Source organism: Malania oleifera, chromosome 3, assembly GCF_029873635.1.
Source record: "Malania oleifera isolate guangnan ecotype guangnan chromosome 3, ASM2987363v1, whole genome shotgun sequence".
NCBI classification, from domain to species: Eukaryota; Viridiplantae; Streptophyta; class Magnoliopsida; order Santalales; family Ximeniaceae; genus Malania; species Malania oleifera.
Genome location: NC_080419.1, coordinates 78,566,089 through 78,638,177, shown reverse-complemented (window position 1 = coordinate 78,638,177; position 72,089 = coordinate 78,566,089). Strand labels below are relative to the sequence as shown.

Below are 72,089 nucleotides of genomic sequence, written 5' to 3'. Positions count from 1 at the left end.
AGAGGAGGCAGGTGCGGTATCAGAAGCAGACATTGACAAAATTATTTTCTTCCAAGCTAGTGGGTTCTTTCATTTGGGACCCAAAATTTGAATTTAGCTCATTGAGTTGCATGCACAATTGGAGTGAAGAAGGTTTCAAGAACCCACTGGTGGACAATGATCTCATGTCCAGGAATTGTTTGGGCGCGGCGGTAGAGGAACTTTTGTTGGGCACTGTATTTTCATTTAAAATTTTTATTTTTTCTAAAAAAAAAATTGGCACTTGGCAGGTGAAGGGAGATGATTATGTGTACACATTGTTTATAAGAACAAGGGACATCATGGGGGCTAGAACGAATGCCAAAATCAGCTTGGCGCTCTTCGACGGCAATGGCACGATGGTGGAGATGTCGGATTTGGAGGCGTGGGGCGAGCTGATGGGCCTAAACCACGACTACTTCAAGCGCGGCAACCTCGACATCTTCAGCGGGAGAGGGGAATAGGGATTGCCTCACTGGACGTGCTTGCAAGATGCGCCTGACGTTGGACGGCTCTGGCCTGCTTCCAGGTTGGTATTGCAGTCACTTAGAGGTAACTACCACAAGGAGCAACATCAAGTCATCAACGTCGCGGAGGCAACATTCTGTTTCATCATGGGGATGAAATTCTACTTGTTGCTGGAGGTGGTGCCGTGGTGATGGCGTTCTGGAGCAGAAGAACACCCAGAGGCAGAGCGACGTGGTCCACCAGCTCCGCCTTTTTTCCCTATCCTGCCTACGCCTTTAACAAATTAACATATCTAATTTATATTTAAAATTTAATTAATTATTAAATCAGTTAATCTGTTAACCGAATTAATATTTTCTATTCATTGAACCGAAACCCGATTAATCGAAATGTTGGAAGGCATAACCAAACCGACCGAATCAATTTTTTTAACCGAACCAAACCGACCAATTTCGATCGGTTAATTCGATTTTCCCCGAATTATGCTCACCCCTATATAAGAGGGCGTCATCGACGAAGACAAGTTTCGTAGATGAGAAGACACTGAGAGAGGATTTTTGGAAGTCCGAAATTCATCAACAAGGGTGCAGGTTCATCGATGAACTTTCTACAGGACTCGTCGACGAGGTGACGTGTCTCGTCGACAAATCAGGCCCTATAAATAGCTAAAACTTGGATTTTTATGCAGAAAATTTACAGAAACTCTCTCTCTCTCTCTCTGTCTCTCTCTCACACTCTCTCTCTCTCTCCTCTCTCTACAGACTCTCTCTCCTCTCTCTTCGATTTTGGCTCCGTCGTTCACTAGATCGACGCCACCTCGACGCTTCTGGAGAAGTTCTTGGCATATCTGCCGGAGCAGATCATCGGTGGAACTACGTTGGAATTCATCCCTAAATCAAGGTAAGACTTTTTATTCAGAATTTGGTCTTTCCATAGTTAAAGTAAATGATGTACTTGAACAAATACTGAAGTTTAGTTTTGGGAGTTATCATTTTTAGGGTACTGCTCAGGGTTTCCTACGGGTGTAAGACTAGTATTATAGAGGGGCTTTTTAGTTGTCAGGTAAGGGGATAAATTAAAGTAGTTATTTTTCATTGAAATTACTATTATTTAATAGTAAAATAATATTCAGTAAGCATGTGATTATATATGTGTATAATTGAGTAAATTTAAGTTTGGGAAAATACTGCAATTGTATAGGAAATGTGATTTCAGAATGGAATATATGGTTTCATTCAATTCGTATGGCGTGAATATTATTTTATATATATGTTATACCATGTTAAGTTAGATTTACAAAATAAATCATGTTTACAAATATTTTCAGGAATAACATGATAAACATAGTCAATGATAATTTCAGAATATATGATATGTTAGGCGCAAGACCGTAATTGATGGTTGGCGCAAGGCCACAATTACTCATGTTATTCGGAGCAAGGCTACATTTATTCATGTTTTCAGCGCGAGGCCATAATTATTATGTTAATGTAGGATTCAGAAAATGCTATTATTTGATTTATAATAAACAGTATATGTTTATGTACTATATGTTATCAGAACCCAGATGTTAGTTTAGTTCAGTTTCAGGAGCACGGTTCTATAGCTTATAAATAAAATCTCTATGTTCAGATTGGTGCTAACCACCTCACGAGGGGTTGGGAGATGGATAGTCGATGTGGCTTTTAGTGTAGAGTTGTAGACGTCCACTTGGCAGTCGAACCAGGGTGTGGCGGGCTCATCGTACATATAGACATTTTTGACTCGGCAGTGATCGGCCAGCCATTGTCGGGTCCCGCCTTCGGGCTGCACAACCCGTCATGGGGGGTAATACATGACATCAGTTAGCTATACATCCTGGGTAGTTTTCAGTATTATAGATTATATCAGATAATACATGATTAGAATGATTACTTGGAAGTATGAAATTATATGTTTATCTAACCATATTATGATTTATGTTTTATGGTATGTGAAATGTATGGTATATATATTACAACATTAAATATTCATGTTTACACACAACTGATTTTAATTTATTTATCCTTACTGAGAGGTGTCTCACCTCGAATATTAAACGATTTTTAGGAAACCCGAAGAGACCGGCGGGTCAGGGCCGCCGCTGAGTGAGTTGAGCTTCCCTACTAGAAGTGTAAGTTTTGATCTACGATCAAGAGATTTTTGTTGTAAGATCCTAGGTTTATTTTGATGTTTTGGAGATTGTATATAACTACAGTATCTTTGGGAATATAGTAGACTCTGGTATTATGTAATTTATAGTTGATGAATGTGATTTACATTTATTGCTGCCTAGGTTTCGCTGTGTATGACAGGTGTCCCTGATACCCATGGGTCTGGGTTGACTATTTTATTTATTATGCTTTATTGTATAGTAAGATAAGAAGATCGTTACACCCAAATTAAAGTTTTGTTAGTCCCTAACAAATAACGTGAATGCATTCAAACTAGGGGAAAAGCAACCAAAATTCCAATACTCATGAAAATTACATGCCATGAAATATGTTTGATGAATTTAGGAGCACAGGACACAAATTAATCCAAGTTACGTCTCAACTGAAGGATTTATGTACCATTTAGTAAAACAACCAAGATAATGGAGTGTTACAAAGCTTATGTGTAAAAGAGAGGATCAGAGTTCTAAGATTGACCGTCAAAAAACATTAACGGTTTCAAAAAAACCACTTAATCTAAGACAACCGCATGGTCTTACTTTAATTCAAAACCAATGTATTGGCGGCTTTCACACTATTACACTTTAAAAGACACCCACTTTCTTGATTAGTTAGGACCCCGGTAGTAGGTCATGTTACTACACTTTAAAAGGTACCCACTTTTTTTATTAGTTAGGACCCCGTTAGTAGGTAGCCCTTTCCAATACACAATTGGTCCCCTCATTTTGATTTTTTTTTTCTTTATGCAATTGATCCCTAACTTGTTTCTTGTTTTCATTCGCTTCATTTTTTTTTTATTTTCTTTTTTATTTTCTAAGCCATTAGGATATGGTTCATTAGAGTCTCAAAAAACTGACATGAACATCAACTAGAGATGATCTAAGGTAGTCTTTCTAAGTCTCCTAACATGTGTGTGTAGCAAGACTTTCAACATCCTTCTCTTGGTTACAACTAAGTAAAATGGATAAAACTCTCTTTTGAATCAAACTTTGATTGCACTACATCCTACATGTTCTATATCCTCAAAAAGAAAGAAAAGAATTGGGCATGTAACATTCACAAATAGGGAATTTAGCATGCTCTGAGCTTAATACCTAGTATTTCCCAAATGTGGACCTAACTAACATGAAAACATCACATGCAATTTTTACATTGAAATTCTATCACATGGAAGCACACAATTACACATGCAAATTCTCTCCCCCTAACTAAAATGAGACATTGTCCTCAATGTGAAAGCATGGGGAAATGGAAAAGATAACAAACCAACAAAAAAGAAAAATTGAAAAATAGAGAGTCACAACCAACAAACACAGTAGAAAAGAAAAGAAAGATGCAAACAAGAACAAATAAAACAAAAATAAAAAGAAAAACAATAAAATAGAAAGGTCGGAGGACTTCCCTGGGGTCTTGCAGAAGCAAGATCTCCTCATGTGGATCGAATGAAGTCATGAAGGGCTTTAGACGCTGTCCATTGATTGTGAAGCTATTGTCATTCTTTGGATCTACAATTTCTACCACTCCATGAGAATGTATTTTTTCAACGATGTACAGGTCACCCCATCGGGACTTTAGTTTCCCAGGAAACAGATGCAATATGGAGTTATAGAGAAGCACTTGCTGAGTAGGTAAAAGTAGTTTGTTTTTGATTTTCCTGTCATGTAGCAACTTCATCCCCTCCTTTGCTAAGCGGTCATTGTCGTAAGCTTCCCTCCTAGACTCTTAAAGCTCACATACCTGTAATTTCCTTAGACCTTTGGCATTGTTAAGTGAAAGGTTAATCTATTTTATAGCCCATAGAGCACGATGTTGAATCTCAACAGGTAAATGACATGCCTTACCATAAACTAACCTGTACAGAGACATCCTTAGGTTTGTCTTGAAAGCCATTCGATAGGCCCAGAGTGCATCAACAAGTTTTTCGGACCAGTCTTTTCGATTGGGATGCACCGTTTTCTCAAGTATGATTTTGATCTCTTTACTGGCCAACTCAGCTTGACCATTAATCTGAGGGTGGTATGGAGCAGAGACCTTATGGATACTTTTACATGAGTTTTTCAAAAGGTTTGTTACAAAAGTGCAACCCTCCATCACTAATGATCACCTTGGGCATGCCAAAACATGCAAATAACTCCTTGAGAAAACGGATGACAATCCTATGGTCATTTGTTCTACAAGGTATATCTTCCACCCATTTTGAGACGTAATCCACAACAACTAAAATGTAAGAATGCCCAAAAGAGTTTGGGAATGGTCCTATAAAGTCAATTCCCCAACAGTCAAAAATTTCAAAAGTCAAAATGGGAGACATAGGCATTTCATTCTTTGTTGTGATTTTCCCTAATTTATGACTAGTCTCATAAGTTTTACAAGAACTCTCAACATCTTTGAACATAGTAGGCCAGGAGAGTCCACTTTGAAAAAATTTTGAAACACTTTTCTTTGCAGCAAAGTGGCCTCCACACACTTCACTACTTACCCTGGTTGGCCAGCCAGGATAGGTCCCGCCTACGGGCTGCACAAACCTATCATGAGGGGTTAAATCATGACATACAATTATCCATCCACGTAAGTTTTCGCAGTTATTATACGTATACTCAAATTTACAGAAACAATAAATGTAACTATGAATAATAGAAGTATTATGAATAGAAAACTTATAAAGATAGTTATCTTAAGTAACGTAGGTGTGAGCTATACTGTAGAATATTTATACATGATTCTTTCAGATTTGGTTATCCATGATGTCTCTAAGTCAAATTATTATAAACATGTAACTCATTTGCCACATACTAGCAATAGCATATTTCGTCTTACTAAGCGTTGTCTCATCCCAGTAATTTAATATTTTTCAGGTGATCCAGTTAGGTGAGTAGATCAAGCTCGCAGATAGAGGGGGCTATAGTACTGCCCTATCTGAGGGTGAGTATTTTAGGGAGATTATTATTGTTTGACCCTAGTTTAGTTGGGGGTATTTTGGAGAATAGTCATGTATGTACAGCTTGAGGAATATTCTGACACTCTGGTATTGTAAATATATATGTGGATATGTTTTTATGTATACAACTTCTTGCTGCTTAGGTTATTTGTTGTAGCACAGTTTTCATGGGTCCTATCTGGACCGAGTGCTGGTTGACTTATAACAATAGGTATCAGAGTAATGAAATTTCATAGGATATATGTAAAGAAAAAAAATCTTTATTAAATAAGGTCGTTACACCTAAAATGAGACTGTTCATAGAAAAAGAAGGGGAATATAGAGAATAAAGAGGGTCCATCAAAGTTTGTGAATGTAGTGGGAAAAAAAAAAAAAGCTTAGAGAGCGGTGACGAGGATGTATTTTCTATTTCATTTAGTTCAGATCATCTTATAGATTATTGGATTCTAGATTTGGCATGCTCCTATCACATGACACCCAATAAATATTGGTTTGAAACCTACAAGTTAGTAAATTTTGGTTCTGTTTTGATGGGTAACAAAGCATCATGCACATTTTTTGGAATCAAGAATATCAGAATTAAAATGTTTGATGATGTTGTTAGAACGTTGTGTGATGTTAGACATATACCAGATTTAAGGAAGAATATGATTTCATTGGGCACTTTAAATTGTAATGGGTTTAATTACAAGTCTACAAGTGGGGTAATGATGAGGCCGAGGGTGTGCAATACCATCTATGATTCCGGTTGATCACCGAAGGGTATGAGTTTGTACCATATTTGCACCGGTTGAACGCTATGGGGCTTAGGCTACGCCAAGTTACCGGGGGTGCCGTGTCATGCGGCTGGCTTTGGCTGAAGAGTGTGACGATACTAGACCGAGGTGTTTTGGTGAGATGTATACTAGAACTGTGTTTGTGAAAATACTGGAAGCATGAAATATTTATGTTTTACTGTTGAAATAACACTCATGTGCCACACACTAATATAACCCGTGTCTCTCTTACTGAGAGGTGTCTCACCCCTATCATACTAATATTTTTTAGGTCCTTCGAGTAGCCGACACTAGCGTCCGAGTGTATTAGGAGCGTGGTGGTTGGTTAGCTATGTAGGAGTACTTGTGTAAGTATGATCCTTGGCCGGGTTGTCATTTTGGGTTATGTAGACACCCAAGGTATGTTATGTATTTTTGGAATTAGATCCTATTTTGTATAGAATTTGTTATGGTACTATAAATGTATTAGGTTGAATTATTCCGTTGCGTATGATTGCGTATATGATGATGGATAGGGTATACGTGAACCCTACGGGGTCGAACCCTTATATTGTATTGTATCATGGACATTTGTACGATACAGGGACATGTTAGGTTACCAAATCACACCCTGGGGCCCATTTCTAGGTTTGGGGCATGACATTAGATATTGAAGGGCACCAACAAGAGACCTGTATAAATTGGGATAAGAGAACAAAGGACCATCAATAGACAAATTCTTAAAGACAACCATTGGAGTAGGAATTGATTTGCTGTCAAGCAATTGGGCACGAGTGAGGATATCCCAGGCATATTTGAGCTGACTGAGAAAAAATTCATCAGAAATAGGTGAGGCTTCAAGACCAAGGAAATAGTTGAGAGAACCCAAATATTTGGTGGTGAACTCGGAATGGAGTTTATGAGTAAAGCTGTCAAGAAGAGATTTATTGTTCTAGTAATGATAATGTCATCAACATAAAGAAATAAATAAATAACTGCAGAATTCTTATAAAACACAAATGGGGACGTGTCAGCATGACTGCAAGTAAAACCAAGTCGGAGAAGAAAGGAGCTGAAATGCTGAAAAGCCCGAGGAGCTTGCTTGAGATCATAAAGGGCTTTCTTTAATTGATAGACATGATTAGGGAAACAAGGAATAATGTAACCAAGAGGCTATCCCATACAAACATTTTTAGTGTGAGTGCCATTGAGGAAAGCATTTTTGACATCAACTTGGAAAAGGGGCCATTGGTTGGTTACAGCGGTTGAAAGTACGACATGAATAGTAGTAGCCTTGATAACAGGGTTGAAAGTATCAGCGTAGTCAAAACCTAGGACCTGGGTGTAACCTTTCGCAACAAGATGTGCCTTGTGTCTATCTATGGAACCATCAAGAAGATATTTGGTTTGGAACACCCATTTGGATCCCACAATGTTGGTGTTGGTGGGTCGAGGGACCAAAGTCCAAGTTTGATTATTCTATAGGGCCCAAACTTCTTCATCCATTGCGGCTAGCCAGGTAGGGTTCTTAGCAGCAGATTTGAAACCTTTAGGCTCACTAGATGCAAGTAGAGCTGAAAAAAGGCCAGAGGAATGCAAGACACCAAGATTTGTAGGACGATGAGTCTTAAAAATACCAGCTTTAGCCCGTGTGAACATGGGATGAGAACCGAGCTGGTTGGTTGAAGCAAGAACTGAAGGAATCATCTATGTCTTAGGAGAAGCTAGCTGTGTCGTAGGAGAGAGCGGGCTCGAGATCGTCATGGGCTATAAGGGACTTATAATGGAATATGTATCTTGTAAAGACTTATATTCTAGGTCAGTGCAAATAATACATGGATTGGAGCAGGACTGAGTAATTGGGGAAGACTGAAGTGCAGGAGATTGCAGAGGGGATTCAATATGGGGAAGATTGGGTTCCAAAAAACTGGAATATTGAAGGGAGGTAAGGGACAGAGCTTGAGATGTAGTGTTATAAAGGAAATGTAGTTCATCAAATTGAGCATGGCGGGTGATATAAAGTCTAGATGTAATTGGATCAAAGAAATGGTAGTCTTTATAGGAGGGTCTGTAACCTAGAAAAATGCATGGAAAATTGCGCGAAGAAAATTTATTATGCATATAATCACGCAAATAAGGATAAACATGACGAACAAAGGGGTGAAAATTAGCATAATTGGGATATGAACCATATAAAAGCTCAAAAAGGGACTTACCTCTAAGAAGTGGTGTAGGCAACCAGTTGATGATGTAAGCCATAGTGCTAAAAGCGTCAACCCAGAAACAAGGAGAAAAATGAGAATGGAAAAGGAGGGCGAGACCAGTTTCAGTCACGTGGCGGTGTTTTTGTTCAGCGCAACCATTTTGGGCGAGTGTAAGGGGACATGAGAGTTGATGATGTATGCTGGAGGAAGGAAGATGATCGGTAAAGTAGGTGCTAGTGAATTCAGCCCCACCATCACTCTAAAAAATCTTAATACAGATAGAGTATTGAGTTTCCACAAATTTTTGAAATTGTATGAAAACATTGAAGAAATCAAATTTGAACTTTAAGGCATATAACAAAGTAAAGTGGGAATAATCATCAAGAAAAAGTACATAATACATAAAACCCGAATTTGATTTAACAAGAGAGGGACCCCAAAGATCACAATGTATGAGGTCCAAAACTGAGGAGGACCGACATTCATTACGAGGATAGGGCATGCGACGACTTTTCGCAAGTTGACAAGTGCTACATAATTGAGGAGATGGCAAGATAGATATAAGAGAAATATGACTTTTTTCATTTAATGAGGAGATAACATAATGGTTTACATGTCCAAGGCGAGCATGCCATAAATCATAGGAAGCATGTAATGTTTTATTTTTAAGAGTAGAAATGAAGGCCGAGTTGCCACGTTGTAACACAAATAAGCCACCATCTCTCTTACCGGTTGCTACCACCCTTCCTGTTTGATGGTTTTGAATAGAAAAAAAAATAATTAGTAAAAGTAACAACCAAAGGGAAATAAGATGTTAATTTACTAATTGAAAGTAAATTTTTGGTGATTTGTGGAACAATTAAGACATCCAATAATTTAACATTAGGAGCAAGGGTTAGGCAACCTGTATGAGTAATAGGTAAGGATGCACCATTTCCCACAATTACAAAGTCCTTACCAGTATAGGGTGTGGGCTGATCCAGAATAGAGTGGTCATTAGACATGTGGGCTGAAGCCCCAGTGTCTAAAATCCAGTCAGAGCCTACGTATCACAGATTGAACAAGACCCAGTGAATGCTTTGGTAAGGTGAGCAGTAGAGTCACTGCAGGTATAGCACTGATGGCATCGGTTGGCATAGTGACCTTCAACACGACATATTTGACAATGGGGAGGACGGCGCCTATGATCGGGGGAGGAACGACCACATGAGGAGTGGTTGTGGCCATTGCTGGAGGTGCGGCCAGAGTTCGTGTGGGAAGGAGTCCACTGGTGTTGGTGGGCGGATCTGCGGGAAGAAGCTGTAAACGCAACAGCAGGAGATGCAGTAGGCTCAAGGGACCTTTGAAAGATTTCAAAGCTCTCAGCTTTGGAGACAAGGACAGCAAAGGTGGGCAAGGGGGTGAGAGCCATCTGAACAGAGGAGAAACTTGAGAAATTAGTGCTGAGTCCACGAAGGAACCAGTGCACCTTGTCTATGCCATCAAGAGGATTATCGATGGCATGGAGCTGATCATAGAGGGTTTTGAAGGCATTTAATAATTGACCACCAAGCCTTTCCACAACCGATGTGGGATAACCCCAACAATCTCCCCCACACACATTGGGTTCCAAATCGGCAGCCCCACATACTCGGTATCCTGAGGAGAATGTTGAACCATGGCTCTAATACCAGTGTTAGGTGGTCTTGTGTCTTCTTAACCCCAAAAGTCAGCTCATAGGGTGAGACTTTCCCTTACAGTTAATAATTGATCACCAAGCCTTTCCACAACCGATGTGGGATAACCCCAATAATGGGGATAGAGGGCGACGGAGATGCGAGGGTGGTGGTGGTCGTCGGGGACGAATCGCTGAGAATCAGACATGTTGCAGAGAGGATCTGCGGCAATCGTATTGGTGAGACAGAACAGCAATGAAGGAGGCGTAAGGGAAGGAGGCGTAGATCCAAAAACAGGTCGCAGTGACAATGAACAATGATAGAGAACGAGAGTGGTGACAAAACAATCTTGTTTGAAAACAAAACCACCCTATTTATAATTTGGAAAATAGAGGCAGAACAAGATTATTCTAATCTCAATAAATATCAACTTGTTGTTCTTCTTTCCACCTTCCCTCTTTCTCTATCTCTGCATAGGTCCAGATGGAATCCCATTGAATGGGGAATGGTGGGAGTCATCTCTGTACATTCATGTAGTTTCACTCTTCAGGACAAAAGTCGCTAGATGGTGTAGCGTCTTTTATTTCTTTTACTTAAAATCAAATACTTTTAATTAAAATAAATTTTAATTCGGAAAAAACTCTTCACTAATCCCTACCCTTCACTAGTCTTCGAGATCAAGCCTAATTCTCCAAGTCCAAGCTCCTGGCCGCCGCCCTCCAGCAACGAGGAGCGCCGGCTGCCGGCTCCCCAACGCTCCAGCAACCAGTGCCAGATCAGGTCCTCTGCCGGCGAGTGGCGGTTGCCACTCGAATGCTCAATCCCCTCATATGTATTTTCTCCACAGAAAGGCTGAATTTGGTTTCCTCTCTTATCTGTCTCAAAAAAACGCAGAAAAAATTTATCAATAAAAAACCAGATAGGGAGATCAATTAACCGGAATTTTATGGGCAATTATGTGGAATTTTGTGGGAAAGAAGAGGGTTTCTGGGGTCCTGCAATAATGATGGATGGTGAAAATGAGGCCCTTGCTGTCACTCCTCGAAAGCTGGGCGAATCCTTTGTTCGATGTTATGCTAAGCCATTGTCAAGTAATCAAATTAGGAACGATCATAGATATTTATACTGCCAACAATATCATATGTGGGTATACAAAACGCAAAGACTTAGTTGTTGCTCGCAAGTTGTTCGACGAAATGCCCCACAAAGATACCGTGTCTTGGAACTCAATGATCAGTGGATATGTAAATTGTGGGAATTTCGAGACTGCTTGGGAGTTTTTTAAAGCCATGCAAAGACGTGGGTTTAAGGTTGATGTGTATACTTTTGGAAGCATACTAAAGGGCATTGCTTGTGTTGAACGGCTTGATCTTGGGCAACGGGTACACTCGATTATTGTTAAAATGGGGCATGAGGGAAATATTTATGCAGGAAGTGCTCTTTTGGACATGTATGCGAAGTGCAAGAGAGTTGAGGATGCATTTATGGTGTTTCAGTGCATGCCAGAGCATAACTCTGTCTCGTGGAATGCTTTAATTGCTGGGTATTCACAGCTGGGTGATCGTGAGACTGCGTTTTGGCTTTTAGATAGTATGGAACTGGAGGGAATGAGGCTTGATAATGGTACGTTTGCTCCTCTGATGACATTGCTCGATGATGCTGAATTTTATACAACAACAATGCGGATCCATGCCAAAATTGTAAAACATGGGCTGTTATCTGATACCACTGCCTGCAATGCCACTGTCACGTCATATTCAGAATGTGGGTCTCTAGAAGATGCCGAAAGAGTATTTTATAGCATGGACTGTGCTCCAGATCTGGTGACATGGAATTCTATGCTAGCAGCTTACCTACTGCATAATCAGGAAGTTCTTGCATTTAAACTCTTCCTTGAAATGGAACAGCTTGGGTTTGAACCAGACATCTACACATACACAAGTGTGATAAGCGCTTGTTTTGATAATGCACATCAAAAGCAAGGAAAATCCTTGCATGGGTTGGTATTAAAAAGGGGACTGGAGAACTTGGTAGAAATTTCTAATGCACTGATAACCATGTATCTCAAGGCTAATGGAAGATCCATGGAAGATGCAATTACTATATTTGAATCAATGCAGTTGAAGGACTACGTCTCTTGGAATTCCATTCTAACAGGGCTCTCACAAGGTGGATTGAGTGAGAATGTCCTTAAGTTATTTGTGAATATGCAAACTTTGCAGCAGGGGATTGATCACTATGCCTTCTCTGCTGTTCTTCGATCTTGCTCAGATTTGGCAACCCTCCAACTGGGTCAACAAGTTCACGTCTTGGTACTTAAATCAGGCTTTGAGGCAAATGAATTTGTAGCTAGTTCGTTGATTTTTATGTATTCAAAGTGTGGAATCATTGAAGATGCTAGGAAATCTTTTGAGGCAGCAAACAAGGATAGCACAGTTACTTGGAACTCATTAATTTTTGGGTATGCACAACATGGACAAGGTAAAGTTGCACTTGACCTTTTCTACTTAATGAGAGAGAGAAAGGTGAGGCTGGATCATATAACCTTTGTTGCAATTTTAACTGCTTGTAGCCACAGTGGTTTGATTGAAGAAGGTCGCAAATTTTTAAAATCTATGGAGTCTGATTATGGAATTCCTCTGCACATGGAGCATTATGCTTGTGGGATTGATCTTTATGGGCGTGCTGGACATCTAGATGAGGCAAAGGCCTTGATTGAGTTAATGCCATTTGAGCCTGATGCAATGGTGTGGAAAACTCTAATGGCTGCATGCAGGAGTTGTGGTGATATTGAATTGGCTTGTAAGGTAGCGAGCCATTTGCTAGAGCTAGAACCCAAGGAGCACAGTACATATGTTATTCTCTCTAGCATTTATAGCCATTTTAGAATGTGGGATGACAAAGCTAGCGTAACAAGGCTGATGAGGGAGACGGGAGTGAGAAAAGTCCCTGGTTGGAGTTGGATAGAAGTTAAGAATAAGGTGCATGCATTCAATGCTGAAGATCGATCCCACCCTCATTGCAAAGAGATATATTGGAGATTGGAAGAATTGATGGAGGAAGTCAAGAGGATGGATGATTTGGACCATATGGATGGATACTGATACTGCGAATTAAGATGCTGATGCCTTCTTTAATCATAATGCTAAATATTGTTGGCTGATAAGCATAGATAGCAGGTATTTTTTCCTTGGAAACAGGGGATTGTGTTTTATCATGCAAAAATACAAATTTATTCAAGTTGAAAAGAATTTGTTGATGGAGTATGTACTAAAAATTTTGTTTTAAATGCTTAGAAAAAATTTTAATAGCAATATGAGGAATTGAGTTATTATCATGTATATAGTCAATTTTGCATGGCAGTTAATTTACAATCTTCCCTACAACAACAACAACAACAACAAGCCTTTAGTTCCACTAGGTGGGATCGGTTACATGAATCATTTTCTGCCAATGCACCTGATTGAGAGCATTTACTTCTATTATATTAAGCGCTATTAAATCCTTCCTCATTACCTCATTTTAAGTTATTTTAGGCCTACCCCTACCCTTTTTCATGCCATAAACAATAACTAACTCTTCCTCACAGGTGCTCTACTAGGCATATGTTTTAAATGCTTAAACCATCTAAGCCACCCCTCCCTTATCTTTTCTTCGATCAGTGCTATGCCTAAATAAAAAAGCTAGTTAGTTTGGCATGCATTGAACATAGATATAGGAGTAAACATTCAAAGCACTACAACGCATATGGAATTAATAATTTACTGAATAGTGAACTGTGCTAATAAAATTGCCATTAAAAAAAAAAAAAATTCATTTGCATGAGTTTCGCTGTCATACTTCTGTTGATGAATTGATAAATAAAAGTTTTGTTAGGGCACATGCTTTGCAAAAGACATCATTATGTGTAATTCCATTTCTCATTCTTATTTTAGTATGTATGATATTATCTTTATGTTGTATTTTGAAATAAGTGAAAGATTTCAAAATAGTATTATTGCCCCATTATCTTACATTGGAAAAATATTATCAAATATATTGGTTTACTTACTTTATGATAAAATAGCTTCTGTGGCCTCTGTTTTTGTGCTGATAAAATTGATGAATGTGGATGCACATAACTATTGACAAGTCACAAAGCTGTCACAATAGTTTTGGCCCTTCCATATATGAAGTAGTGTAGGTGTTGCAGTTTGTGGGGTAATGAAATTACCTGGTTGTGAAAACTCCAGTTGTAGTGTTATGAATACCGAGTTTGCCAAATCTGAAGTCCAAGTTTTCCCATTAAGGATTGATGGAAGCTGCGGTATTCCTTTGTGTATAAAGAAACTGAACATCTTCTTTCAGGTTATCAAGATGAAGTTACAAAAGGTAATTAAATTTTACATATGTCCAGCTAGTTTTATATACAAGTGCTGGCTAACGAAAGAAATTAAAATAAAACAATTTCTTGTTAAAAAAAAAAAAACTGTTACAGATATTTTACTAAAGCTACCAATGGTTATGAAAAATATATCACAGGCAGCAGATCTTCATCTTCCATGCTCTGTTCTTGAATCACTGTTTTTCCTTTTACTGAGTTTAACACCCTAGCATTACTGATTGGCTCGTTAAGTTTAACACCCCCCCTCAAGAGCAAAGCTCTTATTGCTTGATCTTTCAGAGTACAATCCGGATATTCAACTTGATGAGCAAAGATATTAATCAAACCCAGCTTCTTGATCATTCTAATATGATTGTCTACACCAAGTGCCTTAATAAAAATATCAGCCAATTGATTTTTAGATGCAACATGAAAAGTTTTGATCATACCATCTAGAACTCTGTTTCTAACAATATGACAATTCACTTCTATATGTTTTGATCATTCATGGAATACTGGATTTGTAGCCATATGCAAAGCTGTCTGGTTGTCACAGTAAAGTAAAAATTGATTTTTCATGTTTAACTTGTAAATTTCTTAGTAAAAATAAAATCCAAGTAATTTCACAGGTAGTGCTTGCCATAAATCTATATTCAGCCTTAGCTGAAGATCTTGATACCATTGATTGCTTCTTTGACCTCCAAGAAATCAAAGCATCTCCAAGAAAAACACAATATCCAGTAAGAAACTTTTTTATATCTGGGCATCCAGCCCAATCAGCATCACAATATGCCTTCAACTGTAAATATGAACTACTAGGAAATAAAATTCCTTGCCCAGGTGTCCCCTTGATGTATTGCAGAGATCTTGTTGCAGCTTGCATATGAGGAACTCTCAGTTTGGCCAAAAACTGACTCAGCCTGTTCACAGCATATGTAATATTTGGTCTGCTGAGTGTTAAATACATCAATTTTCCTATGAGCCTTCTATACTTGCCTGAATCTGATAGAAGTTCACCATTGTCCTTTGACAATTTTAATTGTTGTTCCATTGGAGACTTAGCAGGTTTACTACCCATCATACCTATCTCCATTAAAATGTCTAAAGCAAACTTTCTTTGATTTAAGCTTATTCCCTTTCTTCCTCTAGCAATTTCCAGTCCTAAGAAGAACTTAAGTGATCCAAGATCTTTAATTCCAAATTTAGCATCCAGAACTAACTTTAAATTTGCTACACAAACGGGATCATTTCCTGTTATGATCATGTCATCCACATAAACCAATAAAGCTCTGAATAAGGAACCTTTGGCATGAACAAAAATAGAATTATCAGCAGTCGATTGAACAAAACCAAGTTGCTGAATAACATATGACAATTTCGTATACCATTGTCTTGAAGCTTGTATTAGACCATAAAGAGATTTAAGCAACCTGCAAACAACAGTATTAGATGATTGTGAAGAAGAAGCAGCAATTGAAGGCCCCCCCCCCTTTACTGTGAAAACCAGGAGGCAATGACATATATACCTCTTCATGTAAATCCCCATGTTAAAAAGCATTGTTAATATCTAATTGGTGAAGAGGCTAACACCCGGCAGCTTCTAAAGCAAGAAGTACTCGAACAGTTACTGTCTTAGTAACTGGAGAAAATGTTTCAAGAAAATCAATGCCTTCCTGTTGTGTATACCCTTTAGCCACAAGTCTAGCCTTGTACCTTTCCACTATTCCATCAGAATTCAGTTTAATCTTATATACCCACTTACACCCAATAGGAGTTTTTCTAGGAGGTAATGTGGTAAGTTCCCAAGTTTGATTCTGTTCAAGAGCTTGAATTTCTTTGTCCATTGCTGATCTCCATAAAGGATTTTTAACAGCTTGAAAGAAAAATTGTGGCTCTTGAGGTAAAGAATTAACTACCAGTAGATATGAATGATAGGAAGATTCTAAATGGGAATAAGTGAGTCCATCAGCCACATCATAAGCTGCACCAGAAACATGAGCTGCAGCATAAGCATAATCCTGTAAATATGTTGGTTTAGTAGATTGCCGAGATGATCTTCTGATAGGTGCTGATGGTGATTCATGAGCTGGCGTAGAAACAGGTATTGAAGTGATAGGAATAGAAACTGTAGGCATATGCAAAGAAGGAACTGTAGTAGATACTTCAGAAACCTGAACTGGTGCAGAATTAGGAGCAGAATTTGAACAAGGAATAGACTCATCTTGGATAGGAATAGGAGTGACAAAAAATTCATTTCCTGAGCTGGAAGATGCAAGATTATTAATTTCAGTAACTGAATCAAAAGGATATGAAATTGAAGCTTTACCTTCAATGTAAGGAAATATGTTTTCATGAAAAACCACATCTCTGGATATGAAAACTGAATTTGTGGACAAGTCTAAGACTTTGTAACCTTTTATGCCAAAAGGATAGCCTAGAAAGATACACCTCCTTGCTCTTGCTGCAAATTTAGATCTTTTATGTGCTAATGTAGAAGCATAACAAAGACAACCAAAAATTCTTAGATGATCATAAGAAGGAGGACTACCATAAAGAACCTCATAAGGAGTTTTGTGTGATAGAGGTGCACTGGGAATCCTATTAATCAGATATATAGCAGTTAAAACACAATGCCCCCAAAGATGTAAAGGTAAATGTGAATGGAACATAAGTGACCTAGCTACATTTAAGATATGTTGGTGTTTCCTTTCTACAATTGCATTTTGTTGAGGAGTCTCAACACAGCTTAAATGATGCAAAATGCCTCTTTTAGCAAAAAAAAATCACTCATAATGAATTCAGTTCCATTATCAGTTCAAATTATCTTCACTCTTCTAGAAAATTCAGTTTCAACCATGGCACAAAATTGTTCTAATATGGATTGAGTTTGTGATTTGTGTTTTAATAAGTAAACCCATGTACATCTAGAATAATCATCCACTATAGTGAGGAAATATTTGCAAGAAACAATAGTAGATACAAAAAATGGACCCCACAAATCACAATGAATCAAGTCAAAACAATTCTGGGAAGTATGTAAACTTTTATTGAAAGGCAATCGTTTTTGTTTGGCAAGAGGGCAAACATCACAAAAAAAATCTTCACTTGAATCACAAATCTGTACATTATTTGACTTAAGTAAAGACAGCTTGGTATTGGAAGGATGTCCCAACCTCAAATGCCATATATGTGGCTGAGTTTTATTAACAAAGGAAACTGATGAAATAAAAGAAGAAACAGAATTGCTATCTTCCAGTAGATATAGGCCATTGCACTCTTTACACTGACCAAGTGTGTTCCAGTGAGCAAGGTCCTGGATGAAACACAAATTATCAAAGAACATAAGGCAACAAGAATCAGATTTGGTAATTTTGCTAATTGATATAAGATTGAAGTTAAAAGATGGAACACAAAGAACATCATAAAAGATGAGATTTTCATTGACTTTGACATTTCCAATATGTGTGACAAAAGCTAATTCACCATTTGGAAAATTTACATAAGTATTTATTGTGGCTATTACAGTGGTGAAACAAGACACAGAATGTACCATGTGATCAGTAGTTCCTGTGTCAATGACCTAATCAGTGGTCTTGAAACAAGTTGGATTAACTAGTTTGGCTGAAAAATGGAATGTGTTAAATTTGGATTTAAGATGGGATTAGAAACAACACCTGACATAGTTTCAAGGTAATTATTAGCTTGAGAATGTGGTTTATTAGCCGTCACACCAGCAATAGAAAGATCATCAGTAGATGAACACACATCAACAGCTCCAGAAACCAAATTTTGCAGTCCATTACCAGTACTTATATTGGCTGCATGATAATTCTTACCAGAATTATTCCGAGTATTAAGAAAAGTTAGCAATTGCTCACATTGTGCTTTAGAAATAGGACATTGTACTGACACATTTTCAGTTGCTGTTCCTGGGTTGCAAGTAACTTGATTAACACTTGGTCTTCCTTTTGATTTATATCCCGGTGGATAACCATGTAACTTGTAACTTTTATCAATTGTATGTCCAAGCATGTTGCAGTGAGTGCATAACACACTCTCCCTTTTGTTATTTCCTTTCTTCCAAGAATTTCTAGAATTACTTCCCTTTGAATTGGCATACATTGCTACTGAGTCAGGCTTGGCAGTGTAATATCCTCCATGTTTTACATTCTTGTGAGACTCTTCTTGAAGAACCAGAGCATAAATCTTGCAAATCGAAGGAAAAGGCTCCTGCATCAGAATTTGAGTTCTTATAGTCTCAAAATTCTCATTCAAACCCATCAAAAATCTTATAGCATAAGTCTTGTCATGAGAAGCATTTAAGGTTTTGATTGCTCCACAAGTACACTCTGGTAATGGCTCCAGATTCAGCAATTGATCCCACAATTTCTTGAATCTTGTGAAGTATTCTGTAATCGTCATCTGGTTTTGAGATATATTAGAGATCTCTTTCTGAAGATTGTAAAGTTTGGGACCACCTTGTGAGAAAAGTTTCTGCAATTCAAGCCACATTTCTCTGGCAGTTTGACAATACATCATGCTGCTAGATACATCAATGTGCATGGAATTTGTCATCCATGAAATCACCATCGTGTTACAATTTAACCAATCTTCATAGAAGGGAGATTCTGAATCTGGCTCAACAATTTTGCCATTAATGAAACCTATCTTCTTCTTAGCAGTGAGAGCTAAGATCATAGCCATGGACCAAGAATGATAATTCTTCATTCCAAGCAATGGTTGTGTAACCAAAATGTTGCCTGGATTTTCATTCGAATTGAGAAAATATGAATTTGTAAGATTTGAATAACTGGTTTCAACATTTGGATTACTCGATTCAGGAGATGCCATGAATGACCTTTGAGAATTCAGTTGAAGAAAACAATTAGAAATAAAGAAGAAGAAAAATCAAGAAATGGAAGAGCTTTTCAGCTAGTAGTGCTCTGATACCATATAAAGAAACTGAACATCTTCTTTCGGGTTATCAAGATGAAGTTACAAAAGGTAATTAAATTTTACATATGCCCAGCCAGTTTTATATACAAGTGTTGGCTAACAAAAGAAATTAAAATAAAACAATTTCTTGTTAAAAAAAAACTGCTACAGATATTTTACTAAAGCTACCAATGGTTATGAAAAATATATCACAGGCAGCAGATCTTCATCTTCCATGCTCTGTTCTTGAATCACTGTTTTTCCTTTTACTGAGTTTAACACCTCAGCATTACTGATTGGCTCATTAAGTTTAACACTGTGGTATGCATTGACACATTCCTAGCACACAAGATTGACATATTCATGCTTTCAATAGTTAACTGCAACCAGGATGCATTCAATGACATGCTATTGTTTGATTTGTGTTTATTTATTTTTAAATATCTTTTAGCTGTTTTTATCCCATTTTTCTTTGATTTTGTTCTTAATGATGGATAATCAAATTTACTCACAAGAAACTCCCTCGAATACGTGCCCCACTCTCTTCCTCTCTTTTTCACTCTTACCATATCAACCGATCAATAAACCGCCATAGCCATTTCTATCTCCTATGGTTATAGATAAAATTCTTTGGTTGTTATCTTCATTTCGTTGGTCGAGGAGATTTAAATCTGAAATTCCAAGTTCAAAGGTGATGAATTTTTAGTTTCTTAGAGTTTTTTAAGAACTTGTTGGGACATCCAATTTGGCTGTCATTGATGTAGATTTCTTTAATAAAAATCTTATAATGGGGATGTTGCTGTCATTTTCTTTGCCCATGGTTAGATGCTTTAATCTTATTTGTTCTCATGTAATATCTTTAACATAATACTATTTTTGTTCTAAATTCAATAATAAAAATGAGCAAGGGTGATTTGCTGGTGCCTCTGCTAAGTACTCCAGTGATAAAGATGCTTATGGCTTATGCTTTGCATATTTAATCCCAAATGAATGTTATTTTATTTTACTACATGGTTGTCGGAGAAGATATGCAAAGTTGCGGAGAATTTGCATTCTGATATTGCTTTTGATGGCATCATGTGCTTTCGATTAGAAGAATATGAGAGCATGCAATGATCATATTATTTCCCTGGCTTTGTTGTGGGTGGAGCTGTCCTTTTAGCCTCCATGTGGTTCCACACTCTCAGGTTTTTTAGGGCACTGCCCTATCTTGCCAGGGATTGGCAGGCAGTGCTCTCATTATTGCTTTTGTAAGCTTTTGGCTGTTTTTTCGCTCCTTGGGAGGACCTTTTGTCCACCTTTTTTTATACATTCTAATTCTGGTGTTGATAAAATTCTTGTTCTTATAAGGCAAAAAAAAAAAAAAAAATCCAATGCCAAGTTAATGGTTTTACTTTTTTCTCTCTCCATCCCTCCCTCTCCTCTCTCTCTCTCTCTCTCTCTCTCTCTCTCTCTCTCTCTCTCTCTCTCTCTCTCTCTCTCTCTCTCTCTCTCTTACATACATGCATACATATATAGAAATGCACACACAAATATGTTAAATGTGCTGTAAAGGGTCTGAAAACTTTATATGCTGACCATGTTTGGGAGCATGGAGTTCAAGCTTGGAGTTGGAATTGTGAAGAATTTGGTCGAATTCAAAGCAAACTCCATGCTTCCAAATGCAGTGACAATGTTTACTGCTTTTGTAGATGTTAAACTCGTGCTGATCTAACTCATGCACCTTTGCCTTTCCAGGCAAAGTTTGAAGCTAACCCCATGCTTTGGAATGTGGTGTCAGTGTTTTCTCTTTTTGTACAGATTACTTGAAACTTGAAACATATTGGAGATTTGGGTGCTACTTAGGCCCAGGGTCTTAAATTTTGGTTTCCACTCAAATTTTGAAACTCCAAAATTATGGAAGTTTCGATGAAAGTTTCGATTTAGATTTGAAAAAAATAACGAAAATTAGTAATAAAACATGGAATTCTTTGTGAAACTTTAGAAATGGTTAACAAACATAATAATATAAGTTTTAAGACTAATATATTACAAATTAAATACATCTATGTTTTGTATGAGATGGAAAAGTTGTAAAATATTATGTGTATCAAACATATTTGTAAGATAATGTACATTAACATACTCAGTTAATACAAATGAAATTCATAATTTATTTAAATATTATTTATTATTCAAATAATGATAATTTAAACATGAATGGTTAAACAAAATGTTACCGTAAGTTTATTTTTTAATATAATTTCAAAAGCACTTGTAATAATCTTGTGTCTCAGTAAAATAAATGAAATAAACTAAAAGAGAAATTTCACTTCACTCGTAAATCTCTCATTTAAATTTTGACGAAATTTCATTGTATAGTTAAAATTTTGACAAGTTTTCCTAAAATTTCAAGATTTCGAATGATTCATTGATATTTCGACGGAAATTATGCAAGATGGAAATTGACTATCGTTTTGATTTTGAGGGTGATGGAAATCAGTAATTTCAACGGAAATTTCGACAATTTCACGGAAATTTAAGTCCTTGCTTAGGCCTAATTTTAAATGTTTGGTGGCACTATATATTTTCAAAACTAATTTTTTTATTTTATTCAGCAGTGAAAAACTAGGCTTGAGCTACATCTAAGAAGCAATGTCGGTATAGGTATTGCTAATAATGTCTGACTTTCAGTGGTGTCTACAACTGGATGTTGCTAAAGGTAGAATAGAGGGTTTGAGTTTTTTCCCATTTTAATTTTATTATTTAATAAAATATTAAATAATACTTTGTTTGGGAAAAGATTTCCCATTTTAAGGCTTATGTAACCTCGTTGGAACAAATCTCGCTGGACATCCAGCGTTGAATAACATGTGGCGAGCAAATCTCGCTGGATGGTCCAACGAGTGGACTTGGGGCCGAACAAAAGGTCTTGATTGGAGAGTGGACTTGGGGACAATTTGACGTGGGGTATTTAAGTTGTTCAACTTGGACTCGGGGAAAAAGGCCATCTAGAATATGAAGCATGACACCATGACGAACTACCACAGCCAAAAGCCCATTACTAGCACTTATATCCACTTCACTCACTCCACAAGTTCAAGTACAAGCCCAAAAAAAATACCAATAATCTTTGTGCATGCCTCTTATGAAAAAAATGCTTTTCGCATGTTTAAACTGAACTATGTTGTTTTTTGTCCCACATTGGTAGAATAGTTCCACATTAGTATAAAAAGCTGTTTTGAATTTTTTGTATTATTTGTCCCACATTGGAGAGAAGTGTTTTTTGGACTTGAGGTTGAAGCTATATAAAGAGCTCAACTCTTCATTTGTAAAATACACCTCAAAGTTGTACTTTGTCAAGAAGTAGTGGATTAATCGTCGGCGTCCGAGGACGTATGTTAATTTCTTGTCTTGTTCTTTTTATTGTTTTATTATTAGTTTCCACATTGCTTTAGTTTCTTATATATTCAATAGACATAGTTGTAGTATTAGTGTTTGACACAAGTGGGTTGCCCAGCACAACAATTGGTATCAGAGTTAGGTTGAATAGTGTTGATATGGAGGTGTCCCTCTGTTAGGATTCTTGATTCCACGTTTGATGCCTAAGAAAGGCCTTGTCTAAGCAAATGCTCAGAGACCATTGTGGCTCAGTCACTCCCTGGAGGTCGGCCTGGTCAAAGTGAAGTTTCGTAGGATAAAATAGAGTAGACACAGTTGGTACGTACTATTCATCCTAGGCTTTTTGCTTTGTTGGTTGCTATTGAATATATAGAAGATGGCAGAAACTAGTGCAGCAATTGAAGAAACTCTATCCACACGAACTCCAACCCCTTCAGCTTCGACATCATCATCGAAGACGATAGCTAATGCTTGGTTTGAGGTGAAGAAATTTGATGGGACCAATAATTTTGGTATGTGGCAATGTGAGGTGGTGGACATCTTGTATCAGCAAGAACTAGATATTGCTTTGGATGATAAACCAGTAGATATGGGTGACAGAGATTGGGAAAAGATCAATCGTTAGGCATGTGGTACGATTCGTTTGTGTCTCACTAAAAACTATAAATATTGTGTTATGAGGGAGACATCTGCAAAGAAATTGTGGAAGACATTGGAAGATACATTTATGACCAAGAGTTTGAAAAATCAGCTCTATTTGAAAAATATATTGTTTCGCTTCCAGTATCAACCAGGTATTTCGATTAATGACCACATAAATACTTTCAATAAAATTTTGGCCGATTTGTTAAATTTGGATGAAAAGGTGAAAGATGAGGATAAAACCATATTGTTACTAAATTCTCTGCCTGATGATTATGAACATCTGAGCACCACTTTATTGTATGGGAAAGATAAAGTTACTTATGATGCTATTTGTATTGCATTGATTAGTACTGAATGCAAAAAGAAGGATAAGATGGTCCATAAAGAAACAACAGAAGCACTAACAACAAGGGGATGTTCTCAGAGTCGTATGCCTGGAAGGAAAAGTAAATCTCATGGGAGGAGTAAATCTCATGGGAGACCTGTTAAAGATGAATGCACCTTTTGTCGTGAGAGAGGGCATTGGAAGAAAGATTGCCCTAAATTATAGTAGAAGTATAAGGGCAAAGCACATTCTAATGGCAATATAGCCAATGATGATGGAATTGAGTTAGATTTTTCTCTTGTTGGAACATATTCATCACAATATTTTGGTGAGTGGATTTTGGATTTTGGTTGTTCCTATCACATGTGTCCCAATAGGGAATGGTTTTCTAATTTTGAAGAATTAGATGGTGGGGTTGTTTTTATGATAATACTTGTAAAACAATTGGAATAGGATTAATACAGTTGAAATGTCAAGATGGAACTATTAAGACCTTGACTGATGTTAGGTATGTTCCAAGTCTAAAGAAGAATCTAATTTCATTGGGTGCCTTGGAATCTAAAGGGTTCACTATCACTTTGAAAGATGGAACCTTAAAGATTAAATCAGGTGCGCTGGTGGTGATGAAAGGAATAAGGAAAATTAACTTGTATTATTTACAAGGTAGTACAGTTATTGGCTCAACAAATGTTGTTTTTAAGAAAGATGTAGGTTTAGATACAACCAGGTTATAGCATATATGATTAGCACATGTAGGAGAAAAATATTTGCAACAATTAGTTAAGTGAGATTTGTTAAAGGGTGCAAAGGTGTGCAAACTTGAATTTTGTGAGCGTTGCATTCTGGAAAAATAGACTAGAGTGAAATTTAACACTACAATCCACCAAGCTGAAGGTGTTTTAGACTACATCCATACAGATGTATGGGGGCCCACAAAAACAGCTTCGTTGGGTGGTATGCATTATTTTGTCACTTTTGTTGATGATTTTTCTAGAAGAGTTTGGGTGTATTCTATGAAGCATAAAAATGAAGTGTGTGATATTTTCCTTAAGTGGAAAAAATTAGTTGAAACTCAAACTGACAGAAAGATTAAATGACTCAGATCAGATAATGGTGGTGATTACACGAGTGACCCGTTTATGAAGGTATGTTAGGATGAATGTAATGACCCGAAGAATAATGGTAATTAAATAATAATAAAAGAGGGAGAAAAGGAGATAAAAAGGGGGCTTAGCAAGTCTTTGTCGAAGCGTTCATGGATGACGCAACATATTGGGCTCGTCGACGAGGGTGCTCTTCGTCGATGAGAAAATACCAAGAGGGGGTTTTGAGTGATTTTGAATTTCGTCGACGAGTAGCCTTCTTGACCTCGTCGATGAGGTGACGTGGCTCGTCGACGAAGCCTATAGTTTAATAGTCTAAAACTCGGATTTTTACATAGAGAAAGAAATTCTTTCTCTTTAGATTTTCGTCCCTCCTTCCTTCTCTCTAAGATCTCGGGCTGATCTTTCACCGGTTTGATGATTTGAAGCCACCATGACACTCCTAGGAATGTTCTCTACATATCTGTTAGAGTGGATCATCGGTAGGTTGAGTTTGGAATTCATCCCAAATTCAGGGTAAGGTCTTTGATTCAAAATTTGGCTTTACTATTGTTGTAAGAAATGTTATATATGATGAAATACTGAAGTTTAGTTCTGGGAGATGCTGTTTTCGGGGTGTTGACCAGGGAACCCTGCAGGTGTGGCATTGTTTATTTTATAGGCTCTTTTAGGAATCAGGTAAGGGGATAAACTAAGTTAGTTATTTATATATGCTTTATGTTTGGGAAAAATTGTTGTAAAAGATGATATGTTTAAATATGTAAAAAACCTATTTCGTGTGGCATGAGTAGAATTTATAATGAAATACTGTTTTCTAGGTATATGATAAAGATACGGATTTTTATAATGAAAAACAAGCATACGGGCCGAGAATTTTATATGATTTTTCGGCGTATGAGCCGAGCTATGGATATGATTTGCTAGCGTACGGGCTGAGCTATGGATATGATTTGCTGGCGTATGGGCCGAGCTATGGATATGATTTTTCGGCATATGGGCCAAGCTATGGATATGATTTTCCAGCGTACGGGCCGAGTTATGAATATGATTTGCCGGCATACGGGCCAAGCTATAGATAGTTTTGCCGGCATACAGGCCGAGCTTTGGTAAAATATAAAATGCTGGCGTACGGGTCGAAAATTTTCACAATGTATATATGTATGTAAAATAATGTGATGATATTGATTTGGAAATTAATAGTATGAAATATTCATGTATCACAGTTTGATTATATATTATATATTATCAGAACCTAGTTGGCTTGGTTTAGGCTAGCACTTGTACGGTATAGCTGCTATGTGTTCGTGATCATCACGATATTGTGTCAACACTGCTGTATGGAGTAGCGTGAGGACGGATAGTCAATGTGGTTTTAAGAAGTGTGAGCGCCCCTGGTGTATGGACCAGGTCTGGCAGACCCATCAGACTTACAGACTGTACTTTTGACTTGGCAATGGTCAGCCAACCATTGTCAGGTCTCGCTTTTGGGCCACACAACCCAGTCATGTGGGGGTAATATATGACAATAGCCAGCTAACCTACCAGGGTTGTTTTCTTATTATTATTATTATTATTATATGAGATGGATTATGCTTAAAGAAATCCTGTATGCTCTGCTATGCTATGATTATACATGTTTTTCTCAGAAATAATACATACTGTTTTACTAGTTATGCTTATGTATATGATTATTTGTATAACAAAGAAATGCTCATGTTGTCACCCACTAGTGTTAGTTTATTTCCCTTACTGAGAGGTGTCTCACCCCGAATTACATGAAATTTTCAGGAGCCCCTGATAGGAGAGCGGAAAAAGCTCCTCTGAGATAATGCTGTGGATCTGCCCTCTTTGAAGGTAAGTTTTGGTTGGGGACAGATGAATTTTTTTTGGAAATGTCCCTAGGACTTTCTTTTTGGGATGTATATACCTAAATACAATGGATGTAGTAACTCTGGTATTGAGATGAATGGTTTTGTGTTTATGATATTATGATTTTATGTTTCTTGCTGCTTAGGCTTCCGTTTTGTGTGTCTATTATATCCATGGTACCCACAGGTTCAGGTTGATCATGATTTGCTGGATGTGTTATACTGGTTTTATTGTATTATAAAAAAAATAATATATGTGGATATTAAGCAGGTCGTTACAATGAAGGTATTGCTCGATACACCACAACAGAATGGGGCGACAGAGTGCATGAATCAGACTTTGCTGGAGAAAGTTCGATGTATGTTGTCTAGTGCTGGCTTAGACAAAAGGTTTTGGGCTGAGGCTGTTAGATATGCGTGTCATCTCATCAATCGACTACCATAATCTACAATAGGGGAAAAACACCCTATGAGGTATGGTCTGGAAAGCCTACTAGTGATTATGATTCTTTACATGTATTTGGTACTATGACTTATTATCATGTTGAAGAATCTAAGTTGGATCCAAGAGTCAAGAAAGCAATACTCTTGGGGATAAGTGCAGGAGTCAAAGGATACCGTCTTTGGTATCTAGAGACGAAAAAAATTATTTTAAGCAAGGATGTGACTTTTGATGAATTTGCGATGATAAAGAAAACAATACGCAAGGAGTCACGAGTTGAAGAGAAGACCAGTGGTACTTAACAACAGGTGGAGGTTGAGACAATTTTGGGAAATATAGTGAGAAATGAGACTACACAAGGTAACTCTCCAGTTACGGTGGGGAATAGTGTACAAGAAGAGGAGATTTCAATTCGAGAATCTTCATAACAATAAGAATCAATTGTTTCTTAGAGGACAATATGAGAATTCGAAAACCTGATCGGTATACTGATATGGTGGCCTATGCACTTCCAGTTGTGGATGATAATGTTCCTTACACTTTCAAAGAAGCAATGAGGAACTCTGAATCAGACAAGTGGAAAAGAGCGGTGGATGAAGAAATGCAGTCTCTTCATCAAAATCAGACTTGGGAGTTAGCCTAGCTGCCCAAGAGTAAGAAAGCAATTGGTTGCAAATGGGTTTATGTAAAGAAAGAAGGATTTCCATATGCAAATAGTGTTCGCTTGAAAGTTAGATTTGTAGCTAAGGGCTACACATAGAAGGAAGGCATTGATTATAATGAGGTATTTTCTCTAGTTGTTAAATATTCTTCCATTCGAATTTTGTTGACTTTGGTAGCACAATTTGATTTTGAATTAGTTCAGCTCGATGTAAAAACTACATTTTTACATGGTGATTTGGAAGAGGAAATCTATATGACTTAACCGAATGGATTTCAGGTTGCTAGAAAATAAAATTGGGTATGTAAACTGGGTAAATCATTGTATGGTTTAAAACAGTCTCCAAGACAGTGGTACAAACGATTTCATCAATTTATGATGGGTTAGAAGTACATTAGAAATAAACATGATCATTGTGTTTATTTTCGTAAATTACAAAATGGATCTTTTATATATCTACTCTTGTATGTTGATGATATGTTAATAATTTCAAAGAATAGGGAAGAAATTAGAAAATTTAAAAGTTAGTTAAATCAAGAGTTTGAGATGAAAGATCTTGGTGAAGCAAAGAAGATACTTGTCATGAACATTTGCTGAGATAGAATGAGAGGATGAGTTAGTTTGTCTCAAAAACAGTATTTGAAGAAGGTAGTACAGAGTTTTGGCATGTCTGAGCAGTCAAAACTAGTAAGCACTCCTTTTACTCCTCATTTCAAACTTAGTGCGGCTTTATCTCCTAAATTAGATGAGGAACGTAAGTATATGTCACGGGTTCCTTATGCAAGTGTTGTTGGTAGTCTGATGTATGCAATGGTTTGTACTAGACTTGATATTTCACAAACTGTTAGTATGGTGAGCAGGTATATGCATGATTCGGGTAAAGGACATTGGCAAGCTGTGAAATGGATTTTGAGATATATTATGAATACGATTGATGTTGGTATAGTATTTGAGAAAAATAATACTATTGATCAACGTATTGTTGGATATGTGGATTCTGATTTTGCAGGTGATTTGGATAAATGTCGATCAACTACTGGATATGTTTTTACATTTGTTAAAGGTCTAGTGAGTTGCAGGTCTACCTTACAGTCTACCATTGCCTTATTAACAACAGAAGAAGAGTACATGGCTATAGTGACCCAGAGACATTATAATATTTAAATAATAAAAGAGGGAGAAAAGGAAATTAAAGGGGGGCACAGTAGGTCTTAAGCGTTCGCCGACGACGCGAGATATTGGGCTTGTTGACGAGGGTGCTCTTCGTCGACGAGAAAATACCGAGAGGGGGTTTGGGTGATTCTGAATTTCATCGACGAGGAGAGAGTTCATTGACGATTTGTCTTCATGACCTCGTTGACAAGGTGACGTGACTCGTCGACGAGGGCCAGTGTATAAATAGTGTTAAATTCCATTTTTTAGCAGAATTTCTTGCGTAAAACCTTTCTCTCTTTCCCATTTCGGTTTCCATCCCTTCTCTCTTAATTTTTGGGTCTGTTCTTTGTCAGATTGACGATCCGAAGCCACCACGACACTCTTGGGGAAGTTCTCTACATATCCGCTGGAGTGGATCGTCGGTGGGTTGAGTTTGGAAATTCACCCCAAATTCAGGGTAAGGCTTTCTACTTAGTATTTGACTTCTTGATAGTTGTAAAAAGCCTAGTATGTGTAGAAATACTGAAATTTAGTTATGAAAAATATCATTTTCAGGGTGTTGAATGGGGAATCCTACGGGTGCAAGACTGTTTATCTTAGAGGTTTTCAAGAATCAGGTAAGAGGATAAACTAAGCAAGTTATTTTATGCAAATTATAAGTAAAATTGTATAGCACTTGATTTCAGGAAAATATATGTGTATAAATATATATATGAGTATTATGTTGGGAAAATACTGCTGAAAATGATGATATGTTCTGGATATGTATATAATACCTATTTTGGGTGGCATGAGTAGATTTTATGATAAATTACCATTTTCTGGAAACATGATAATATTATGGATATGTTTTGCTGGTGTACGGGTTGTGCTATGGATATGTTTTGCCGGCGTATGGGTCGAGCTATATTAAAATATAAAATGCCGGCGTATAGGCTGATAATTTTCATGATGTATCTACATCTACAAAATGATGTGATGTTATTAACCTGGAAAATATTAGTATGAAGTATTCATGTACCATAGTTTGATTATATGTTATATGTTATCAGAACCTAGTTAGCTTGGTTTAGGCTAGCACTTGCACGGTACCGCTGCTATGTATTCATGATCATCATGATATTGTGTTAACGCTGCTGTACGGAGTAGCATGCGGACGGATAGTCGATGTGGTTTTAAGAAGTGTGAGCGCCCTTAGTGTACAGACCAGGTCTGGCAGACCCATCAGATTTATAGACTGTACTTTTGACTTGGTAGTGGTTGGCAAACCATTGTCAGGTCCCACCTTTGGGCCACACAACCCAGTCATGTGGAAGTAATATATGACAACAGTCAGCTAACCTACCAAGATTGTTTTTGTATTATTATTATGATATAAGATGAATTATGCTTGTAGAAATCCAGTATGTTCTGCTATGCTATGAATAAATATGTTTTTCCTAGAAATGATTAATACAGTTACTGAATATGTTTACGTATATTATTCTATATATAATACATATTTACTCATGTTGTCACACACTAGTATTAGTTTATTTCCCTTACTAAGAGGTGTCTCATCCCGAATTACATGAAATTTTTAGGAGCCCTTGATAGGAGAGCAGATAAAGCTCCGTTGGGATAGATTCAGATGACCTGCCCTTTTTGAAGGGTAAGTATTTTGTTAGGACCAGATGGTTTTGGCGAGAAGTGGCTTTAGAATCCTTTTTGGGATGTATATATAAACACAATGAATGTAGTAACTCTGGTACTAAAATGAATGGTGTAGTGTTTATGATATTAAGATTTTATGTTTCCTACTGCTTAGGCTTCTGTATTGTATTTTTGGTATGTCCTTGGTACCCACAGGTTTAGGTTGATTATAATCTACTGGATTTGATATGTTGGTATTGTATTTTGTTATTTAAAAGGAAAATAAAATATGTGGAAATTAAGGAGGTCGTTACAGTTCGATATCAGAGCCTAGGTTGTTATGTTTTGTAGACTTTAGAATGCAGCGGAAACAATACCAGAGTATAGGAAATGATTCAAGGTTTTGTTATACAGTCTAGAGGCAAGACTTCCGTGGTGGTTTCTATGTTTTTCTTGGGGTGATGATCTTAAGAAAACCATAGTAAATTGTTGTCGGGTTACGTTCCTAAAATGTAGGACTGAAGTTAAAAATAAGTTGAGAGTGTAGAAATAGGAAGCTAAGTTTAGCGGGTAAATTATAAGGATAGGATTATTGAGTTGCATTTTTTGTTTTTCATGATGGATCTAGGAGGAGGTAGTGCCCATGCGAGTGGCAGTGATGGGGCAGGGCCCTCAAGTGTAGGTGGGGTAGACTCTGACGCAGTATTACATAGTATGGCTCAGCAGGTTATGGCTGAAATTGCTAGGAGCTCTAAGGAGCAGGGTGGTCCTTCTGTAGGCCATGGATGCACTATCGAGAAGTTTACGAAGATGAATCCTCTAGCATTTTTAGAAGGGGCCGATCCTGCAGCCGCTGAGAATTGGATGTAGGAGATCGAGAAATTCTTGACCATGTTGTAGTGTATGGAGGAATAGAAGGTCCTTTTTGCCACCTATAAATTGACAGGGGAGGTCGAGAGGTGGTGGGTGGCTGTGAGATTGCTGGAGCAGCAAAGGACGATGCCGATAGTCATGACTTGGGATCGGTTTAAAGAGTTTTTCTTCGATAGATATTTCCCAGCTATTGTTAAGGATGCTAAAGTGGAGGAGTTTTTGAGTCTGAAGCAGGGACAATTATTAGTCTAGCAGTATGCGACGCGTTTTATTGAGCTCTCTCGCTTCGCTCCATATATTGTACCTGATGAGGTGAAAAAGGAGAGATAGTTTGAGAGAGGTTTGAGGCGAAGCATATTCAAGCAAGTGGTAGTACTGCGGATCCAGGATTTTACTGAGTTAGTCGACAGAGCAGCCCTGGTAGAGGTTGGTGAGTGTCTGGATGTAGAGGAGCAGGGACATAAGAAAAGATCCGCATCTACGGGCTACCAGCAGGGTCCTAGACAAAATCAGGGGAGGAGAGGAAACCATGGTAGAGTATGGAGGCAGAAGACTCAAGGTCATGAGGTATAGGAAGTGCAGGGTCCTTTAGTCTTCCAGACTTGTAGGAGGAGACACTAGGGAGAGTATCGAGCAGGTGGAGTTGTCTACTACAGCTATGGTAGGCAGAGTCATATGGTGCGAAATTGTCCTACACCACCAGATGCAACTCTTGCTCCCAAACCATACAGAGGAGGTTATTAGGCCCCACGGGGGGGGGGGGGGCCAGTAGAGGAATACAGCTCCAGCTAGAGTGTTCACTCTAACGCCGGGTGATGCTGAGATAGCCAGCGACGTGGTGACATGTATGGTTAGTATGCTTTCTTTTAAAGTTATTGCATTATTTGATTCAGGAGCTACACGCTCGTTTGTGTCTTCGAAGTGCACTAGATTTTGTGGGGCAACAACACAATTGTTAGATACTGAACTGTTGGTATCTACACCGACTGGGTCAGCAGTGAGATGTAGTAGAGTGCTTTGGGGTTGTTCAGTTAATATTCAGGGGAAAATTTTGTCTACCGATTTAATAGTGCTGGATATGCACGTGCTCGATGTGATCTTCGACATGGATTTTCCAGTAGCTAATTTGGCTAGCATAGAGTGCCATTCACGAGAAGTGATATTTAGACCTCCGGGGTGAGCAGAATTCAAGTTCATAGGGTCACGAGTGCAATCCCTGCCTCAGTTAGTTTCAGCTATCCGGGCTAGAAGACTACTGCTGAGTGGTTGTCAGGGGTTTGTAGCAGTTGTGAAGGAGATGTTAAAGAATGAAATGAAACTTGCTAGCACGCCTGTAGTAAAAGAGTTTACAGATGTTTTCCCAGAGGAGTTACCAGGTTTACCTCCTAATCATGAGGTAGATTTTCCTATTGATCTACTTCCAGGTACAACGTTGATTTCTAAAGTACCTTCTCGTATGGCACCAGTAGAGTTGGCAAAATTGAAAAATCAGCTACAGGATTTGCTTGATAAGGTCTTTATACGACCTAGTGTATCTTCGTGGGGAGCTCCAGTTCTATTTGTGAAGAAGAAAGATGGGACTATAAGGATGTGTATCGATTATAAGGAGATTAATAAGGTGACAATCAAGAACAAATATCCTCTACCTCGTATAGATGATTTGTTTTACCAGCTCTAGGGTAGAGGGGTATATTCGAAGATTGACCTCATATTTGGCTATCATAAGGTAAAAGTGAAAGCAGAAGATGTCTCGAAGACGACCTTCAGGACTAGGTACAGGCATTACGAGTTTCTTGTTATGCCATTTGGTCTGACGAATGCTCCTGCTATTTTTATGTATTTGATGAATAGGATTTTTCATTTATATTTAGATCAGTTCGTTGTTGTTTTTATTGATATGTATTGGTTTATTCGAGGAGCTATGAGAAACATGAGACACACTTGAGGCAAGTTCTACAGATGCTTAGAGAAAAGAAGTTGTACGCCAAATTCAGTAAATGTGACTTCTAGCTTGAGAAGGTCGTGTTTTTAGGGCATGTTATTTTTGGAGATGGAATTTCTGTGGATCCTAGTAAGATTGAGGTGGTTTTGAATTGGGCTAGACCAAAGAATGTCTAGGATATCAGGAGTTTCTTAGGGCTAGCTGGGTATTACCATCATTTCGTTGAGGGATTCTCAACATTATCAGGACCTCTGACACAATTGACTAGGAAGAATGTTAGATTTGAGTGAGACGACAGTTGTGAGTAGAGTTTTCAGGAAATGAAGCAGAGGCTAGTCACAACACTAATATTTATCATCCTATCAGGGGGTGAAGGTTATGTCATTTACAGCAATGTGTCCTTGAAAAGACTTGACTGTGTATTGATGCAACATGATAGGGTGGTGGCGTAAGCTTCCAGATAGTTGAAAGAATATGAAAAGAACTACCCTACCCATGATCTTGAATTGGCTACAGTAGTACACACATTGAAGATTTGGAGGCATTACCTGTATGGAGAGCGGTGTGAGATCTTTTCTGACCATGAGAGTTTGAAGTACTTTTTCACGCAAAAGGAATTGAATATGAGGCAAAGAAGGTGGTTGGAGCTAATTAAGGATTTTGATTGTACCATCAGCTATCACCCAGGGAAAGCAAACGTGGTAGCTGATGCGTTGAGCAGGAAATCTAGGGAATCAGTGTTGGCGGCTATGGATATCCAGTATTCGATCATGATGGATCTGGAGATACTCGACATTGAATTAGTTGAAAGTGGTTCTCAGGCTCACATTGCCAGTTTAGTAGTGTAACCTACTTTGCAGGAAAGAATTAAAGTTGCTCATAAAAAAGACCCAGAGTTACTAGAGGTGATGGATGGTCAGGGGGAGGAATTTAGTGTTGCAGACGACGGAGCTTCGTGGTTCCGTTCCAGATTATGCATTCCTGCTGATACCAAGATCATGAAGAATATTTTAGAGGAGGCTCACAGATCTTTGTACACAGTTCATCTGGGTAGTATGAAAATGTATAGGGATCTACGAGAGTCATATTGGTGGAGTTGTATGAAGAAAGAGATTGTTGAATATGTAGCCCAATGTTTGACGTGCCAGTAGGTAAAAGCTAAGCACCAAAGGCCGGCAGCGCAGTTACAGCCATTATTTATCCCAGAATGGAAGTTAGATCATATATCTATGGATTTTGTATTAGGACTGCCGACGGCATTGTACGACTAGAATGCCATCTAGGTAACTGTTGACCGTTTGACTAAGACCGCCCACTTCTTGCCTATCAAGATCAGCTACTCCCTCTATCGGTTAGCGGAGATTTATATTCAGAAGATAGTGCATGCTCATGGGGTGCCAGTATCTATTATATCAGATCGAGACTCGCGTTTCACGTCACGTTTTTGGAATAATTTGCAGGAAGCACTAGGGTCTTAGTTGTCTTTTAGCACAATATTCCATCCTCAATCGGACGGACAGACTGAGAGGACGATACATATATTGGAAGATATGCTTTGAGCATGCATATTAGATTTTGGGGGTAGTTGGACTTAGTTCATGCCGCTGGTGGAATTTGTGTGTAATAATAATTATCAGATCGGCATTGGCATGACACCGTTTGAGGCTTTATATGGTAGGAGATGTCGTTCTCCTTTATTTTGGGATGAAATGGGTGAGCGGCGAGCAGTGGGACCAGAGCTTGTTCAACAAGCACGTAATAAGGTTCAACTCATGAGAGAGAGAATTAGTGCAGCTCAGAGCTGACAGAAGAGTTACGCTGATAATCGCCGCAGGAATTTGGAATTTGATGTTAGTAATCATGTATTTTTAAGATAGCTTCGTTGAAAGGGCTTGTGAGGTTCGGGAGGAAGGGTAAACTTAGCCCTAGGTTTATTGGTCCATTTGAGATCCTAGAGAAAGTGAGGCCGGTGGCCTGCACGCTAGCTTTGCCACCTGTGTTATCCAAATTCACGACGTATTCCACATATCTATGTTGAGAAAATACGTTGCAGCTTCTCATATTATCAGTTATGGTGAATTAGAGCTCAGTGATTCACTTGTGTATGAGGAGGTGCCAGTACAAATTCTAGATAAGAAAGTGCAGGAGTTACGTAACAAGAAGATTCCTTTGGTAAAAGTTTTGTGGAGGAATCATGCAGTGGAAGAAGCTTCTTAGGAGTCTGAGGAGCAGATGAAGTAGAAATATCCGCAGCTATTTTAAGAGATTTGACAAGTAAAATGTAAATAATTAGGTAATATTTCTTTTGCAGGTACATGTAATAATTTAATTAGTAGAGATATTTTAGTTTTGGGAGAATTTTATTTTGTTTATATCTCCCAGGACTCGAAATGTAACCATGGTATTCCTCTGCCATAAATGAGAGTAAGTAATAAAATAAGTAGACCATTTTTTCTTAAGGGATGATGAGCTACGTGAATAGCAAATTTCGAGGATGAAATTTTATAAGGAGGGGAGAATGTAGCGACTCAGAGAAATTATAATATTTAAATAATAAAAGAGGGAGAAAAGGAAATTAAAAGGGGGGCATAGTAGGTCTGAAGCGTTCGTCGACGACGTGACATATTGGGCTCGTCGACGAGGGTGCTCTTCATCGACGAGAAAATACCGAGAGGGGGTTTTGGGTGATTCTGAATTTCGTCGACGAGGAGAGAGCTGGTCGATGATTTGCCTTCATGACCTTGTTGACGAGGTGACGTGGCTCGTCGACAAGGGCCAGTGTATAAATATTGTTAAACTCCATTTTTCAACAGAATTTCTTGCGTAAAACCTCTCTCTCTCTCTCTCTCTCTCTCTCTCTCTCTCTCTCTCTCTCTCTCTCTCCTATTTCGGTTTCCATCCCTTCTCTCTTAATTTCTGGGTCCGTTCTACGCCGGATCGATGATCCGAAGCCACCACGACACTCTTGGGGAAGTTCTCTGCATATCTGTTGGAGTGGATCGTCGGTGGGTCGAGTTTGGAAATTCACTCGAAATTCAGGGTAAGGCTTTCTACTCAGTATTTGACTTCTTGACAGTTGCAGAAAGTGTAGTACGTGTAGAAATACTGAAGTTTAGTTATGAGAAATATCATTTTCAATGTATTGAACGGGGAATCCTGCGGGTGCAAGACTGTTTATTTTAGGGGCTTTTCTAGAATCAGGTAAGAGGATAAACTAAACTAATTGTTTTATGAAAATTATAAGTAAAATTTTATGGCATTTGTTTTCAGGAAAATATATGTGTATAAATATATATATATATATATATATATATATATATATGAGTATTATGTTGGGAAAATACTGTTGAAAATGATGATATGTTATGGATATATATATAATACCTATTTTGTGTGGCATGAGTAGATTTTATGATAAATTACCGTTTTTTGGGAACATGATAATATTATGGATATGTTTTGCCGGCGTACGGGTCGTGCTATGGATATGATTTGCCGACGTACGAGTTGAATTATGTTAAAATATAAAATGCCAGCGTATGGGCTAATGATTTTCATGATGTATCTACATATACAAAATGATGTGATGTTATTAACTTGACAAATATTAGTATGAAATATTCACGTACCACAGTTTGATTATATGCTATATGTTATCAGAACCTGGTTGGCTTAGTTTAGGCTAGCGCTTGCACGGTACCGCTGCTATGTGTTCATAATCATCATGATATTGTGTTAACGCTGCTGTACGGAGTAGCGTGAGGACGGATAGTCGATGTGGTTTTAAGAAGTGTGAGCACCCTTGGTGTACGGACCAGGTCTGGCGGACTCATCGGACTTACAGACTATACTTTTGACTTGGCAATGGTCGGCCAAACATTCTCAGGTCTCGCCTTCGGGCCACACAACCCAGTCATGTGGGAGTAGTACATGACAACAACCAACTAACCTACCAGGGTTGTTTTCGTATTATTATTATGATATGAGATGACTTATGCTTGTAGAAATCCAGTATGTTCTACTATGCTATGATTAAATATGTTTTTCCCAGAAATGATCAATAGAGTTACTGAATATGTTTACGTATATGATTCTATGTATAATATAGAATTACTTATGTTGTCACACACTAGTATTAGTTTATTTCTCTTACTGAGAGGTGTCTTACCCCGAATTACATGAAATTTTCAGGAGCCCCTGATAGGAGAGCGGATAAAGCTCCACTGGGATAGATTCAGCTGACTTGCTCTTTTTGAAGGGTAAGTATTTTGTTAGGACTAGATGGTTTTGGTGAGAAGTGGCTCTAGAATTCTTTTTGGGATGTATATATAAACACAATGGACGTAGTAACTCTGGTACTGAAATGAATGGTGTTATGTTTATGATATTAAGAGTTTATGTTTCTTACTGCTTAGTTTTCCGTATTGCATTTTTGGTATGTCCCTAGTACCCACGGGTTCAGGTTGATTATGACCTACTGGATTTGATATGTTGGAATTGTAGTTTATTATTTAAAAGGAAAAAAAATATGTGGAAATTAAGGAGGTTGTTACAATGGTAGCTTCAGAGGCTGTTAAGGAAGCTGTTTGGTTGCGGGGTTTACTTGAAAATTTGGGAGTTGTTCAGAAGCACATTGTTGTGTTCTATGATAGTCAGAGTGCTATTCATTTGGCAAAGAACCAAGTCTATCATGTACGAACGAAACACATCGACATTCGATTTCATTTTATGCGGGATATTATTAATGGAGGCAAGATACTTCTTCAGAAGCTTGCTACAACTGAAAATCCCGCAGTTATGTTGACCAAGATCGTGACAACAATCAAGTTCAAACATTGTTTGAACTTGATCAATATCCTGCAAGTCTGAATATTTTTTTAAGGTGCCGATGATGTGGAACTCTAGAAAATGTTGGTGACTGAAAAATTTGTTGAATTTATCATCAAGGTGGAGATTTATTGTTTTTTATCTCACATTGGTAGAATAGTTTCACATTAGTATAAAAAGTTGTTTTGAATTTTTTGTATTATTTGTCCCACATTGGAGAGAAGTATTTTTTGGACTTGAGATTAAAGTTATATAAAGAGTTCAACTCTTCATTTGTAAACTACATCTCAAAGTTGTATTTTGTCAAGAAGTAGTGGATTGATGCTCAAGTACTTAGCTAATTCTATACCGAATCTCATTAATTTCTTATCTTATTTTTTTTACTGTTTTATTATTAATTTTTGCATTACTTTAGTTTCTTATATATTCAATAGTAATAGTTGTAATATTTATATTTGACACAAGTGATGTGTTGGCACAACAAACTATAGTTGCTGCCAAGTTTTGGATGCCATCTCACATCGATGCATGCTTTGGGAGAAACAAGTTTGGGTTTTATCCGCTGGAAATTCTTGGGTTTTTCCTTTTAATGGCGGGTTTTTTAGTGCCAGTGAGCCTGACCAACTTAGCAGCAGTCTGCGCAGGTGCAACAGCAGCTTCAACAGTGACAGCAGCAGCAACTGCCACGACTACTCCATCCTTGTCCTAATCTTCAAGTTTGACATTCCACTTTTATGACATCCCAGAACCTACGAGTTGGACAAGGCTGGATATGAAACTTAGGGGACTCTAAAATCATTTCCTTTTCCAGCCGTGCTCTGCACTACATTGCAGAGAGGAATCTTCTGTCCATCAGGGATGCGACACAGATCAATTTTTGGATATATAAAAAAAAAGATCTGTTGAAATATTGCATATACACTCTTTGGTGAGTGGATGGGAGAATGATCCATACGAAATAAGGATTTTCATTAAATTTTCTGTAGGATATTTTATTGATTATTCTTGTACATGGCATGAGTTTGCTTTGCTCCGAATTGCCATAAAACAAGTTTATGTCTGACCTAAATGACCAAAAAAGAACATTTGCTTAGAATTCTTCCCTTGCATAAAATATACAGGAACTATTGATAGGAAGACTATAACAACTGGCTGACAAATTGTCAAGTTGAAGCAATGAATCATGAGTGACAAAAGCATGAGATTGACCCCCTTACAGCTAAAACATGACACCACCACCAACTGCCACGCCCAAAAGCCCACCAATAGCAACCTGAGTGTTTTTAAAAAATTAAGCGGAGCATTGCCTGGTTATAAATAGATAAGCATGCCAATATTGATGCATATTCTGGTAGTATCTATAAGTTAGCAGATATTAAAGAAGATAGCCTTCTTGCATCTAGAACTACCAAGACGATACTCTTTAGAGACCCGAAAAATAATAAGAATAAAAATAAATAGGAAAGGAGGAAATTTGGTTTGACACAGGCCAAATCGTCGATGGTTTTGGATGAGCTCAGAAAATCATCGACGATTTTGTGTTACCGCAACCAGTAAGGGTAAAGCAGTTAAATTTTGGATTTGGTTAAAAATTAAACCGTCAGCGGTTTTGCTCTGAGACAGAACTTTATAAATAAATCCAAGCCCATTTTATTTGAAGGAAAAATTTAATCTCTCTTTCTCTCCTTGGTTGTGGAATTCCTTTCCTCTCTCTTGATTTTCTCACCCAAATCTTCCCCAAATTGACAATCAGACACCACAACAAAGTCTTAGGTTCGATCTTCACCACTTTAACGAGGGCAGATTTGTGTTTTAAGGACCCAAGACACCACTTAGTAAGGAAAATGGTTTATGGCTATTGTTTTTAAAATTTAATTGGTTAACGAGAGTGTGTGAGCCTAGGAATGTTAGGATTATAAATATTCTGGGATTTAGCTGATTGAACTGAAATATGTGGTTATAGGATTTGTGCTTTGAATGTCGTAGGTGTCGTTTTAGAATCCTTATAAACATAGTTTCAATAAACAGGCAAGTGGAATAAATTATGTCAGACATTTTGGAAATCAGTGATTAGTTTAAAGCATGAGAAAATGATGATAATTAATGTAAAAGTATTTCTAATGTACTCGACTTTTGAAAATACTAGTTTTAGAATATCATACATTTATTTGGGCAAATTCTAATTTATGAAATATTACTTAAAATTTGTGTGGCATGAGTATTGGTTTTGTTATCATATATTTATCACGTGGGAATATTTTATGATAGAATGTAATTTATGCTGGCTTATGGGAATTATTGAAAATACCGATATGATATTTTGATAATGGAAATGTGTTTTATACAGACATGATAGTTTGATACTAAGAAATGTGATATATATATATATGAAATTAGGAATAGCTTCCCAAGAAGGGGGGGGGGGGTGAATTGGCTTTTAAAACTTTTGTTTTTAGTTCTTTTTAAAGTCCTTAACTTCTTTTAATATTTAACCAATTCTTTTACTTGTTTATCTATTTTGTCAATCAAACAAGAACTAAGTAAACATTCAATCTTCAACCACAACACTTATTGCTTAACCAAACAAATAATCAACTTTTCAACCAAACCAATCAATTTACCATGATGATCAAACCAAACAATCATAAGAATTCTCAGCTTGTGTGTAGCTCTATTCTTAATATGAATTTGAACCAAGCCCTGTATATATGAATTTGTTCCTTCAATATAATATTCAATGTATCATCCAATCACTCTTTCCAAATATTCAGAATCCAAATAAACTTTGAGTTAATTTATCTTTGAGTGTTTAATCAAGTAACGTACTTCCGTATAGTTTCCACAAAAAATGGTTCAACCAACGTACTCCCTTTCAGTTTCCGCAACTCATATCAAAATTAAACCTTAAGTTTGTTTGATTTCCAAATATACGTAGTTTATATGATTTTCAAATTTAAACCATCCACGCAATTTAAATATGCACTGAAAATAAAGAATAGGGAAAGAGAGAGTGAAACGGAGATTTTTACGAGGTTCGACTTCAACACAGCCTACGTCCTCGCCTTTGGCAAACCACCAAAGGATTCACTAAACTTGTTCCGTTGATGGGTGGAACAAAACCTTTACAACACTCCTTTGTTAAGGCTAGAGCCCGCCTTCTCCAAACGATATTCCCTCGTTCGGTCACTCCTTACATAGGCTAGAGCCCGCCTCTCTAAGCAATATCCTCTTGCTTAGCCAATGATCCAAACAATCTTTGGAATCATCAATCTATAAGAAAAACAAAAAGAATAGCTGTGTACAAGAAACACTCTCTAAAAAGAGCAAGTTAGTACAAGTTCAACACTATATACTTCAATGTAAAATATCAATATGAAATAGAATGAAACTTAAGTGTAGAATTCATCAATATCCTTTTTAGAAGAGGATTAATAGTAGCAATTTAGAGGATGAAGGATTAGCACTTCAGAATATCTTAGAAAAAGAGTTTTGCAATGAGTGAGCAAGAGAACTTGTAAGAACAAGAGTGCTTTCAGCTTCACAAATAGATTTTTCAATTCTTGGTGTGTTTTGATTTGCAAAACCATGTATTTATAGGTTTTCAAACAAGTTTCTTGTTACTAAAGTTTCCTTAGATAATTTCCCAAGTTTTTAGAAAGTTTGGAGCACAAGAAACTAATGTTTAAAAATAAATTTTGAAAATTTTTTGCCCATTAGCAATGTTCAGATGATTGAACTTTCGGGTTCAGTCGTTTGAGGTGGTTCTGCCTAAAAAAAAAAAATAATTCAGCAATAAATCTTTAGATGACTGAACTTAATCTTTGGTCATCTGAAGTTATTCTTTAGACGTCTGAAGTTACACTTCGGTCGTCTGAAGTGGTTCTGTGTGCTGTTCAGTCAGCTGAAGTTTCTCCCATGAACAGTGTTCGGTTAGCTGACAAATGTGACCCCGCTTCAGTATTTTGGTCGTAACTTTTTTTGTATAACCCCAAATTAGGTGTTCTTGATGTCAAAAGAAATATAAGAGAAAATAATACAACTTTAATGTTGAACACATTTTAAAATAAGGAGTTTTTGATAAATAAAAAGTCACCTCAATGCAGATGTATAAAAATTGACAGCATTTGGAAAAACTCTTTTTGGTGCTTTTCATTCCAAAAATGATTCTAACTTTTTTAAAATAATTTTTCACTTTGTAAAAATATTTTTCAAGTATTTTATAAGGTATCTAGGTTCAAGAAGTTAACCTAAGAGTTTCAAAGTATTTCAAACGATATTTTAAACATTAAAGCACTTACATGAGACTTCTAAGACATTAACATTCTAAACGCTCAAGTCTTCATGCTTGCTTTGGCGCTTTCTTGGTCTTCAAGCTTTAATATTCTTTGAGCTCTCTCACTTTGCTTTTTTTTTGGCTCTTTTAACTTTAAACATTCCTTGGCTTTCAACAAATCATGCATGACCTCATATTCTTCAAGGTTTAATATATCATCTTTAAATCCATGCTTTGACTCATTTAAGCTTCATTTGATCCTTGTGAGCACATTGACCTTACTTTCTCATATGTGAGCCCTGAAATAACATTACTCACACAAATATTTTAAATTCCACTTGTTTGTTATCATCAAAACAAGATAACAAAATTTTAAGCCTTGTAAGGCCAACAATATATATATATATATATATATGATTTTTGACATTGAGAAATGAAATGACAGAAATGATAACTGTTATAATGAAATTACTATGGAATTGTGAAAATGAGAACCCTAATGGACCAGTGATGTGTATGAGAGCATGGTACCGTTGTTGGGATATGAGTCAGTGCAATCACACTTCTCAAGGAGAGTGTTGGTATTGGCAGTTGATTGGGCATGCAGAGAGATATTGATCGCCCTTGGATTCGAACCAGGCTGCGGTGGGCTAATCGTACTACAGATGAGAATTGTTTTGATTTAGCCTAATAGGCTTGTCATGGTTTAAGTCCCGCCTTCGGGCTGCACAACCCAATCATGTGGGGTGATTACATGAAGGTGATATATAATTGTTCTCAGGGTGGTTCATCATTATAGACATGATAAATCTACGTTTACAGACATGTTGGGTTTTGAATCCCAGGAAAGCGTATTGATCAAGTTCATATTTTTGAGAAAAATATATGGTTGCAAATGTAGATGTATGTATATGGATATGATTACTCAGTTAAACTATCTATTAAATAAATGTGTTATAATACGTTAAAACTCATGTCGCCACACACTGACAATAATTTTTTTCATCTTACTGGGAGGTGTCTCACTCCTTAATATTTAACGTTTCAGGGAATCAAGAGAAACGAGCTTAGAGGGCTACGTGCAAGATTAGTGTTTTTGGGGATTAAAGTTGAGTAGGTGAGACACTAGTATGTATATGTATATGGAAACATTTTGTATTACCTTGGGCTGTAGTATTATTTTGGTTTTTGGGCAGATATGTGTATATATGATATGATGGTTCTAGTTCTCTTGCATTGTATTTGGAGTTTATGTATATGTTTCGTTGCATGTTTTATTTGGGATATGGATAGGTCAGCCCGGTACCCACATGGGGTTCGGGTGGTTTTTTTTATATATGGTATCAGAGTTTGATGTTTTTTTTTTTTAAAAAAAAATGGTAGAAAAATCAGGGCGTTACATATTCTATCCTCACGTTGATACTTTTGTATATGGTATCCTTAAGACCAATAAAGTTGAAAAGTATGTTTGTAGAATAAGGATGTTGAGATGAATGAGCATCAATAATAAGAATTTGTAGAATAAGAAATGTTTACATTTAGGAGAGATTAGGGCACCAATAAGTTTCTGATTTAGAACTTGCAGTATTTCTCTTAAAGAAGTGCCATGATACAAATGCAGTGTCATCTTTGCAACAAGAAAGTATAGGAGAGATGGAAGCAAAATGTATGATTCGTCTGTGGCTTTCTATGCTTGCATTGGTCCTATTTGATCTCTTTTCTGCGGATTCTAGCATTGCCAACAACAATAGTCTTAATGAACTTGAGCCACACTTCGTAGGGTTTTCTAAATATTACCTTTCAAGTGCGCTATCCACCCAAAAGTTGCATTGTTGTTGTCCTAACATTTAACACGTCCTAATATTCTAAAGGATTTTTATTAGCTTCATTGAATACGCATGAGGTTTTATCTTTCGCCACCGATAATTTCATGAATCATTTTTTATCACTCGGTGCTGTGCAAACTCTGGCCACCATTTTCAAGGCTGGTAGTCAAAAAGGGTTGCTTGATGTTTTTTCCATTGTTAGAAATGACACATCGACATTGATCTAGTCTGGTGCTGGATCTCAAAGTTCTTCACTTTAGAAGTATCTAGTGAAGTTAACACAATGGATTGGGCTGGCTTGCCTCCTCCATTGTTTGCTGCCTTGATGCTGTATGAGTAACTTGGAGAGAATATTTCACTAGAAAAATTAGTCATGAATCAAGATAAAAATATAGGGCTCTTCAAAATAGAGCAGCGTCCAAGTTGTGTACAAGAAAAGTGTCATGACGTTCCCGAACGCAAATTTGGGACAACTAAATGATATGAAGTGTGTGGATTTTGAAAATGTGATTTTCGTGGAAAACAAAGTGTATGGAGTGTATGGAGTCGCCACTGACCTTTTAGTGTGGTTAATGTTGAAATAGTAAACTTGACGGTGGACAGTGGCAGCAATGGTTGACAACGGCTGCCGACCAGCTGCTTCGGTTAAACGACAGTCACCAACCTCACCTACCAGCTGCATTTGTTGATTATTGTGGTTTTGTGTCTGCTATAAATAGTTATGTGTGTGTGCAATGTAACATGGTGTGTTGAGAGTGTAAAACCAGTGAGCGAGAGAGTGAGAGCTGTCCTTTGAAATTCCTCTGTATTTTTTTTTTTTTTCAGATTGAAATATATTATTATTGCATTTATTCTCACTAAGTTTCAGTCACAACCAGTGACTGAGCGTTCGTCTCTACCCATCAGTGGTATCAGAGAGTCCAGGTATGCCCAAATCCTCCAAACAGAGACGAAGATAGGAGAAATTCAAATTTTTTCCCAGATTTTAAGTTGTTCAAAATCTAAAATTGAGCCCACCAATGTGAAATTCGCGTCGAGACGATTCCAATGGTGAAAACCAAATCTCAAATGGACTCTGGGAAACGCCGTACGTGCTCACATGCACCTCTAACAATTTCAATGTTTTTCCCATGCGCCGCATGCGCCGACAAAAAGTCTGGCTGCCGGTGACATGGGCTCCAAGCGCCCCGCACATTTCCTCGACCGGTTGTGAAATCTGACCCGGCCGCCCGATCTGACCTGGGAACTCGATTTGTGAGCTGACTCAGCAACCCGCAACCTGCAACCCGGCTCTGTCCCCAAGACCTAACCTGCCTTCCAACCCACGTCTAGCCGCCTGCAGGTGGCATGCGCAGAAGCTACCACATGGCCCAATGGTAAGTGCTAACGTTGTTTAAACGGCCTTTAAGTTAAACCGGACCAGTTTTAAACCAACATAACTTCTTGTAGTCGGTTCAATGATTTTTGGACCGATTCTTTGCAATCCAAAACTGTTCCCAATGGTTTTTCAACCTTTTGAACACATTGGTGGCATTAGATTTTCCAAAATCAAGTCCCATCCCTCTGTTTTTGTATATTAAACTCAATGGCGAATGGTGCAACCCAAGCAGTCATTCCAAAATTGACTCGAGAGAAATATGACAACTGGTTTATTCAAATGAGAGCCCTTCTAGGTGCTCAGGATGTCATGGATATTATTGAAGATGAGTACAGAGAAAGCCCATCAAAAGAAGCCAAAGCAGCTATGTCTGATGCTCAAAGAACGACCTTGCGAGTCGATCGAAAGAAGGATTGCAAGGTGAAGTCCATAATCTACCAAGGTCTTGATGAGGCCACATTTGAAATCATCATCTCCTCCAAGGCATCCAAAGAAATTTGGGACTCTCTTCATCGAACACACAAAGGTGCAGACAAAGTGAAGAAGATTCGTCTCCAAACATTGCGAGTTGAGTTCGAATCTTTAAAAATGAAATCTATTGAATCTATTATTGACTACTATACACGAGTTATGCTAGTATCAAATCAATTGAGAAAAAATGGAGAGACTCTCAATGACGAGAGAATTTGTGAGAAAATTTTGCGATCTCTAGATTCAAAATATGATTATATAGTTGTGACCCTGGAAGAAACAAAAGATTTGGAAACCATGTCTGTTGAAGAACTTGTGGGCTCACTCCAAGCCCATAAGTAGAAAGTCAACAGACCAAGCGATGATAAAGCACTAGAGCAAGCCCTCCAAACAAATTTGTCCCTTACTACAGATAGATACGATAAAGGGGGGACGTCACAGCAAGGAAGAAGACAAGGCCGAGGATCCCATGGAAGAAATTGTGGAAACTTTGACTCCAGAAGAGGTGGCAGAGGTGAAAAAGGTCCCACTAGAGAATCACACAATCAACAGAACTATGTCCCACGAGGAAGAGGACAAAGAAGAAGAGGGGGATACAATAACCGCCTGAACGTAGACAAAAGAAACGTTCAATGCTACAATTGTCATAAGTACGGACACTATAGCAATAAGTGTTGGGGGTGACAATAAGAAAAAGGTTAGTGAGGAGGCTAACCTTGCCAAAACTAAACATGCAGATGGAGAGTCATTGATGCTGATGACACACGATTCAACTCCTCAAGACCAAAGTGTTTGGTACCTTGATTTTGGAGCCAACAACTATATGACTAGCAGAAAGAACCTATTCTTTGAGCTTGATGAGAAAGTTTAGGGGGAGATCACTTTTGGAGACAATTCTAAAATCTCAGTCTGAGGGAGAGGAGATGTTTTGATCAAACAGAAGTCTGAAGATCATGCTTACATCTCTAATGTCTTATTCGTGCCAGATATGAAGACTAACATATTGAGTCTCGGATAGCTCGTGGAGAGAGGCTACTGAATTAGCCTTAGTGATAAGCAGATGGTGATAATAGATGCTCGAGGAAATCTTGTTACTCAAGTTCAAATGGCAAAGAATCGAATGTTTTCACTGACCATCCAACATGATATGCCAAGGTATTTGAGCGCTATCATTAGAGACAAAGACTGGTTATGACATCTAAGGTATGGACATCTAAATTTTGAATGTTTGAAACAATTGGGAAGCAAGAAGATGGTGAAAGGCTTAACAAATTTCCACCATCCAAATGTGATATGTGAAAACTGTGTTCTGAGCAAGCAACATAGAAACAGCTTTGGAAAGCAAGCTGACTAGAGATCAACCATGCCACTCCAACTAGTACACACAGATGTGTGTGGTCCACTAAGACCATTTTCAAATGGACATAATCGATAATTGTTAGCTTTACCGTGATCCCAAGAGGGGGGGTGAATTGGTATTTTTAAATTTTATCTCCTAGGTATTCCTCCTAACAGCAGTATGTTCACAAGCCTAGGGTCAATCTAGTGCAAGTAATGTAAAAGTACCAGGAATTTAGTAAAGCAATCTAAACAACCATACAAGCACCAGAAAGCAGTAAAGAGCAAATGACACGCAGATATGTTATCGAGGTTCGGCCAACTGCCTACGTCCCCGCCTTGGCTAACTAGCACAAGGATTATCACAATAACTTGCTTACTTAAACGGGTGGAGCGGCACCTATACAAACCAGGTCAAATTACCACAGGGCTGACCTCAACCTTTACACCAATCCTTACCGGGCTGGATTACCGTCCCCTCAGGCCACGCCTGGAATCACTCAGATATACAATCAAAGGTACAATACAAGAGTGCTTTCACATAAAGCAAATTTGTACCACAAAATGCGCACAAACACAAACACCACAGATGATTTAATAATGTAAGCTCAATGTGGTCTAAGCAGATTAACTCTCAAAAATGTTTTCTATCAATGTAGTGAGTACGTGAGAGTGTCAATAAAAATCCGCGTATCTTAGAGTGTTCAATCAAACGCCTTCACACAGAGTATTAAACAAGCCTCAATAATATCACTCAATAGAATGTGTCAATCATATGAATGTGTATATGCTTAGATGGCAAAATAAATAATCTTTGTTTTTGGCAAATGATGTATATACTTGTATAAATAATACCACAAAGATTAATATATCACACACACGAATATCTTTTCACAAATATATCAATATGAACTCCACAAGATATTCGAATATGTTTGAAAGTGTTTTTGCAATCCCCAAACAAAAACGAACTTCCTAAGATATTGCAATAAGAATGCAATACTTGGGATGTCACCACAAGTCTTTCTTAGGGTAGGCTTATTGGCAAAGCCTCCTAAGAAAACTTAGGTTATGCTCTCAAAAGATCGATTCAATTATGCAACAATATGGAGAGCAAACCTCTAGATAACAATACTCAATACACTTACAAATAATATGGATTGATGAAGAAGGTAAGCTTGAGTTGGTTTTCAAAGATGTAAGCAATGAGGAGTAAGATAGAATAATTTTTGCTTGAGAGAGGATTTCTTAATCTTTTTGTTAATCGCTACTTAATCCACCAAATGAAGGAGTATATATAGACATACTAAAAATTTTGACCGTTGGGGACTTATTAGGGATTATTGGAAAAGTTTAATTACACTTAAGACAATTTAGCCCTGTTTAAAAAATTATTAACCGCGGTAAAAATAGGACCAACCCGAGAGGTTCGATCGACCAGGACTCAAGTAGCTCGGTCGACTAGGACAATTTTGAACTGAGTGGCTCGGTCGACCGGAGAGGGCGATTTGCCAAATTTTCGAGGTTTGGTCGACCGAGGCCTTTTTGAACTACAGGGCTCGGTCGACCAGGTCGTTGGGAATTCTCCCAAGACCCCTCGGTCGACCAGGTAGTTGGAGTACAAATCTGGTCGGTCGACCAGGAGGTCAAAGAGTTGACTCCCAGGAGGTTCGGTCGACCGAGGTCAAATGACCTATAAGGGCTCGGTCGACCGGGCCTAGGTCAAACAGTTGACCCGGACCGGTTTCGGTTGACCAGGCCAAGAATGAACTGTTTTGGCCGGTCGACTGAAAGTGCACCAAGTGTGCATTTCGGTCCCTTTTTGCAACATATAAACCCTATTCAAGTGCCTATTGCATACAAGTGCAAAGGTGAGTGTCCTAAGGTCACTTGGGGTCCAATTTGAAATCACCAAAAAAGTCCGGTATTGGTCGACCGAAGGTTCACCCTAAGGTCTTTCTATGGTTCGGTTTGAGCTTACAAATTAAATCATGCATGTGATGTGTGTGAGCTTATTATAAACTGAAAACCCTAATTACTATTACAGACAAATTTCATTTAAAAACTATTACAATTAAGAGTATGAAATTGTCTTCAAGTCTTTGAGCTTTTCACATGCCACTGAAGATATGCTAATATGAATCTGCACATGAACTAGATATTTATTAAATACAATTGTATTTGTCATTATCAAAACCAGGGTGTGACCTATATGGTCAACATTCTCCCCCTTTTTGATGATGACAAACCCGATTGGCAAAACTATAGGGGTTAAGCCCTAAGAAGGCTCCCCCTCACAAGATGCATCGAATTTGCCTCTCTTTCCATCTCCCCCTTTTGGCAACGGAAAAAAGGGTCATCGGAATTAAAGGTCTAGGCATGGGTTGTTAAGTACATTTATACGAGAATAATTTTGGAAATGGATTTTGAAAAATTTCGGCAGAGTGCCGTTTGTAACTAGGACCTTCCAAAAGTAAACCTGTATAAGTGTAACCTGTTTTGAGTTTATATTTCCTAACAGTTTATCCACAACTACTCAAACAGTTCAGTATGGTCCAATACAATAAATAAACTGTCAAAATGGCCATGAATTGGACAATGATGCAATCATAGATAATAGTCAATATGAACATGCAATAAATGAACGTATGACATAAGCACCCAATCAACAACCAATTTTCACAATATCTCAAGAAAAAAGATAAATCAACAATAAGATCAGTTGCTAAGACTTGAAAAGTTCGCATAAGAGGGCTCCCCCTAAAATTATGCAAGTTATGAGGCATTTTAGTTTAGGAAGCTTCTCTACTATGCATTAAGCCTAACTCACGTCTAATTTGTATGAATCTATCCTCAGGTAGTGGCTTAGTGAATATATCAGCCCACTGTTCATTTGTGCATACAAACTCAAGAGCCACATCTCCTTTTTGCACATTATCACGAAGAAAATGATGTCTAATCTCAATGTGTTTAGTTCGTGAATGTGAGATAGAATTTTTGGAGATGTTGATTGCACTAGTATTATCACATTTAATCGGTATTGTTTCATAGTGCAATCCAAAATCCACAAGTTGTTGTTTCATATAAAGAGTTTGGGCACAACAACTTCCAACTGCAATATATTCAGCTTCGGCGGTGGATAAGGCAACTGAGTTTTGTTTCTTAGAAAACCAAGAAACAAGAGATTGTCCTAAGTAATGACAAGTGCCGCTAGTGCTTTTTCTATCAACCTTACTACCGGCAAAGTCAGCATCAGTGTAACTAACAATCTCAAAGATAGTATGCTTAGGGTACCAGAGTCCTAACTCTATAGTTCCAACTAGATACCTAAGAATTCGTTTAACAGCTTTCAGATGGGATTCCTTAGGGTCAGCCTGAAATCTAGCACACATGCACACACTAAACATAATGTCAGGCCTACTAGCAGTGAGATATAGGAGACTTCCAATCATGCCACGATATAATTTTACATCAACAGGGATTCCTTGCTCATCTTTATCAAGCTTTATGGAAGAGTTCATAGGTGTGCCAAGGATTTTACAATCTTCCATATTAAATTTCTTTAGCAAGTCCCTAATGTATTTAGATTGGCATATGAAAGTTCCATGATTAGCTTGCTTAATTTGTAGACCTAAGAAGAAACTAAGTTCACCCATCATGCTCATTTCAAACTCACTTTGCATGCATTTGGCAAACTCATTACACAACTCATCATTGGTTGCTCCAAAAATAATATCGTCCACATAGATTTGAACAATGAGCATATCATCATTTTTGGACTTGATGAAAAGTGTAGTGTCAATTTTGCCACGGGTAAACTCATTTTCTAATAGGAAACCACTAAGCCTCTCATACCAAGCTCTAGGAGCTTGTTTCAATCCATACAGGGCTTTAGACAACCGGTAAACATGATCGGGATATTTATGATTCTCAAAACCGGGTGGTTGTTCTACATATACCTCTTCATTGATGTAGCCATTTAGAAATGCGCTTTTAACATCCATTTGAAACAATTTAAAATTTTTAAAAGCGGCAAAGGCAAGTAGCATACGAATGGCTTCTAATCTAGCAACAGGAGCATATGTTTCATCAAAATCAATCCCTTCCTATTGGTTATACCCTTGGGCAACTAGTCTAGCTTTGTTCCTAGTTACTACCCCATTTTCATCTTTCTTATTTCTATACACCCATTTAGTTCAATGATGGTGTGCTCATTAGACCTTGGAACTAAGGTCCACACTTTGCTTCTTTCAAATTGATTAAGTTCTTCTTGCATGGACATTACCCAAGATTCATCTTCTATGGCTTCTTTAATATTTTTAGGTTCTTTTTGGGATAAGAAAGCGGAGTGATTTACTATATTTCTCAATGATGATCTTGTGGCTACTCCACGGGATGGTTCGCCTATGATTTGATCTTTAGGATGACTTCTAATGTATTTCCAATCTCTAGGCAACTCTTGATTTCCATTTTCATTATCTTCAAGTGATTTTTCGTTTGCTTCTTGATTTTCACTTGCATTATTTTCAATGGACATTTTGTCTAAGCATTTTCTAACATCAATATAATCTTCATCATCTTTATTAGAAAATGGATTAGACTCATCAAATACAACATGAATAGATTCAATCATAGTAAAAGTTCTTTTATTGAAAACCCTATATGCTTTACTATTAAGTGCATAACCTAGGAAGATGCCTTCATCAGATTTAGAGTCAAATTTTCCTAGATGCTCATTATCTCTAAGCACAAAGCATTTACAACCAAACACATGAAAATAGGAAATATTAGGCTTATGGTTGTTCCACAATTCGTAAGGGGTTTTATTAATTGATGGTCTAATTAACACCCTATTCATAACATAGCATGCAGTATTAATAGCCTCGGCCCAAAAATATTTAGGTAAGTTATGCTCATTCAACATAGTTCTTCCCATTTCTTGTAGTGATCTATTCTTTCTTTCAACTACACTATTTTGTTGAGGCATCCTAGGTGCAGAAAAATTATGAGATATGCCTTCTAAGTCACAATATTTTTCTATGCTTTCATTTTTGAATTCCGTGCCTCTATCACTTCTTATGTGAGTGATTTTATATCCTTTTTCATTCTGAATTCTCCTGCAAAGTTTGGTGAAATGTTCACATGATTCATTTTTATGTGCAAGAAATAACACCCATGTGAATCTAGAAAAAATCATCCACAATTACAAAAGCATAAGATTTACCACCAAGACTTTGCACAGAATTAGGCCCAAATAAATCTAGGTGAAGCAACTCCAATGGTCTAATAGTATATATGAATTTCTTTTTCTTAAAACTAGACTTTGTTTGCTTACCCATTTGACATGCATCACAAATTTTGTCCCTCACAAAAGACATTTTAGGCAAACCTTTAACCAATTCTTTTCTAACAAGTTTAGACAACAAGTCCATGCTAGCATGCCCCAAACGCCTATGCCACAACCAACTAGCTTCATTTATAGCAGAAAAACATGTTACTTGTTGTGAAGCTAAATTATCAAGAGATGTAGTATAAACATTTTCATGTCTCTCAGCAATAAAAAGCACTTTGTGGTCCGTTTTATTTTCTACTATGCATTTGTCATTTTCAAATGATACTTTATATCCTATATCACACAATTGACTTATGCTAAGTAGATTATGTTTCAATCCATCAACCAACATAACATTATCAATAGTAGGAGAGGAATCCTTACCAAACTTACCTACCCCGATGATGCGTCCTTTGGCATTGTCGCCAAATGTCACGTAGCCTCCATCCTTGGGAACAATTGAAGTGAATTTTCCCTTGTCACCGGTCATGTGTCGTGAGCACCCACTATCTAAGTACCATCGGTCCTTGGATGAGGATGATCTTAGGCATACCTGCAAAATAAGCTAAGTGACTGATGTTGGTCCCCAAATTTTATTAGGTCCATGGGGGTTAGTAGCAGGGTCTCCTTTAACTACCCATACCTTCCTAATTTTAGCATGCTTATTCCTAAGTGGACAATCAAATTGAATGTGACCAATCTGTTTGCATTTAAAACATATCAATCTACACTTAGGTTCTTTAGGAGGGATATGAGATTTTGACTCACGTGTAAAATGTCCTAAGTAAAGATTAGGTCGTCTAATATTTTCGATGCCATTAAAACCAAGACCCTCTTTACTTAAGGAATTTCTTTGAGCACCAAGTAATTTTTCAAAATTTTCTTTGCCCTTTGTGAATTTAAAAATGATTTTGGAGCTATCCTCCAATTTACTCTCAAGCTCAGCAATAGTGGTATCTTTTTCTTTTAAGATAGATGCATGAGAAGTTTTTGCCATGTTAAACAATTTTGACCAATTTTCACATTTCTTTTTCAAATCATTTTTCTCTTTGGTCATTTTGCCTAGCAATTTTGAAACACGAATATATTCAAATTGCAATTCTCTAAATGTAGGCATGCTGTCTGAATCACAATCATCAGATGAATAATAAGAAGATGATGAACTAGAAGACAATACCTCATCCCCGTGTGCCATTAAGCACAGATTAGCGACCTCCGTGTCACTATGATCTGAATCCGAGTCGCTGCTACTGAATTGGTCCCATGAAGTTCCGGCTTTCATGGCTCTCTTCTTTTTCTTAGCCTCCTTTTTCAGTAGTGGGCAGTCAGGTTTGATGTGCCCCACTTTGTTGCAGTTGTAGCATGTAGGAGCATTTGATTTTTCCTTTCTTTTACTAGACTCTCCCTTCTCATTAGTGGAGTCTCTATATTTTTTAAACGACTTCCTGTTCTTCCTAAAAAATCTACTAAACCTTTTGGTTAGCATGGCCATTTCCTCATTAGTGTTAGATTCACTATACTCACTAGATGTGTCATTAGATGCTTTTAGTGCAGTCACCTTCTTAGCCCTGTTATGCTCATTAAGTCTTTCATTTATGGACAGTTCATAAGTAATCAAGGAGCCTATCAGTTCGTCTAAGCTCAAGGCCTTAAGGTCTCTACCCTCAGCAATGGTCGTAGCCTTAGCTTCCCAAACAGGAGGTAAGCCTCTAAGAATCTTCCTAATCATCTCATATGTAGGATAGGTCTTTCCTAATGCATGGAGTGAGTTTATGATGTGTGTGAATCTAGTGTACATGCTCTGAATGGACTCACCTACATTCATCCTAAAGGCCTCATACTCACTGGTCAACATATCTATCCTACTGTCTTTCACATCTCTAGTACCCTCATATGTGACCTCTAACTTATCCCATATTTCTTTTGCAGTTGAACATGCCATAATCCTGTTAAATTCATTTACATCAAGACTGCAATATAAAATATTCATGGCAGTGGCATTAAGACTAACAGCTTTCATGTCATCATCATCATATTCATCCTCAGTCTTAGGAACCCTAGCTGCACCCTCAATTCTCATAGGGACATAATTTCCCTTAGAGACAATCCTCCACACCTTCCAATCAGTATTCTGAAGGTAGATGCGCATCCTCTGTTTCCAGAAGGTGTAATTAACTCCGTTGAAAATAGGAGGTCGTGTGGAAGATGGTCCCTCAGGGAAAGGGGTCATGGAGCTATGAGCCATATGTGATCTTTGTGCAAAATAACAATTAGTCTATGCCACGTGACTCTGATACCAATTGTTAGCTTTACCGTGATCCCAAGAGGGGGGCTGAATTGGTATTTTTAAATTTCATCTCCTAGGTATTCCTCCTAACAGCAGTATGTTCACAAGCCTAGGGTCAATCTAGTGCAAGTAATGTAAAAGTACCAGGAATTTAGTAAAGCAATCTAAACAACCATACAAGCACCAGAAAGCAGTAAAGAGCAAATGACACGCAGATATGTTATCGAGGTTCGGCCAACTGCCTACGTCCCCGCCTTGGCTAACCAGCACAAGGATTATCACAATAACTTGCTTACTTAAACGGGTGGAGCGGCACCTATACAAACCAGGTCAAATTACCATAGGGCTGACCTCAACCTTTACACCAATCCTTACCGGGCTGGATTACCGCCCCCTCAGGCCACGCCTGGAATCACTCAGATATACAATCAAAGGTACAATACAAGAGTGCTTTCACGTAAAGCAGATTTATACCACAAAATGCGCACAAACACAAACACCACAGATGATTTAATAATGTAAGCTCAATGTGGTCTAAGCAGATTAACTCTCAAAAATGTTTTCTATCAATGTAGTGAGTACGTGAGAGTGTCAATAAAAATCCGTGTATCTTAGAGTGTTCAATCAAACGCCTTCACACAGAGTATTAAACAAGCCTCAATAATATCACTCAATAGAATGTGTCAATCATATGAATGTGTATATGCTTAGATGGCAAAATAAATAATCTTTGTTTTTGGCAAATGATGTATATACTTGTATAAATAATACCACAAAGATTAATATATCACACACACGAATATCTTTTCACAAATATATCAATATGAACTCCACAAGATATTCGAATATGTTTGAAAGTGTTTTTGCAATCCCCAAACAAAAACAAACTTCCTAAGATATTGCAATGAGAATGCAATACTTGGGATGTCACCACAAGTCTTTCTTAGGGTAGGCTTATTGGCAAAGCCTCCTAAGAAAACTTAGGTTATGCTCTCAAAAGATCGATTCAATTATGCAACAATATGGAGAGCAAACCTCTAGATAACAATACTCAATACACTTACAAATAATATGGATGGATGAAGAAGGTAAGCTTGAGTTGGTTTTCAAAGATGTAAGCAATGAGGAGTAAGATAGAATAATTTTTGCTTGAGAGAGGATTTCTTAATCTTTTTGTTAATCGCTACTTAATCCACCAAATGAAGGAGTATATATAGACATACTAAAAATTTTGACCGTTGGGGACTTATTAGGGATTATTGGAAAAGTTTAATTACACTTAAGACAATTTAACCCTGTTTAAAAAATTATTAACCGCGGTAAAAATAGGACCAACCCGAGAGGTCCGGTCGACCAGAACTGGTTCGGTCGACCAGGACTCAAGTAGCTCGGTCGACCAGGGCAATTTTGAACTGAGTGGCTCGGTCGACCGGAGAGGGCGATTTGCCAAATTTTCGAGGTTCGGTCGACCGGGGCCTTTTTGAACTACAGGGCTCGGTCGACCAGGCCGTTGGGAATTCTCCCAAGACCCCTCGATCGACCAGGTAGTTGGAGTACAAATCTGGTCGGTCAACCGAGAGGTCAAAGAGTTGACTCCCAGGAGGTTCGGTCGATCGAGGTCAAATGACCTATAAGGGCTCGGTCGACCGGGCCTGGGTCAAACAGTTGACCTGGACTGGTTTCGGTCGACCAGGCCAAGAATGAACTATTTTGGCCCGTCGACCGAAAGTGCACCAAGTGTGCATTTCGGTCCCTTTTTGTAACATATAAACCCTATTCAAGTGCCTATTACATACAAGTGCAAAGGTGAGTTTCCTAAGGTCACTTGGGGTCCAATTTGAAATCACCGAAAAAGTCCGGTGTTGGTCGACCGAAGGTTCATCCTAAGGTCTTTCTATGGTTCGATTTGAGCTTACAAATTAAATCATGCATGTGATATGTGTGAGCTTATTACAAACCGAAAACCTAATTACTATTACAGACAAATTTCATTTAAAAACTATTACAATTAAGAGTATGAAATTGTCTTCAAGTCTTTGAGTTTTTCATGTGCCACTGAAGATATGCTAATATGAACCTGCACATGAACTAGATATTTATTAAATACAATTGTATTTGTCATTATCAAACCAGGGTGTGACCTATAAGGTCAATAATAATTCCTCACCTTCATTAATGACTACAGTAGGAAGACCTGGGTCTACTTCCTGAAAAGGAAGTTAGAGGTGTTCAACAAGTTCAAAGAGTTCAAAGCTCTTGTGGAGAAACATAGTGGCTACCACATCAAGTCACTCTGGTCAGACAAAGGAGGAGAATACAGAGATGATGCTTTCCTGGAATTCCTTAGGCATCAAGGGATTCAAACACAGTTTACACCGACCTACACTCCCCAGTTGAATGGTATAGGCGAAAGGAAGAATTGCACAATCCTTAACATGCCCAAGAGCATGTTAAAGAATAAGAATGTGCCCAAGAGTTTTTGGGAAAAAGCAGTGTCATGTGCAGTCTATCTGGTCAATCAGTGTCCTACAAAGAGTCTTGATACAAAGACACCACATGAAGCCTGAAGTACTCACAAGCCCATTGTGAGTCATCTAAGGGTGTTTGGCTCCATAGCCTACGCCAAGATCCTATAAGCAAGAAGGAAAAAACTGGATGATAAAGGAGAGAAGTGTATCCTTGTTGGATACGGTGATAACAACATGGGATATCGACTCTACAATCCCATGAACATGAAAGTCTTTTGTTAGCTTTATCGTGATCCCAAGAGGGGGTGAATTGGTATTTTTTTTTTTAATATTCTATCCCCTAGGTGTTCCTCCTAACAGCAGTATGTTCACAATCCTATAGTCAATCTAGTGCAAGTAATATCAGAAGTTAATTAAAGCAGTTTAATCAATTACACATGCACTAGAAAGCAGTAATGAACAGGGTAACACACAGATAGGTTATTGAGGTTCGGCCAATTGCCTACGTCCCCGCCTTGGCTAACCAACACAAGGATTATCACAATAACTTGCTCACTTAAACGGGTGGAGTGGCACCTATACAAACCAGGTCAATTAGCACAGGGCTGGCCTCAACCTTTACACCAATCCTTACCGGGTTGGATTACCACCCCCTCAGGTCACGCCTAGAATCTCTCAGATATACAATCAAAAGGTACAATACAAGGGTGCTTTCATGTAAAGAATATTTGTACCACAAATGTGCATAATCACAAACACTATAGATGATTTAAAATGTAAGCTTAGTATGGTCTAAATAGTTCAACCTTCAGAGATATTTTCTATCAGTGTAGTGAGTACGTAAAAGTATAAAAAACAGTCTCTGTATTTCAAAATATTTCAATCAAATGTGTTCACACAGAATACCAAGCAAGCCTCAAGAATATCAATCAGTTGAATATCTCAATCACATGAATATGTATATGCTTGGATTGCAAAATAGATAATCTTTGTATTCAAAAAATGATATATACTTGAATAAATATTGCCACAAAAACTAATGTAACAAACACAAATATCTTTTCACAAATAATACAATAAAGATATCACAAGATATTTGAGTGAGTTTGAAAATGTTTTGCAAACCAAAAACAGATACAAACTTCCAAAGATATTGCAATGAGAATGCAATACTCGGAAGTTCACCACAAGCCTTCTTAGGGTAGGCTTATTAGAAAAGGCTCCTAAGAATGCTTAGATTATGCTCTCGTGAAAATCGATTCAAGCACTCACGAAAGGAGAAAACAAACCTATCAACACAATCACTCAATCAACTTACAAGGGCTTTTGGCAATGGAAGAGAGTAAGTATGAGTGGTTTTTGAGATAGTAGGAGTAGAGGTGAGAGTTTTGCTTGAGAGAAAATATTTAGATTTTAAATGCTAATCGTTTTTCATAGTCGGGATGTCATTTTTAAAGAAAATGAATCTTGGAAATGGGACCAGGCTGAATGTTCCAAAGATGCGGAATTGACGCTTGAAGGAGAAGAACCTACACAGACAAGAGAAGTGGCTATCGAGTCACAAGTTCCCAAGTTGCAAACACCTCCATATGATTCATCACATAGGAATGAAGTTCCATCACCAATAGAATGTGAAATCTCAAACATAAGACTTAGAGGAGCTCTAAATTTAGCTGACCTGTATAAAACTACAGAACCAATAGAAGAGTTTGTTACTCTATACTGTCTATTATTGGCCACCACCTGGTTAGTTTTGAGGAAGCTAATGAAGAAGACAAATGGAGAAAAGCGATGGATGAGGAGATTCATTCCATTGAGAAGAACAAGACTTGGGAATTGACTAATCTCCTGAAGGGTCGCAAAACTATTGGTGTGAAATGGGTCTACAAGACCAAGAAGAATGCTCAAGGAGAAGTTCAGAGATACAAAGCAAGACTTGTCACCAAAGGCTACAAGCATAAAGAAGGGATTGATTATGGAGAAATCTTTGCCCTGATTGCTAGACTTGAAACCATCATATTGCTAATTTCACTTTTAGCACAAAATGGATGAAAGATTTACCAGTTGGACGTGAAATCAGCATTTCTGAATGGTTTTCTAGAAGAAGAGATTTATATCAATCAACCACCTGGATATGTGAAGAACGGTAAAGAAGATAAAGTGTACAAGTTGAAGAAAGCACTCACTACAAAAAAATTGGTTTTAGTGACGAAAGTATTAGTGACGAATTCAATTTCGTCACTAAAAGTTGGTATTGGTGACGGTTTTTAAGAACTGTTACTAATAGTTTAAGCATTAGTGACGATTTTATCAGCTGTCACTAATACAACACTATTAAGTTTTGAAACCGTCACTAATACTTTTGTCACTATAAAAGCGCAGTAAACAATTTCTGTGCAAAAAATTTAGCGGGAAAATATTAGCGACGATTCTAGTCTATTAGTGACAATTTTGAAACCGTTGCTACTAGTGTTTTTATTTAAAAAATATTAAAAAAAAAATGATTAAGGGTATTAGTGATGGTTAGAAAGAACCGTCACTACTAAGTGGGTATTAGTGACGGTATTGAAACCGTCACTACCAGTGTTTTTTATTTAAATAATATTAAAATAGAAATGGCTAAGGGTATTAGTGACGGTTTGGGAGTACCGTCACTAACAAGTGGGTAGTAGTGACGATTTTGAAACCATCACTACTAGTATATTTATTTAAAAAATTATTTAAAAAATTAGTTAAGGGTATTAGTGACGATTTTCAAACCGTCACTAATAAGGGATTATTAGTGACGATTTGAAACCGTCACTACTAGTTTTTTATTTAAAAAAATAAAAAAGAAATGGTTAATGATATTAGTGATGGTTTTGTAGAACCTTTAGTGACGGTTTTGAATTCGTCACTACTACTTCAGACTTTAGTTCCAAACCCGCGCCGCTGCTCTTACCCTTTCCTCTCTCATCTCTGACCTCTCGGCTCTCCCTCTCTCAAATCTCAATCCTCTCCTCTTCTCTAGTGCGCTGCTATGTGATGGATCTGCTAGTGCTATGAGCCTGCGAAGTGCGAATGATCCCCAGCTCGAGTCGTCGTCTCCTCTAGGCTCCACAGACCACAACCACATGCATCAATCATCCCCGTCGTCTCCTCCAGGCTCCCGCTGCTCCACGATAAGAAATGTGTATAATGTGTCTAATGTGTTTTTTTTTTTTTAAGTTGTAACGCCCCATCCCTCCTCCTCTATCTGCTTTAATTTGTTCTTCCATCGCCCTTCTTTATTAATTTATTTTTTATTTTCCCTGTTTTGTACCATATATTGTGGTGACGATGATGACCCTAAAGAGGGGAGGTTTTAATTAAGTGGAGGAACAGTTCTCTTTTTACAGAATGGTGGAGATTTTGTAGGGACAAAGGACATAGGCACGTAGCTGAATCATATAAAATTGTTGTGTTCTTTTCTGTTTTGTTTTATTTTTTGTTTGCTATGTGTGCGCACATAATTTTGCCTCATTGAAGGAATCAATAGGAAGCTAGCACCTGGACTTCACCTATTTGGTCTTTAGGCCAGGATGGGGTTCTTCGTTGTTAAAAGAAAAAAAGTGTATCAAGTTATAAACTGCTGAAAGTGTATTCTCCTCAAACCCCATGCTTTTTTCTCCTTTTTCAGGATAGTTGAATGATTTGAGTCTATACTAAAAAATTTAACCGTGTTTACGAGCATAAAGTGTAGAGTTTGGATTTGGATTTGGATTTGTTTGGATATGGAAGAAACTTAATAAAATTTTATAATGTGTGTTTCCCAATTCTAAATCCATACTTCCAAACACTACCTTAGTTCAAATTACATGGATTGTTTTATTACTCATGGATTTTTTTGTTTTCTTTTGAGTTACAAAGGCTGGCCTTCTGGGTGTATAGCCCAAAAAATGCCAAAATTAATCCTATCAGAGCTAACAACGAAGCAAAATGATCAAGCAATATTTTATACTCAACTTCTTTCAGAAACATTATTTCCATGCTTGGATGACACTTTGATTCGTTGATACAATAGGACCCTTTAACTAAGTTACCTCAAGTTATACCTCAAGTTACCTTGCTAATGGGTACTGCAGTTGGGATAGGAACAACAAATCCTACTCCCTACATCTCTCTTTCTTCTTTCTTGTACATTCCTAAATCCTCCTTCAATCTTATGTTTGTTAGTAAAATTAAAAAGTCTCTAAATTGTTCTGTAAAATTTCTTGATTTCATTGTTATTCAATATTTGAAGATGAGGAAGATGATTGGCATAGGACATGAGGCTAGTGGACTTTACTACTCTGAGCTGCTTCCTCCTATTGCTTGTTGTCATGGTTATACATTATTGGGCATGTTAGAACAACTAGTTCCTATTGTGCATTCCATATCTAGCCTTGAATGTGAGTCTTTCCAATTTGGAAAGCATCACCATCTTCCCCTTGTTTCTTAAGTCTGTAAACGAGTTGTTAGCCCTTTTATGTTTGTTCATTTCGATGTTTGGGGTCCTAGTAGTGTCACATCAAAGTTGGGGTTTCAGTACTTTGTTACATTTGTCGATGACTACTCTAGAATGACTCAGTTGTATTTAATGAAAGATAATTTTGAATTGTTCAATATCTTTTGTTTTCTCAAATAAGTACTCAGTTTGATATGCTAGTGTAGTTACTTCATAGTGATAAAGCTAAGGAGTGCTTCATACTCACTGCTTATATGACTAACTTCAGCTTGATCCATCAATTATGTTGTGCCCAAACTTCACAAAAAAATGGAGTTGCAAAGTAGAAAAACAAACATATTCTTGAAGTCACTTGAATCCTATTGTATCAAATGAATGTCCCTAAAATTTTTTGGAGTGATGTTGTGCTCATCGCTTGTTCTCTCATTTCAATGGTTTTATTTACAAATTGAATAGCTCCCTAATATGTCAATGTTGCTTGATTTGTTTAAGTTTCAAACTTGGGAATTATTGAAGAGGTGGCTTTTTGCAGTATGAGCCAGCCATGTTTCTAGAAGTATAGAGTGGCTATGTGTGTGTACCATAGCTTGTAAAAACTGCAAATTAGTCAGTAAATGTTTTGATGTATAGGGCGGAGGCTAAGATAAAGATGTTGAAGCAGTCTTGAGTCCAAACTCGGGAATAGACAGGGGAGAGGAGAGGTGTATAAGTGAAGACTTTTGGCTTTAGCACCTACGCAACATGAAACTAGGAAATTTCGGAGCTATGTGTTTGGTCACATGCAATGATGGTAAATGATTGTGGTACAAAGAAAAAAGAGTATGATTCATATTGCAAGCCTAAAAATAGGAAGAATCAAAGTTAAAAGTGACTATCAACTTAGTTGAAGTAACTCACCAACTTGTTTTTAACCATTGATTGGGAAAAAATAAAAAATAAAATTTGAAAGAGATCCATACATCAAGGGAGAGTCCTATCTAAAAAGGAAAAACCAAAGAGGGAGGGAAGGAGGAGGGAGAGACACAGATTAAAGAAAGAAAGTCTTCAAGCCTTTGAGAGAGAAGAGGCTTTGATTCATCAAGTACATGTAATTTATTTATGTATTTTTATCTAAAAATTGAAATTCTCAAAAGGTTTACACCTTAATGCTATAAGGTTTATGCTTCATCTACTTATCACGATATGCAAAATTAATTATTGTCATTTCATGTGTGCATCGAAGCTTAGATCCGTTCAATAATGGTTATTATACATTCATGCCTCATTGTACATGTGGGACAAATCAATTGTTAAAATTCAATTGATTATTAGTCATATTATGTAGACTAATAATCAATTGAACATGTCAATTATTTTTTTCATTTACAATTAGTCATGTTTGTATTTGAACCATTATTGAATTGTCCAATGTGGACAGTTTAGGAAGTTATATTTACATTCTTGTCATCATTCACGCTTTTGTCATTGTCATTATATATTTCGATCGCGTCTCTACTTGTGTTTACAACTTGTTAGTGATGGAAAACTAGCAGGTGATGTGTACTTCCCCCATCTTGTGTACTTGGAGAGCCATGGGGAGATGCTGCTGAAATTTATAATGACTACGATGAAAGAATTTGAGCGATTGATTGTAATGTAATTGCAACATTCCTGAATGGGATAGGATCTGTACCCTTTAAACGGAAGGTGGTTGATTATAGGATTCACAATGCATGCGTCATAAACATTCTGAAAATGTAATCAACACCATTTACTTGAACATGTTATAGGGAATTAATGAACATAGATAAGAGTTGGATGAACGCTCGGGGTAGGTTTTTGCCAAAATACGTGAAAGGGGTACATGATTTCATAGAGTTCGCGCGTTCTTGTGCTGACGGTGCTAGTAGAATAAGGTGTCCTTGCAAGAAATGCCAAAACATAATATTCAAACACATTGATCAGGTCCATTCACATTTATTAGACTTTGGAATGGAGAAAAGGTACACAAGATGGGTGTTTCACGGTGAGGATTACGCAGTTCAGAGCGATGAAGATGGCGATGAATATGAGGGGACAAATATAGTAGGTGGTGATGCACGTTCGGAAGGTTTAATCGAAATGTTAGGTGACTTACAAAGGGGGATTGCAGTGGACAAAGAAGACGTCAGTGTGTCACGTACTGGTGATGAATCTACTTCAGTAGGTACCATACCTTGCGATTCTAGTACGTTGAATCGACTCGGTAAACCATTTGCTAATCTCATGAGGGATGCAGGGGTGCCCCTATATCCAAGCTGTACAAAGTTATCAAAATTAGAGTTCCTAATAAAGTTGCTTCATGCAAAGACAATGCATGGGTTATCTCAGAGTGCATTCAACATGCATTTAAGCCTCATTAAGGCAGCACTGCCTGATGGTGAAACACTTCCCAAGTCTTTTTATGATACGAAGACATACGTGCATGAATTGGGTCTCGGTTACACTACAATACATGCGTGTAGGTGTGATTGTGCACTCTTTTATGGTGAACATGAAAATGCGAATGAGTGTCCAGAATGTGGTGAATCGAGGTATACAACTAATCAGAAGAAGGGTAAAAAGATTCCCCAAAAAAGTTTTGCGATATTTTCCATTAATCCCGCGGCTGCAACGATTGTATATGTACAAAAAGACTGCTACAGATATGAGATGGCATAAAGAGAGATGTCTTCAAGATGGAAACACCCTTAGCCATCCAACGGACTCTGAAACTTGGGCTAAGTTTGATAAAATGCATCCGTGGTTTGCTAGTGATCCTTGCAACATCAGACTTGGCCTTGCTTCAGATGGGTTCAATCCTTTCGGTAACATGAACAACCCGTATAGCATGTGGCCAGTTATGATGATGCCATACAATATGCTGCCATGGCGATGTATTAAAGAACCCTTCATTTATATGTCTCTGCTTATTCCTGAACGGAGGGCACCTGGTAATGATATCGATGTTTACTTGAGGCCATTAATTGATGGGTTGAAAGAACTATGGGAAAAAGGAGTGGAGACATTTGATGTGGAAACCGGGACAACATTTCGGATGCATGCTGTACTTTTGTGGACAATTAATGATTTCCCCACCTATAACAATCTGTCAGGTTGGAGCACAAAAGGTTACTTAGCTTGCCCAGTGTGTAATAAGGATGCTGGGTCCTTATCCTTAAAGCATGGACGCAAGTTATGTTTTATGTGTCATCGTCGTTTTTTACGACCTGGACATCCTTGGAGGACTCATGGTGTCAGAAGCTTTAATGGAAACCTGAACGAAGGTTGCAACCAAACCGACTAAGTGGGGAAGAGATATTAAACTAGCTCAGGTTGATCAGAGATATAAAATTTGGGAAATCACCTAGCAGTAGAAAAAGGAAACGTGCTGAGTGGGAGTTAAATTGGACAAAGAGAAGCATTTTCTCACAACCTGGATGTCATGCACATCAAGAAGAACATTTTTGAGAATGTCATTTGTACATTGTTGGATACAAATGGGAAGACAAAGGACAACGCAAATGCTCGTCGGGATATGGAAGATATGGGAATACGTCCTATGTTGCACCTGATTCGTGATGGAGACAAACTTCTCATGCCATCAGCCTGTTACACATTTTCGAAAGATGAGAAGAATAATTTCTTCGAATGGTTGAAATCAGTGAAGTTCACTGATGGATATGCATCGAACATATCTCAATGCATAAGCACGAGGGAAGGGAAGATGTTAGGAATGAAAAGTCATGACTGTCACATCCTTTTGCAAAGAGTTCTGCCTGTTTTCCTTTGTGGAAACTTGACCGAAGATGTTCGCTCAATGCTGATTGAATTGGGGATCTTCTTTCGATAGTTGTGCTCCAAGAAATTGAGCGTAAACATACTTGAATGGTTAGCGGAGGACATTGTGATCATACTATGCAAGCTGGAGAAAATATTTCCGCTAGCATTCTTCGATGTGATGGTCCACCTAGCCGTCCATTTACCTATGGAGGCCATAATTGGAGGACCGGTCCAATATCGTTGGATGTATCCTATTAAGAGGTAAATTATAAAGTCCTACAATGTTCTCATGATTTCCTTGTTTTTTTTTTTTTTTTTGTGTGTACAAGTCACTAATGCTGTGTAAAATGCATAGGTTTTTATCCACTTTGAAGGGGTATGTAAGCAATAAGGCACGACCGGAAGGTTTAATCATTGAGGCATACATTGATAGTGAATGTCTTGCATTTTGCTCAATGTATCTATATGATATTGAAACAAGGTTTACTTATGAGGAGCGAAATGCAGACGTTCATGCTATTAATGCCGAAGATGAAGAACCGAGGAGCTCTATATTTTGAGGAAATGTTTGTCCGTTTGATGCACGGGTTTACGATTTCATTGATGTGGATGACCTACGAAAGGCACATTTTTACGTCCTCAATAATTATGATGAAATTATTCCATATATTGAGTACGTGCTTCAAAACTCCTTACTTTGCATTGTATTTACATATGCATATATACTTAGTTGACAGTAACATGTATTATTGTTGCATATAGCGAACATAAGGCTGAACTTTTGGCTCAAAATGAAAGAAATGTTGACGAAAGACATAAGAAGGAATTTGTCAATTGGTTTGGGTGCCATGTAAGTAACAACTACTGCCTGAGTTCGCTACAATGTACATTATTAATATTGACGATTTACATATCTAAAGTCCTTTGTAATTAATAGATGAAAGTCATGTATTATAATAAAGAACCAACAACAAGTAAAGATTTGTACGCATTGGCATGTGGCCCCGATCAATGAGTTAACCGCTACAGCGGTTGCATTGTCAATGGCTTAGGCTTTCATACAAAGTCCCTCAAATTGCATAGAAGAACCCAAAATTATGGAGTTACGGTGCTAAGCACAGAAGGAGTTGAGGAAATTGACTATTTTGGTGTGTCGGATGACATTATAGAGCTTCACTATGGAGCTAATAGACTTGTCCACATCTTCAAGTGTACCTGGTGGGACATTAGCAATAAATAGAGTGGGATAAATATGGATGCCTACTTTACTAGTGTCAATTTCTGTAAAACATGGTATCAAAACGACCCTTTTGTGCTTGCGACGCAGGCAGAACAAGTGTTATACCTTAAGGACACAAAATTAAAGGGTGAATGGCATGTGGCCCAAAAAATTCCTCCTCGAAGTTTGCATGATATTACAGAAGTCGCAGATGGGGAGAAGAGTGTCAGCGATGATGCTTTCTAAGAAGATCAACCATCTGATCATGTAGCAATGCAATCTGCTATCAATGTTGCCGAGGAAAGAGCCGATCCTATACCATTAAATAGGGTTGGTGCCACAGCAGAACACGTAGGAACTGCTGACATTAGAATTGAACCCTCTGTACACGTTGACTTCATCGACAGTGATGAAATTGATGGGGAAGATGAAACTATGGTTGAGTACTGCAGTGAAGAGGAAGACACTCTAGAAAGTGAGGATGATACTGATATTGAGGACGTATAGGGGGTAAGCGTGTTATGTTGTCACTGTGTATTTGACATGTGAAAATAAGTGAAAATATATTTACTATGCATCCATCTAATATCCAATCTTCTTATATTTACTTGTGAACTGTTTTGCAGACATGGCACCAGGAGGTCACCGTCCCTTACTTCAGTATAGGCTATCGACGACATCATCCCGCGAGGATGATGGGTCATCCTCGAGAGCGACTAAGCACATTGGGGTTGATGCGGCACCATCTGAGCCCTCGAGACCCCAGCCCGACATCGATTCATCAATTGGGGATCAAGCCCAGGGTGAGTTGCTGTCCATAATTAGCAGCGTTGGTAAGGTTACGAGTATTTGATTTAGAATAATATATTTACTGTCATTTCATGTGTATGATTATTTCATTGTTCTTTAACTTTTCTTTCAGCATCGATCTCTATGACGCATACGAGTGCAGGCCGCGATGTAGCGAAGAGCGTTGCGCTAAAGAAGCACTTGGAGAGGACTGAGCGGCGGATCCGTATCGACATTCCTCCAGGCTTTACGGCCCCGCTTGATGATTGGTGCACAACCTGGTCACGGCAGCTTGGCATTTTATGTCGCCAATATGCTCCAGTCACTTGCTTCACTTGGCCAAAGGTGACAGAGGCTCAGCGCTTGGTTCTATATGAGCGCATCTTGGTAAGTAACCCTAATACATTTCTTTCACTTTTAATATATTACCCTGAAGATTCTTTAACATTCAATATATATTTCATATGCAGGAAGAGTTTGATATAGACATTTTTACCGCAGACCATGTGAAAAAGACAATGAACACGCAATTGTGCTCTTGGTTTAAGACAAATCGCAGCAAAATGCGCAACCATTTTAGGGAGATGGGAGATGAGGCAGAAGCGCACCCATACGATAAGATCTCCCTAAAGGATTGGTAGGTGGTGTGTCGCCATTTTCATGACCCTAACTATCAGGTGATGTGTTTCTATTAATTACAATAACTACTTTTTCATATTTGTGTGAATAATAAAGAGTGATTACATCTATTTTGTAGGCTATCTGTGAGAAAAATGCTACGAATCGCAGCAAACTAGATACGACGCATTGTGGTGGCTCGAAATTGTTCGTCAATCATCGAAAGGTAATTGCTATGAAACTATCTAACCATTACCTGAAAAGTGTCATTTATATTGACACCGATGAATTCATGTTAATGAACTTTTATATGATAATGTAGCATGATCCTGTCACTGGCGACCTAGAGTCGAGGCCGGATCTGTATCAGAGAACACATCAAAGGACATCGGGGGAGTGGTTCCAGGGTGCACAGATGAAACATGCAAGTCAAGCAGATTATTTAGTTCATTATCTTATTCAAAACGTCAGTTGTATTCTTATTTCTTCATTTTCATCATTTTAATGACTGAAAATAGGCAAGGATGCTTGAGCTACGTGATGCACCTGTTGGAGAAGGCAGTCAGCCGATGACGGATGACGCGATCTGCACTCAAGTGCTTGGGCAACGATAAGATGGCTGGTTGAATGGTCTTGGGAGTGGATACGTTGCCCCAACATCATCATCTTATTTTAGTGCGGCGTCTCGTGCTGATATTGACCGAGAGCATTGAGCCACTGATGCTCGAGAGGAGGCAATGGTTATCTGGGTGCAAATGATGGAAGCAGAGAACCAACAATTGAAAGAAAAGATCTCAAACTAGGAAGCAGAGATGCAAGCCATCAAGAATTGGAAAGTGTAGATGGAACAAATGATGCGCCAATCCCGTCTAGATGATGCGGGTGACTCCTCCCATTAGAAGGTATGTGAAAGCTAGTGACAAGTATTTCAAATAGAAAATGCAAGAGGATTTCAATTAGAATAAATACTTTATCCTTTTTTTTTTTACTTTCAAAATACATTAATAGATATTTAATAATTATTGGTATAATGTTATGGTCTGCCTGTCTAATCAATGACCTAATTAGAGTGACTTCAACTTTTGTGCATGATCCACATATGATAGCATCTCTAGGGTAGTTTTGTTACCAAATGTAATAGTCTCAAGCCATATTTTGATGAGTTATTATCGATTCTTTAGTGGAAAGATGATGATCTGTTGAATATATGTGACAGTTTTTAGTTTTCATGGTTGGACATATTTGAATATCCTTTCGTAGATTGTGGTTTATAGGTTAATTTTCGAAACTCAGAGATGGAATGAGACTAGTTTTCTTTATTTTGTTGATTCTTGAATGCGAGTTCACTTATTGAAACTTTATGGTTATATTTTTGTGATTTTAAATTAAGTATAAATGTTGTTTTCGTTTACTCACACATCTCCTCTTCTAGGTTGTGTTGTGCATTTGTTTATTACACATTGTTAGAAAAAACCAGGTGGTTCTGTTATGACCAAGAAGAAAGGTATCAGAATACATTAGGGAGTTTTTTCTTTTCTTGTTATCTTTAATTGTTCAAGAGTGCTATTTAAGGGGTTGATTCTCTCAAAGTTGTCTTTATTTTCTTAATTTGAACATTTATATTTTCATTAGCTTTTTGATTTTGCAGCTTCAATGTTGTCATTAGACTAGGAATTTTGGCTAAGTGGTGACACCCATTATTTGGGTTTTGAAAATTTGGATCCAATGAGGATGTTGGGAATTTTGGCTAAGTGGTGACACCCATTATTTGGGTTTTGAAAATTTGGATCAAACGAGGATGAGTCAATTACATGAGAAAAATTTTGGTGGACTGTAAAATCATGGGAATACACATAAGCATATACTGAAATTAAAATGTCATTATGAACTCAACCATGGTGAATAGCTCACTACCTTGGTTAGGTAAAAAGCAAATGATTGATTTCATGCGTGATTTTGAAGGACTCAGCTTGAATAGAGTGCATTAAATTTTTTTTTTTAAAGTTACATTAACGAGTGTTCCAGAGATGATTGTATAGTTCATTTAACAAATGGGATGAATTTAAACAAAATCAAAGCATAGTTACCTTTTTTCCCTGGGGAGTCCAATGGGCCAACTCTGGGATGCTTCCACGAGCATAAGCAATGTGATCTTCTTCCAGCCCCTTAAGGTTTCCGTCCCTGGGTGTCAGTTGTTATACTCAGATGCCTGATCTTTGGGCCATTTGAGTGAGTTCCTTGTTTCTTTCAGCCCTTTGTTCTGTTTGGTGGTTTTGTTGCCTTGCCTGCCCAAAAAAAAAAGAAGAAGGAAAAGACAACTTGATAAAAGTGATTTTAATGTACATATATGAGTAGTTCCGAGCGTGACTATAAAGTCTATTTAACAAATGGGATGAATTTGGATGATATTGGTCTTGCCTCATTAACGCTAAGTTTAGCTAACAAAAAAAAATCATGTTCAAGCGTGTTAAATGTGTCAAGGTAATTTGTAAAAGTTCAGTTAAGCTTTGAATACTGTTCTGTTCATTTGGAAGTAGCTAAGGTAGTGTAGCGTCATGGCAAAAAAGCCCCTGCAGACAATAGTTTAGGACTGCAGCTGCACCCAAGGAAACCCTCATCCCTTCTATGGCTTCCATGACAACACTAATAACATGCAGAGAAGTCTCAAATATGTTTGGCCATACATAATTCAGCAAGTGTACTAAAGCATCCTCACAACCTAAACAAGCCACTCCCAAAGCCATGTGCTTAACAGCTGGGAAGCAGTTTGCCTATGTACCAAATCTCGGTCCATGAGAGCATCCTCAAGTAGTGGAGTGACTGCATAAATATAATCTTTACCCATTTCACCAATGTACTAAAAAAGAAAAGAGAGTGATTTTAAAACACCATTCTGCACGTTGAGTTCTGGAACACGATACTCATTCATTAATGCTGGTAGTACTGTAAAAGGAGAACATGTTTCTGCAACTACTGCAATTGCCACAGTAGTACACACGCGGTTCTAATGCTCCTACACTTTGAGATTGTTCAATACTGTTGCCAGGACATCTTGTGGTCCAATGGCTTTTGCAATGTATCCAAACATGTTGACAGTTGCTCGCTTTATACCTTTTTTATGGGCTTTAAGCATCTCAAGAAGCTCAAAACAATTTACTCCAAAGAGGGAATGCCATAGATGGGTTGATTCCTAAAACTTTGTAACCTTAAGCTTGCCAAAATAATTGAGAGTTGTATATTAAATATTGAAAATATTTTGAACTTTGTATTGTTATGGCTATCTCTTGTCATGATTTACTTAATCAATTCAATTTATTATTTCATGAGTGGCGAACAAGTAGTTTATAAGTTATAATTCAAGTTTCAAAATAAGATAGGTCATGAAATATGTTAATGATTATTTAGTCTTTTAGAATTATTATTAATTGTTATTGTTTGGTTCGTAACAAGTATAAGTTAGAGG

At 37.7% G+C, this 72,089-nt stretch overlaps 1 protein-coding gene and 1 pseudogene across 1 annotated transcript; one reads left to right on the top strand and one right to left on the bottom strand.

Annotated features, from left to right (window-relative positions):
- The first annotated feature begins 10,878 nt into the window (after positions 1-10,878).
- LOC131150443 (putative pentatricopeptide repeat-containing protein At3g25970) lies at positions 10,879-13,569 on the top strand. The gene has a single exon (XM_058101161.1). The coding sequence runs from the start codon at positions 11,241-11,243 to the stop codon at positions 13,332-13,334; it is 2,094 nt and encodes a 697-aa protein (XP_057957144.1). The 5' UTR covers positions 10,879-11,240; the 3' UTR covers positions 13,335-13,569.
- Positions 13,570-38,937: 25,368 nt separating this feature from the next.
- On the bottom strand, positions 38,938-55,209 carry LOC131151391 (uncharacterized; annotated as a pseudogene).
- Positions 55,210-72,089: the final 16,880 nt, after the last annotated feature.

Excerpts from the sequence above, each read along its gene's own strand:
- LOC131150443 (XM_058101161.1), top strand. The coding sequence starts at position 11,241 with ATGGTGAAAATGAGGCCCTTGCTGTCACTCCTCGAAAGCTGGGCGAAT.